A 71786-nucleotide genomic window follows, 5' to 3' on the forward strand; every position below is an offset into this window, starting at 1 on the left:
TGGAATTAGAAGAAAATATTTAAAAGCGCGCAGTTGGTATTGGGAGATGGACAAAAACCATATTTTTGTTAGTTTAAGTAAATTAATTAATTAGCAGTAGAAGAAGAGGAAAATAATTTTGTAGAGGTAACCAAGTCAATAATGGATTGGTGTTTGGATCGAACCACCAAAATTTTTAGTCGTTGACCTTTTGGATTAACTAGTCCCTTTGCTAAGCGGATGAGATTTTTTAATGTGCCTAAACATGGACGGTACACTATGTGGTACTATACAATTGAAGTGAAGTTCTTATTTCAAGTGTTCCTCTACTTTTATAATGACGTATGACGTATGTACCCGTGTTCTAAATACACTTAAAAATCTATCGCCAAAGAGAAATTCTTGGGTGTCACTAAGTAGTACATACTCGGTGAGTCCATCGACTCTATCCTAATAACTAGATATGAGAGAGATTAATGACTACGTACAATCAGTGATAGAACAAATTTTCTGCATGCTTCATATATGATAGTTTTTAAGTTTATGTGAAAATAAGGTGACTTTTTCTTGAGTTACATTGTAAGAAAGACATTTGACGTTAGAAGCAACCTGGTTTTTCATATTAATATTGGCAAGTGCTTGAACTTTGAAACCCTTTACTCAAAGTTTTAACTACATGATGCATTCCGTCCCATGGTCAGTAGTTCCAAGGGTTCCGGAGAGCCTCTGAAGGATTCTCTTGTTTTCAGTTTTTACATTTTTAAAAACTAAAATCTTGCTTTGTAATTACTTTCAGTTTGGAAAAATGAAAACTGAAAACTGAAAACTGAAAACCAAAATGTAAAAACTCAATGCCGAATTTTGAAAACTCAAGAAAGTAGTTTTTAGTTTTTTGAACAGCGAAAGTAGTTACCAAACGAGATTTCAATTTGTCAAAAAAGGGAAAACAAAAACTAAAAACGGAATGACTATCAAACAGCCCAACAAACCAAACTTTGAAGTCAACAAAACGAGACAAAATGCTTCATGTATGTATGACTCTCTCTTTGGGTTTGGTCTTATAATCTTCTTTGTCCTGTGTCGTATGAATCACGGTTTAATTATATATAACACACAAACCGTTCAAACCTACAGATAGGCACTGGACCATTACTATATTGAATGGAATCAGAAACTTCTCTTTAATATACATTACACACTTCAATTTCAAACACTCACTCAATCTAGAAACCTACAAAATTTCTTTGGTGAAACCAACTTCAGTTCTAGAAGGCGGTCCCACACGTGACACGCCCCATCTAGATGTTCCAAATTCGTAGCATCGATGACATGACATGAGAGTAGAAACTAGAAACATGAGAGCTGGAACTTTGGTTTTGGTCTCAACTCATGGAAATCAGACTTTTCTATAGCAAATACAGCCTCTCATCATGAATTCAGTCATCATCTTTCTCGTAATTTTACCAACTACAGGTAGTAACTTTTTCTCCAACCATTAGAAGTAAGGCAGTAACACTTTTCATGAACCAAAATTTGAGGAAAACCAGCCCTTAGACCTTAGTTCTAGTCTTCTAGACCATAAGAATAAACATAACAGCTTCACTATATTATGTGTGTGTGTGTGTCTATATATGTATATAGGGCAAGTGAGTGACAAAACGTACCTGTTAAGCAACTGACGACAGGCCTGAGCTCAAACAAGCAGCAGTTAAATTCACAAAATAATATACGCTTTGCTAACATTTCCTTTCCATTAGCTGAAATATTGAGTTCTTCAATAAAATAAAAACTCCGACAGTTCCAGTCTCCGTTACAACTCAAAATCAGAAATCATCATTTCAATTTGTCTTTCACATCACCATTGAACATCTTTGAGTAATACAACTTTGGTTCTCATTCTTCTATATACAACCAATTAATATTGCAAAACTTTGCTTACTCTTTCTCCTTCATGTCTAAACATTATATCGCGGCTTACTCAAACGAGTTATCCAATGAGCTTTGCCAGCATAATCATTGGTTCAAATCATATATATTTACGAAAACTGACTACCTGTTTGATTTCTTTGAAAACTTTGGGTTCTTGCACATTCGGATACTTGCGGGAGTGACCTCCACCAATTCATCCTCTTGAATATACTCAATGCAGTCATCCAGACTGTAGTCCAATGGGGTGTCAAGAATCACTGCACAGAGAGATGGGAGAATCAAGATTATTAAATGCCATGAACTGAGGCTTGCTTCTGCAGATGTACAAACTCAAGAAAATCAAATTGCTTATCGAAAGTTTAGAAGAAAACACGAGAACCCAACCATTTTTATAACCAATCAATGCCTAGGCAGATTATTGACGTGGGAAATTGGAGGGACCTTTCAGAAATTATTAGTATAATAAAAGGCCTACTGCATTGGTTCTGCCAAATATTAAGCATGACACCATTAAACTTAAGAAACATCAAATATCCCGTTCTCCTCATAAATATAAGGATAATTTTGTTCTGGAAATAAAATAAAATAAAAAAAGAAAAGTGGACATTTAAAACATGTAGAGCAAAATCAAGGCTATCATGATAAAAATTCAATCTATTTGGGTTGCTCCATGTGGAATACTATGTTTATTGGGTCTCCCTAAAAGTACCATTAACAATGGGATAAATAGCTAACAAAGAAACAACTTGGTTAGACATAATTGAAATGTTAGGAAAAAGTTTAGTTTTTATTAATTACTCAGCATTGTTGCCTCAAAACAGCTAAACCTCACCGATATTATATTTTTGGCCAACATATCAAAGCTTAATAAATGTGAACTTAACAATATCAGAAGGGAGTTAACTCTTTCATGCAAATAGACAGGAAATAAAATAACAGGTACCATAGTTGCTTCTCACCTGTTTGTTCTTTGTTGGAACGGATATTTGTTGCAGCCTTCTTCTTACACACATTAAGGGACAAGTCCCCAGGCCGCTGATGGATGCCAACTATCTGACCTTTATAAACTTCCACCCCGGGACCAATAAACAACTGCCCCCTCTCCTGTGAGCTAGAAATGGCGTAAGATGTACTCGTTCCACCCTCAAAGGCAACCTAAAAATCAATTTGTCACAATTCAGTTTAGTTATCCTGACACAGGGAAGACGGACATACAAGTCACAAAAATGATCTTCATTTGGATGACTGCAATGCTTGAACTTGAGTATTCACTTTAATGAAAAGTTAGGTTAAAATCATTGTCACAAATATGATCTTCATTTGGATGACTGCAATGCTTGAACTTGAGTATTCACTTTAGTGAAAAGTTAGGTTAAAATCATCTCAACCTTAGATGTGCAAAAGTGTGACAATTGATAATAGCAACTGTTCTAGTAAGTACAATAACTGACAATGGCAAAAGGCTTTCAGCCTTTCACCACCACCAAGACTTGCAAAGTTAAACATCAAAATAATGATATATTGGAAGTTACCAGTGAACCCTGATCCCGGGTACTCATATCACCAGCCCAAGGTCCATAGCTATCAAATACTGTGTTGAGAATCGCAGTGCCACGAGAAGCTGTTAAAATTGCATTTCGTAAACCAAGAAGGCCACGAGTTGGAATTTTATATTTGAGGAAGGTTGTGCCTTCAGACCTAGTGCATGCATAAAGTCCATACAGATAATCAGATCATATGTTGCTTTCACCAAGCGGAAAATTCAAGTAATAACTGTCTTTGGCCATAATCAGAAAACAAAGGAAGGAGAGCACTCTGACCCTCCAAGGTACCCACTGCGGGGGAAAGGGGCCATTGTTGAACAGGATGACAATTAAGTATTAGTTTACTAAGTTCTTTCGGTTACATAGTCTAATCATTTCAAAATCAGACATGTGCATAGTACTAGTTAAAGAGAGCACTACATAGAAAATGCATCTGCACCAGTTCAGGATAAGAGACTGACAAGCAAGTGTGGTAGAGAAAACACAGTATATATCTAATGGAAGAACAATGTTTCTCACAAGATCTTCATTATGGACTGGATGTTCAGGTACAAACTGCAAGGTCAACTAATGTGCATTACATATATAGGGGAAAATATGAGGGTGCATGGATATTGCACCTTCACAAACATATGCATGAAATTCTTGATTGGCAACTGAATTTTACGTAATTACCGTATATTTACAAAAAATATTATCTTTTACAGTGTGCAAACTTTGGTTGCACCCTAACCACTGCTAGAGTTATAAAGAAAATTATGCTCTAAATATTATCATGTGCTCACTCATTGCCTCTGATTCTACTTTATGCATTTACGTTGAATTTAAAAAAGATGAGAAGTTAAAGATGAACATAGAAGCATGAAATGTTTACACACCCAACTCCTTGCATATCAAACATCTGCCCCCGCCTTTTGCCAAGAAGCTCAACAACAGGGCCCATGTGTTCTTCTGGCACCTCCACAGTGGCGATCTGCAAGCAATCCACATGACATAAATGACTGATATCAGATGAGTGGTCCCATGATTCCTAACTTGTAGGGGATATTTCACTTAAGAAAATTTATTTGGCAATATCGTTACTTTATTTGTAATTTTGAACGAACCTTGCACCATAGTTGTTAAGAACAAAGCAATGCATTTATTATTATTTTTAACTAGTATGACAATGTGCCCTATTTTGATTCCCATTCTTTCAAAATGGAATATAAATATTGGTCTTCAACAGTGACAGTAAGTATTTCTAACATTTGCCCATTTCGTACGCATAAGAAACAATAAAGTTCCGACACTCACCTCATATGGTTCCAGCAATTTGTCATTCACCCTTTTGTTAATAACTTTGGGAGGTCCCACCATGAATTCATATCCTTCTCTTCGCCTGAATTAAATAACCATTTAAAATTGTGCATATAGAATTAATAAGATTGTAGAATAACAACTAAACAACTATACTCACATGTTCTCAATCAATATGGTAATATGTAAAGTACCCCGTCCACTAACAATGAAGGTATCTGCTGTTTCGCCATCTTCAACCTTCATAGCCAAGTTACGCTCAAGCTCACGAGAAAGGCGATCTCGTAAGTTCCTACTGGTAACATACTTTCCCTGAAAAGGACGAAATAAATTTCCAATCATTGTCACACAAGACAAAGATCACTTGATCACCGTATTTTGTGCCAGAACTAATTACCAGAGGGACATTAAAAAAATATATGAACCATTGACCAGGCAGAATCTTAAGTTGTCAGATATATTGCAGGCTATGTTGCTAGATGTCAATCAAGGACCACTGATTAGGGGGACTCACTTTAATCTACAGTGACAATTCTAACATCATACTATGCAAAAATGTGGCAATTGAACATTACCCATTTTGACCAAAAACGAAAAACATTACCCTATATATATGTTAATACAAAATCATCTCCATTACTCATTCATGCATTATTAAAGTGCAGATTCCAATCTCGAATGTCCTCATATCTTCTGCTCCATTCACCGACAGGGTAAATACTTTAGGATGTGGAATGACTGTTTAGGAGTCGGATTTTACACAGATTGTTCAATATTCTGGCTTGTTCATAACTTCAAACATTTACCCTAAGGAAATCTTAAGGAATTGATTAAAGTTATCATGGTATGAGACAGTAAAAAATAGTAGAAACTATTTTATAGGCATACCTCACGTCCAACAAACGGTGAAGTGTTAATGGCAAAAGCCATTTTCACTGTTGGTTCCTCAACCCTAATGGCAGGTAATGGTGTACCAGAGATCTTACAAGCAATTGTCTCGCCAATCTGAGCAGATTAAAAAATATTAAATAAACCATGAAATAACTCTCAAGTTTATAAAAATGTGATAGCATCAACAAAGTTATCACCTGAATATCATTGATTCCACAAACAGCACATATATCACCAGCCTCCACACTTTCTGCAGGAACCCTACTAAATTTTTCATACACAAAAAGCTCACTAACTCTTGCAACTCGACATGCATCTTCTGTGGTGCATACCTATAAAATACACCTTATCTAGAAGTTTAGAAAACTTGTTTCTTTTCCTGTGTTGAAGAAAATGCATTAAGATGAACTTTATGCATTCCTTTTGTTTTTGAAAATGAACTTCAATCATGAGAAAAGAATACCATCTTAAAAATTCAGATTAAACATGTAAATATACTACTGATAAGGGTTAAATATTAACAGCGATAATCAGATATCATGAAAATAATACCCTGAGCGATTTAATTTGGAAAAAGAAAAGGCTAGAATGTAACATTGACCATGTTCCAGTTTTGGTTCAAACTCACCTTCACCTCCATCCCTTTCTTCAGAACCCCAGCATGCAAACGTCCAATAGCTATTCGTCCTTTATGTTCATCATACTCGATGTTTGTAACCTGCAATGTTTTGATTAAAATTAAATACAGAATAACCTATAGATGCCTAAGTTGAATAAAAAGAAAACTCGAGAAATAAACAGCATAAAGTAAAAGCAAATGCAGCTAAGTTCCACAGGAGCAAGTTAAAGCTATACAAGTATTATGGTATTATGGTGACAAACAAAAACTTGTGTAGCACAGTTCAGTTTGTCTTCCCTAACCACTCTAACAAATTGCATTAATATGGACCAGAAATTTTGTAATTCATAACAGTCAAATATAGCCATTAACTTTCTTCATTTTCCTGAAATGTGGTAAAAAGTCGTCTTGTTCTGAAAGCACATCAAAAACTTGATAGGTAATTTAGGAAACTCACTCTTCCAGAGTTATGCAAGCAGCAGCTCATATTGCCTTGGATCATTTACAAATATTAACACGTGTTATGGAAGCAAGAACAACAACAACAGCAACAACAACAAAGCCTTTTCCCACTAAGTGGGGTCGGCTTTATGGAAGCAAGAACAATTAATATAAATTTCTTGTTCTTCATCTTCCACTTATTAATTTCAAACAGTCAAGATGTTAAAGAGTCTGAGCCTCCTTTGACTCTTCTCCTATACTAAAAAAGAAGGATATTCCATACAGGTCTTTACATCAAAAGCCTTGTAACCTAATTATATTGATCAGCCTTTCTTGATAGAAAAATAGTTTCTTGATCCAGATTTTACAGTCACGATTAGTAGTAAATATCTATAAAATAGAAGGAGAAAGAACAATGAAATTATCAAAAAGTACTGACAAGCATTTGAAGTGCACCATCTTTGTCAATAGCAGGTCCAGGGATGCATCTCATTATGGCCTCGAAAAGTGGTCCAAGATCATCTGCCAAATTATCAGCTGACAACCCAGCTTTTCCTTTAATCCCACTAGCATATATTGCCTGGAAATCACACTGCAAGCAAAAAGATGAGATTAGACTTCTTAGCTTTCCCAATCTGATCAAGATTCAATCATTCAAAACATGTTTAAAAGGAAATTTCTGGCTATTATTCAACAATAACCACAAACTAGTTCCTAGTATTCCAATATACCATTCCAACGCGCCCCAAATACATTGTTTCAGTTTGAGAAACAAATTACGATCCAAAGGACAATTAATTTGTTACCTGTTCATCAGTCGCATTTAGTTCAATGAATAGTTCAAAAGTGGAATTGATGACAAAATCTGGACGAGCTGAAGGCCTGTCAATCTTATTAACAACGACAACAACTGCATGACCAAATTCTAGAGCCTTCTTCAAAACAAATCTTGTCTGTGGCATCGGCCCCTCAACAGAATCTACCTAAAAACAAAAAGCAAGCAAACTGCTGATTTCAAAAGCACCAGAAGGATTACAAGCCAAAGCAACAGAAGGTGCAAAAGAGTACCACTAAAAGAATCCCTTCCACCATATTGAGGATGCGTTCGACTTCGCCTCCAAAGTCAGAATGTCCAGGAGTATCAATTATATTAATCTTTGAGTCTTTATAAGTAATAGAGGTATTTTTGCTTAGTATAGTAATTCCCCTTTCACGCTCTAGATCATTCGAGTCCATTATCCTTTCCTGTACAAATTGGTTATCACGAAATACCTGCACAAAAGTCCCTAACAATGTCATTAAGAAATACGAAACCTAAAAAAATATAGCATGAAGAATTTTCGTGAGATTTATACTCTACCTTTGATTGCCTCAACATTGCATCAACCAAAGTTGTTTTTCCGTGGTCGACATGCGCTACAATTGCTATGTTCCTTATGTCAGTTCTCCTCATCAACTTACTCCTCCTCTCTGAGACAAGAACCAAGTTTCCAATCAGACTAACCTTGCCCACCATCCCCAATCAACACACACACACACATCAATCAATCAATCAATCAAGAAAGCAACCACTTATCTACGACTATTCGAAGATAAATTCTGAGACCAATTTGCTCTAAATACGAAATTACGTAAGAATTGGTGCAGTAAATAGGAAAATATCGAACAGAGGCATGGAAATGAAAGATTTCAAGAGAAGAAGAAGAAGAAGAAGAGAAAGTACCTGTTTCAATGGCGGCGGCTTCGGTGGCTTCAGAGACAGAGCATTTGATTGGCGGGTGAGCGGAGAAGCGTTTCGGGTTCCGGGAGCGGAGTTTGAGTGTGGTGGTTTTGGCGGTTGAGGAAGAAGGTAAGGTGAAGCCGAAGAGTTGCTTGGCGACTGGAAGAGGAGAGGAAACGCTGGTGCTTCTAGGGTTTGGGATGGAGAAGGAGGAGCTGTGGAAGCTGCAGGTTGCCATCTCCATGGCTCTGACTCTGTGCTCGCAGCGGCTCAGCCTCAGGGAGAGAGATAAAGAGGAGATTTGGCGAGTGAGGCTGCTATTGGAACTTCCAAAGCAAAACAAATAAAAGTTGCGGGAGGACTCCACATCCTCGTTGAGTGGGACCCGGAGAAGGTGGGTCCTTTATCGTCTTTAGTTAATTTGGGTCCCATCCGTTTTTCGCTTTTTTTTTTTTTTTTTTTATTGAGAAAAATATGACAACATTTCACCGCCCATGTAACATTTAGAATTAATAATATAGGGATATGTAGATAAAAATTTATATATTTTCATTAGAATAAGATGTCACGATGCCAGTGAACATGTACTATATGAGTAATTCTCTCAAGATATGTAGTAATTGGATAGCAAATGCATCTCTACCAGGCGTATCAAAAATATTAGCAAGTTGAAGAAAGGAAAATGATTTTAACACATCATTTCTCACCTCACACACTGTGTAGTTTTGTAGCTTTTATACTGAACAATTAAAGTAATCAATGGTAAAAAATTAATAGGGAATATGTACAAAGTAAAAGATGGTGCGTTAAAATGACTATTCAAATATATAAGGTGAATTAGAGCATTCCCAATAAGAGGCTTTATATCGGGCTAGAAAAGTGGTGGATATAGCCTAATTTAAAGCTCGGAGGAATCTTTGGGGCTCTAAAATAATTTTTCCCAATAAGGGGCTATATATCATCTGGCTCTATATGGGGTGTTATATATATATGTATTATTTATGTAGTAATTTGATTACACGGTAACTTTATTTTTGTTTTAACTTTTCTTAACTTGATTTTTGAACGTGTTATCTTAAATTTTAATTTATGAACTTTTTAACGTAAAAAAATTTAATTTCTGACAAAGTTAGATTTCATCACTTATGCACTGTTGTAGGCTATCTTAAGTCTCATCCGTTGGTTTGTTTCTATGAAATCAAACAAGATAAGATTTCATTTTATAACAACACCATTGGATTTGATTATCTTATCTCAATCTTATCCGTTGGTTTATTTCTCTGTTTAATACATTCTCAGAAATCAAACAAGATTTTCATTTCATAACAACTATTGGATTGCATTATCTTATCACAATTTAATAATGTTATTTGTTTATATTTTCAGTTTAGGTTTCTAAACCACCAATGTTAAATTTCATTACTTTTTTTATGAATTTTTCAATCTAGAAAATTAAATACAAACCACTACATTTTTTCCTAATCAATCGCACAAAAAATAGTCGTGGTTTGTATATGTTTTCTTAAGCAAACGAACGGTTGAAAATGAACTTAAAATCCTAAACGGTTAAAAAATAAACCCTTAAAATCATATTTTGAAAATAAAAATGAGGCTCACCCATTTCTAAGTGAAAAAAAATAAATAAATAAAAAAAAATAAAACCAAGATTAGGCCCCCAATTTGGTGTGGGTCCCCTACTTTTTAAGGCTAGATGTAGCCTAACTTTTTGTTATTCAAATATTGAAGTTACTAGCCCATGTGATGGATGTATTCCCATTTTTCGGCCCATTGAGGATGAAATTTTCGTTAGAGCTATAAATGTGGTAACCTCAAGGATAAAACTCCATTGGGATGCTCTTACTACTTTTCAATTTAGCAAATTAAACCCTATAATATATTTTAATTAAAATATTGTTTATTAAATAGCTGGAAGATAAAATTTGGGCCGCCAAAATAAGATAAACTTAAAAAAATGAAAAATAAAATTTAAAGAGTGGGTTAGAGTGACATATTTTGAAGGGTGGTGATTTTCACAATTCCTATTTTACCTCTCATGAACTATTTTAATTGTTTTAGATTATTGAGGGTGTGTGTGAAATAAAACAAGATGTATGAAATATCACCATCTTATATATTATTACATGATTAACTATTAAATAACTGAAAGACTATGTATGAAGTAAAATGCAACTTGTGAAAACCACCACATTTTTTTAAAGCAGCATAAAAGTGTAACATTGGTCAGCAAAAGACACCTTTATAGAAAAATATTGCTGACTCCTTTGAAAATGCATGTTAGTCATTTTTACAAATTCAGTAATAATATTAAAAACAAGAAGTCATTCTCCACTTAAAATACGTAAAAATACAAGGGTATTTCTAATGAGAGACTTTAGCCCAAAAAAATCTCCATAATGCATATATTTGGTTGGACTAAATTTAAGTTTGGAATGTTTTGGACTCAAATATTATACTTGTGACAACTTGGACCAAAAAAAATTGTGGGCCTAAATTGAAGAAATTTAGTCTATATGAAGATCAGTAAATAAAAGATGTGACATGCACACTCACCAAAGCAAAGTTGTATTGCCCTGATTTAATTCTAGATTTTATTTTTTATGGTTACAATAATCTAATGGCTTAGGGTGCATTTCAACATTTTGTAATAGTTTCGAACTCTTTCACTTCTCTTATATATTATAAATTAAAAACAAATACACATTGAACTAAAAGTTATTCAATAACCGATATTTAAATCCAGCAAACAAAATAATAATATTAATTAATTCAAATATTATCCAACCTTTATCTCAAGCTCTGTGTTTAATAATCTACGAAAAAAATTGAATTTGTTCATCTTTCTTACTAAAGTTCTTCAATTATTTCCATTATTCTTTCAAGGCTTTTTTTATTAGCACCCTACTATGCAATGATAATTTTGATCTTATTAGATATAAATAAAAATATTTAAATACATCCTGAATCATTTTTAATGTATTATTTATCTTTTTCAACTATCAAAACCCCTCTTACCCTCCATTGTTAACAAAACCTTAACCAATGAAACTACAAACATGTTGATTGGGAAAAATATTTTTTGACAAATGGAACACGAAATCAATGTTTCGGAAGCTTGGCATGAGGTAAGACTTCATATTTTTCATTGTTTAGGGATTTCATCGACATCGATAATTATTTAAGCCTTCTCTTTCTCTTCTTGGATTTTGCCTCTTCGTTATCCAATACACCGCTACTTTCGTAGATTAGTTCATCCAAATTGGCAGAGTAATGATTCAAGAATCAAACTATTTGCAAACAAAATGAAAGCACTGAATAGTTTCATGAATTTGCAAATTGCATTTGCTAGCTATAATTCAAGAATCAAAATTGCAGCTACTGTGTAATTAAATCTACCACAGCTGTAAAGTTCAACTTGATCACCATATTACTTTGCATGAATCTAAAATAGCACAATTCAATCATTTGAAGGTTTGAGTTTAAGTTCAATCATTTGGCTCTTAAACATTTTCCCCTAAAACACCACCATGCTTAATTAATGAGCTCTGGAATTGTTCAGTATATATTTTGCAAAAAAATGCTTAGGAAGAGAATGAACCACAATCCACAAGAATGCAAATTATAGATACATGCAAAAATCTCTTATTTGAATTGTGAGGAAGTTTCGACTCACTTGAAAGGCGTATTCATTCATTGATCTCCATAATTTCTCAAAATAATACAATTGTGTATCAATTATTACCCTAAAAGTAATTAACCATGAAATATTATGATGAGAATATGGGAGGGTATTATAGGAAAGTAAAGGGGTGTATTAAGATAATTTTTATTTGAAAAAACAAGTGTAGGGTGTATTAAGTATGTGGGATTTATTTAATAATATGTGGGATGCTAATATAATAAATCTTCTTTCAGTTTAATTCAAATGGTAACAAAACCCAAAGATGAGACAAATAGCAAACATAGTGACAATGATTGTTACTGATAAAGTTGAACCTACATAAAAATATGTAAGTCAATAATATTATGATATGAGACGTGGATGAGTTATAACTTTTTAAAACATCTTCTAAATTTTTAGAGATCAATAACAACAACATTTGCAATTGTTATATTGTGGAAATCTTGATTATAATCCTTGAAAGAATGAGTAGAATAGTATTTTATCAAAAGTTTGCCAAAGTTGACATAATTCATATGAAATTTAGTTAGTTATTTTTCTAATCTACATTTCAACTGTTGTATTAATCTAAAACATATTATTTAGGTAGATTATATTTTGCATTTTTAGATTTGTGTTGAATTGCAACTTTATACAACCTTTTAAAAATATTTTAATCTCGTACATTTACTTAATATTTCATTTTAAGTCATACAATTATCGGTCAATATGTTAACTTGGCAGTTAAGTAATGACGTGTCAATCGCTGAGCTTACATTTTGTTAATTTGGAAGTCCAAATTTGTGCCTCTGTGCTTTTACGTATTTGATTAGACATAGAATACTCAACTTCAAAGGGTGGAAGGCCAAGACTAATATCATGCATAACAATGGAGGTTATAACAGTAATTTTATTATTGCACACATGTACTTTATTCTGCTACACAACCCCTTCTTTATTTTTTTTGGTCAATAACCCCTTCCTCTATATATTAATTTACATCACAATTCTTTTCAAAAAACAAACAAACTTACATATGTTTCTTCATGCATAAGGCACAACAATTGATTATGTTTTCAAGGGGTTTGCATGCATGAAGAAAGTTGAAGTCTAATTGTAAAATCAATCAATAATTTGGAGGTGAAGTTCATTCTCGACTATTCGTCTATATAAAAAAAAATCCTATTTCCTATCACCGACATTTTTTTTTACTAAGATAAAACATCAAGAAGTCGATGAGCTAGCAAAATGTGATGCATATGCAATTTTTGAGTCTATATAATGTCCGTCTCTGTAAAACTATAAAAATGGAATAATCACTTACACCAAATTCATATATGTATAGCTCAAACATCCCATAGAACACCCATAGCTAATGCACTCTCCTTATATAGTACAAGAAACTAAAGCATGGCCCTTAAAAAAATGATCTTAATTATTATCCTACTCTTTATCATCACTTTCATCTCATTTCTTTCATGTTACAACAATTTACATGATAACTAACTCAACAGCTAAATTTGATTTTCAAGTGTATTATTCGTACTTCAACAAAATCAACATGATAAAATCAATTGGTAGTATGAGCATGACCTTGATCATCGAACGTGGCAAAGCCTTAATATACATATATATATATACAAATTGATTGAAACTTCAATGTTGGTGGTTGAAAAAATGGAGAAGTTGGGGTCCTTTAATCCCTTAAAACCAAATTTTCTTTGATTACTAGGAGGTGTAAACTTCACCTATATAGCTTAAAGCCTAGACTTGGAATGAGTCCTTTTAGAGTTTTAGTGTTTGAACTGCTTCATATCCCTTACATTCAGATTTTTTTTTTTTGTGATGAAAATTGCAATTATATATATTTTATCAAAAGTTGCATTTCTCTCACCACTCTCCCTCGCAATGCTCACCAAAAGTGTTTTTAGTGTTAAAACAAATGTGTTTTCATAGGTAGACAATCATAACCTAAATATCCTATGTGGTACATCCGGGACTTCACTGTTGTGCATTTAATCAATATACATAGCTAGAGCATGGAGCTCGAGTTAAGAGTATGCTACATACCAAAGGGTTTAGGACCAGTGGTACTGATACTTGAATCCCCTTGTGTCCCCTTCATATAATTCTTATTTATTTATTTATTTATTTATTTTTGTGTTTAGTTTAGGACCAAATTTGGATACACACACACTCACAAATTCATTGAAAATTCAATATTATGGTTAAAAAGATGGAGAGATTGAGGACCCTTAATGCCATAATTATAACCAAGCTTTATTTGATTTGTAGGAAGTATAAACTGCACCGAGCTTAAAGACTTGACTTAGAGTTCCGGTACATAAGGTGGTATATCACGTATTTCTATACAAGTAGTGAGATTCTTTTGTTAAAAAATTAATAACATAAAAAATTAAAAATTTCACCACTTATATAATAACATGTGGTGTATCGCTTATGTTACGGGCAGAAGTAAAAATTTCTCGACCTATAGTGAGTTCATTTGGAGTTTAAGTGTTTAAACTACCTCATATCCCTTTTAATCAGATTTTATGCTCTAGATATTGCAATTATATATTTTATTGCATTTCTCCACCACCCTTCCTCGTGATGCTCACCAGAAATGTTTTTACTGTTAAAACATATAAGTTTTCATATGTCATAACCTAAATATTCTAAGTGGGATAACTTATTACTCTTTTGCAACATAATAAATTTGAAGCACTATTTTAACTTATTGGATTTGGATCCCACCCAGATCCTCTTGTGATGATCCTTACATTCTTTCTGTTTATTGTATATCGTGCAGTTAGAAATCATTTTGAGTTTTGGTTTAAAATTAAACACAAGTAATATCTAATGATTTCTAGATGCACGATGTATAATGAATAGATAAGATGTGAGAAGAGTATCCTCACAAAGAGGATTCAGAAAGGATCCTCATCCTTAACTACTCGAGAGGTTTTGATTGGGAGCTTAGTCATGCAATTGTTTTTATTTTTTATAGTTAACTAAACTTCTATAGTTTGATTGACTGGGCAGGGAAGGAATATGTTTTGAGTAATGGATCAATGGTAGGTACTTCTCTCTCTCTCTCTCTCTCTCTCTCTCTCTCTCTCTTTCTCTCTCTCTCTCTCTCTATATATATATATATAAACTATTTCCACCAGATATGAAGAGTTGAGGACATTATTTACTTCCCCGTTATAAATACGGAAAAAGAAAAGAAAAAAAAAATCAGAGAACCAACCTTGATTTGGGAAGAATAAATTGAAAATAAAATTGAACAAATACATAAATGCATTTTAAACATGCCAAACCCTTTAAGTTATTTTGGTTTAGTAGTGTTTCGTCCTCGTACATTAAAGATTATACATAACTTAAAAGAATTTGAAGACAGCTGGGTTCTTTAAACTTGCATTTATTTTTCTTTTCATAGACTTGCGATTATATATCATATTAGTTAGTTATCATCATTCAATATCTTCCTTGTACATGTTACATGAACATTAGAGCACACACGTAACACAGGAACCATCTCTGATAATGTCTTTTTTTCCTTCTCTTATCAAATTGAACCAAAACCGTTTGAAAACAAAAATCAGCTTTCGACCAAACAATCAAGTCAAATTTTTGTTTCAACAAAAACCTAAATCGTACAATCTCTCTCTTGGGGGACAACCAAGTCTCCCTCGACGAAACGAATCCCACTTATTGGATTAATGTATTTCCGAATCCAAAATTTTATCAGATACGATACTTGTATGATACTCATCGGACATGTACCATAGTTAATAAATACAAAATTGACAAGATGAATACACATATTCCATATTTAAAATAGGCGCATCTAGCTTTTAAGATATATTTACACTTTTGGAAAATAATGAGAGGATAAAAATTAATATGAGACATCTATAATTGAAAGTTGATTAATACAAAGGGTTTCCCTCTAATTATAACCTTGTGTACTACTCTTACTACTCTTACACTTGTTCTTCTAATGGATATAAAGCGGATTATATTTCCAACTTTTCTTCTCCAACCACTCAAATGTGCTTGAATTTGAAATGATGAATTATGTTTTTTTTTATTTGCCGCATCAATAGCATATTGTATCTTAATTTTTAGAGTTTTTTCATATTATCGTGTTGTATCATATCACCGTATCCATACTATGACTTCATAAGTTATCACATACTATAATTATATAACATTTCAACTACAATTGATATTGTTGAGGCGCCATTAAAATACGGCTTTTAGGATGAATTTTTGTTTTTTGTTTTTGTCAAACGATAGATTTATTAAATTAGATGTTAGATTAACCACCGACGAATTTGAACTCACACCGTCATGCAATGACTCAATTCTTTTTTACCTTTATGGTAAAGGGTCACTTGCCTTTTAGAATGAAATTTACAAGGTTAATCTTTTTTTATCATTCTTCCATTGCATAATGTTAAAATTACTTATTGATTGACTTGAAGCAGGAAAAGAGTTCTAATAAAATTGTTTCTATTAAAATAAAATAAAATAAAAAATATTGGATACATAAATTTATATAAAAAAAAATTAAACAAATCTAGAGGGATTTTTTGCCCCTTCTTTAATTTTGTCGACAAAAACTCAGAAACTTTGAAGTCAAAGGTTGTCGCTTTCCTCATCCTCTTCCCAACACCGTTCGCCTTTACTCCTCCATTATACCTCCAAGCCCTTACTCCTTCATTACACCTCGAAGTTGCTTTTTCTCGTACTTGTTTATTGATGATGAACCCTAATCTCAACTACCCTAAATGTGTGTTTGCCTAGAAAATGAATGCCTCCACCACCACCACCACCACCTTCAGATAGATAAAAATCAAAATATGGCTGCATTCTCCTTTCCATCCTACATTTCTGCCTCTACCTCCAACAACTCCAACAACAACACCCAGGTGTCCGCAAGATTCCCAAATGTTTCTCATCAACATTTGGCCTTCTTTTCCACTATCACTTCCTCATCATCATTAACCCTCAAATGCCTAGTACTCTTCCTACTTGCTCCCAGTAAATTAGAGTACTACTTAGTGGCTTCTTCATCACATTCTCCTTCTTTCTATGTAGTTTATTTCCTAGCTTCAACGTTATCTTCTCCAATGTGTCCTTGAAATTATTATTGGTGATCTCGTGGATCATGAAATCTAGGACCTATACCTCTTTTTCAATCCAGGCCCTCTCAATATCGTGATCCTTAAGATCCTCCATCACAATGACACTTTCCGCCATCACCTCTTCAACTACAAGTTTGTAGGTCTTCTTCTGCGACTTTCCAAGATGTTTGTACTTCAAAACTTTGATGCATGTTGCGAAGTACAAATGTCTTGGGAAGTTGTAGAAGAATGCCTACAAACTTGTAGTTGAAGAGCTGATGCTTGAAAATGTCGTCGTGATGGATAATCTTAAGAATCACAATGTTATGAAGGCCTGGATTAAAAAGGGGGCATGAGTTTTGAATTTCATGATCCACGAGACCATTAATGATAATTTCAATGACACACTAGAGAAGATAACCATGAAGCTAGGAAATAAACTACACAGAAAGAAGGAGAATATAATGAAGAATCCACAAAGTAGTACTCTAAAGAGAGAAAGAAAGAGTGATGATCGAAGAAGCACAAGTTATTAGTTAAGGGTATAGGTTGTCAAGGGTCAAACAAGAACTATAAGTTTACATTGTGTGTTTTAAATTATGTAACTTTGTTTTAAATTAATTCCTTCAAATGCATTAGGTTAGGTTGTTTTAAGGGTTTAGTTGTTCTCTACATTTAACTCTCCCGTTGTTAAGAAAGCGATCTATCTATGCATTTTCCTTTAACGTATCAGCTTTCATTAAGTTTTTCTTGAGAAATTTGGAAAATTAACCAAAATTTGGACCATGAATAGAATTTCAGGCAATTATTTTATTTTATTTTTTTTAAATAATTCTAACCAAAGTTTAACATAAAAGTACTTAAACACTGTTCCTGAAAATTGCTAAAGATATATTCTGCAACTTGTATTCCTTCGTCCTAATCGGCTTTCCCTGATGAGCTCCACCTCTCCACTCCCACTTTGTTAACAAGTTCATGATGAATCAAAGTAGAACAAAAAAATTACCCCAAAAACATGAGATGTCTAACATTGAGAACCGCTCACCACCAATCATATCTTAATTTACCAAATTATGTGATTGTAATTTTAATAATTTTGCTATTTGATGCCTTTGATTATATGCAATACAAAAGGTTGCATGGGTGGATTACAAGTTTCATTGTTGTGGTGCTTGTGGATTGGTGGGCCTTATGATTAGAGAAAAAATTGCCAGATGTTGATTGATAGTTGTTTTTTCAGCAAGCAACTAAAAATGAAAATCTTTAATGGAGATGCCATTTTTCCTGCGTACATTGAAATATGTTGTATTCTGCAGTGCGACCCTTGAGAGCAAGAATGATGATATCATCATCTTCAAAAACAACCCTACCTGCTCCAAGATGATCTCTTGCATCTTTAAACTTCTTTAGGTACTTAGAAATTGAATCAGACTAATGTTTATTGTTTTGAAGCTAAGTCTTTAATTGAAAGATACTTTCTTTAGTCACAAATGAGAACTATTACTACCTATGATACAAGACAATGTAGTTGATGACATAGTTGCAGTAATAAGCAGCATAATTGCACGATTGTGCAGTTTCCAAACTTGGTAGGCTTCTGTGTCCACTTGCCACATTTGAATCATTGACAAATCTTGATGGACATTTATTGGTACCATCCACAAATTCTAGGATCCCATGACCTTCAAGAAGTAATGTGATTTGAAAACACCATGTCAAGTAGTTGGTGCCATCCAATTTCACTGTAACAGATGTCGATACTGTTGAAATACGACTAGTAATTAGTGATTGAACAATTTGCAGCTACGCTGTTGTAACCATTGTCGTAGAAATAGAGAAATTTCTTCACTGCTGTGTTGTCAAACAGTTGATCTTCGTGATCAAGAACTCCAATTTTCTTGTGAATCAGATGATTGTACTTGTCTAATTTTATCTCAGAAGGTGTACAAACTAGAGGATTGAGAAGAGAAGAGAGAATTTTTCAATGAGATTGAGGAAGTGCCGGATCATTTATTGGCTCTGATACTATGTGAGAATTAAAGAAATGTAGAGTTATGCAGAAAAGAATGCACATAGAAATTAAAGAGAGAAAACTTGAGAGTTTTGTGAATTGTTCTTTCTTCATTAACAAGAATTGTTTTACAAAGAGTTATATACTAATCCACTACAAAGCTTACTAGTTAAGCTAATACAATGTGCTAGCACCATATGACAACAAACTACAATCCTAACTACCTTTATAACAACCATCTTCATCTAATGACAGATGGCACAATCTTAACCATTGTATTATTTTCACTTGGATCACCAGCTTTGATATCTTTACAGATGTCACTTCCCTTTGGAGTGCATTTGCTTAGTATTTAAGCTTATGAAAGCCAGTCAAAACATATTTGAAGTGCGAAGTACCATCGCATATGATCAATAACCTTCTCAAACAAATTTGTAAAAGTTTATGGCCTTGTCACTTCATGAGTGTTTGAAACCTGCTAATATCTTTTAAAAAACTCAAAGGAAAGAAGAATCCCGAGATCAAGATCATCGATGTAAAAATTGGTCGCCTTACATCGATGATGGATGAGTATGGGGCACTTGAAATGGTTATGCTCCAATCCAAGGCTCTAGAGATGCTGCTACTAATAATATGATAGTGATGTTGATTTTTCTTTGAGATATTTTATTTGAACCCATATAATCTCATTCTACACCAAAGTTAAATTTTAAATGTGAGATGCCTTTTTTAATCTATTACAAAATTACCATCAAGTACAAAATAAAATTAACAATATAATTAAAATTTACCTATAAACACACTAATTAATAAACCACTGAGGGCATGAGGATCCATTAAATTCAAAATCTGAAAAAAAAAAAAAAAAAAAAACAAATTGGCTTTAAGGAGCCTATCTTTCTTGACATCTTCATTGAATATAAATAAGGGGGCTATCTTTCTTGATACTTCAGTCTACTATGTACTTTCAACCTTCCTTCACTAGCCTAATCTTTTAGTACTAAAATTGTTGCTTCCTATTAAGGTTTAATCCTTTGAAGCAACCACATGGTGTTTACTGTGAACACCCACATCAACCGCTGTTTGCTGACCTCAAATATGTACTCTGTTGCCCATCAATCCCCATGGTTGGCAAAGAAGGATGACTGGAACAAGAGAACCTCTATAAGCAGAAGTGATAAAGGTCGAGTAAACATGTCATTTCACTCGACCAATTTTTGCTTCTTGTTTGTGACTTTTTTTTCTAGAAGCTATACTATTATTGAAAGGCTCTTTTTCTTCTAGAACCTCTACTAGATTAACTTGATGGTGAGCTAATCATCTTATTAGATTAATGTATGGATTCACCAGCTACTTAAAGAGCATTATGTCTTTTGGTAATAGGGAACATGAATTGTGCGGGCAATCACAATGGATATATTCATGGAAATGCCTCTCAACAACAATTGCTATCCAAATGAATTCATGACACCCCTAATACTAGCTTAAGCATTTGGGCATAATAAACATTACAAACCAGACAAAAGAACCCATTTTATATATTTTCTGTATTTATATAATTATTATTACTATTGTGTGCTTGTATTCATAAAATGATTTTGAGTTATGTAATTCATCAAGGAGAGTAATTATTGTGGCAATGGCTAAGTTTGAATAAATCTTGTTTATGAAGCGGCAATGAGGTAAGAACAATGGGAATCCAATTTAAAACCCAACTCGATTTCCATTGTATGAGATAAGCACAAAAGGACTGCAACATATGATTTAATTACTTCATCTAATCTTTTCTGATCACATACCTTCCCAATTCCAGATTGCTTGTTTGATCAATTCATCAAACACGACTCCAAATATGTATTGACATTATACTCTGATAAATGAAATAAACATCATTCATTTGGCTGCTCTCTTTTATGCTTTGAATGAGTTGGAGAAGGTTTTGGTCTGTAGATAAATTTACATATTGAATTGGGTTTGTGAGGACAATTTAGGTAATAAATTTAGGTTTAAAGAAATATTGATAATTTCATTAAAAATAATATGGGTGTAAAGAGTAAGTTGGGTGTAGAAAGAGGTTACATGAGTTCAAATAAAATTTCACTCTTGCTTTTTTATTACGTAAACGAGTCATTAAATTGAACAAGTAGCCATATTTAATTGGTTTCTATGTGTACATGTTCAATGGAAGCCATTGACGAATAGGATTTTCTCACCTCTAGTTCTGCCTTTCCTTTCACACTTTCTACTTTGCGTTTGTCTCTTTATAAATAAAGCAACACAAATTGTTAACGTGATCCAGTCGTGACCGTTCAAATACGAAAGGAGTGAATGTGAAATAAAAAGGGTGAGAGTTCATGTACAGCCATTGGGGTTATATGGCATGTTTTCCAAAGGGGAATGGAATGGTGGGAATCGGAATTGCACATATCCCCAAACATTCCAGCGTTTACCCAACCATCAGGAGTGGTCAAAATAATCGTGGGACCCGCATAAAATTAGGAATTCAACTCCTGAAATAGCCGGAGTCCGATTCTTAAGTGGAATGAGGTATTTGAATTCCTGGAAATGGTCTCCATCAGGAATCCAAATTTTATACCGGTAATACCCTCAAACTCCAAAGATGAGAAGAGTGTGAGTGTATGCAGCCCTTACGATTATGATAGCTGGCCATAGGTGCTGCCTTCAAGCCCTTACTTGACAAGGCTCGCATTTCTGATGAAGACCAAAGAAAAGGGAAGATCGTGGTCTCGCAATCAGGGGTGGGTTGACATCAGAGAAAGATGGGGACAAGAGAGAGATGCCCGGGGAATTTTAGAAAATGGTGGGTTGGTAAAGAAAGATGGGGAAGATAGGGGAAAAGATAGAGAGGTGCCTGGGAAATTTAGAAATGGATGGGTCAGCACGACATCAAAGAGATGGGGGAGAGAGAGAGAGGATATGAAGATTTATTTTATGTTGGTAACTGGTAACGACCAATAAAAGAATAAAAGTTACTAGAACATAAAAAAATAGTTATTCTCTCTACTGAAAAATGAAAAAAATATTAGTTTTTTCTAAAAATAATTAGATATAAAATAAATTAGTTACAATAGGAGTATGTTAGTAATCACATTAATTTTCATTTCGATTTATGTGAATTATTAAACAGTTTATATAAATCAATATCATTCATACTTCGATTTTAACCAATTTTAGTAAACGTATATAACAGAAATTTGATTATGATTCCACTTCATTCAAATTCTTTATCATTTCAATTCCTCTCAATCTAATTAGGGATAGTAAATGAGCCCATAAATTGGGAAATAGATTATCTCTGAATTTCTCTCTCCAAAGCCATTAAATCAAGTGATTCAGGCTCTTAAAATTTAATTTAATAGTTAAAAAAAAGGTTAATAAAAACTTTTAAAAATTATAATAATTTTTGATCGTAAGATCAAATTTCAAAGATATATCACTTGATTTGATTTGATGGCTTAGAGGAAAGAGATTTCCATAAATTGAATGGAGAAAGGTTGAACACTATAATATCCAGTGAGTGAGAGCCATGGAGATGGCAACCTGCAGCTTCCACAGCTCCTCCTCCATCATCCCGAACACTAGAAGCACTAGCATTTCCTCTTCTCTTCCAGTCGCCAAGCAACTCTACGCCTTCACCTTACCTTCTTCCTCAACCGCCAAAATCACCACATTCTCCGCTCCCCGAAACCCTTCTCCACTCACCCGCCAGTCAAATGCTCCGTCTCCGAAGCCACTGAAGCCGCCGCCACCGCCACCGCAGCAGGTACTTCCGCTTCTTCATCTTCTCTTGCAATCTTTCATTTCTATGTCTCTGTTCGTTCATTTCCTATTTACTGCATCAATTTCATACTTAGAGCAAATTGGTTTCACAATTTATCTCCGAAATAGTCTCGTAGCTATAGAGGTTGTTTTCGTGCTTGATTTTGTAGATTTTGTGTGTGTGTGTGTGTGTGTTGGTTGGGAATGGTTGGTAAGGTTAGTCTAATTGGGAAATGGGTTCTTGTCTTAGAGAGGAGTAAGTTGATGAGGAGAAGTAACATAAGGAACATACCTGGACCTGCTATTGACAAGGATGGTGTAAACACTTCACCGATTGTCGGGCGTGAGGTCTGTGTTCGCCCTCTAATTCGCCATGGGCCCTGCGGGAGACATTCCAAGCCGAACAGTATGCTTATGTAGTAATTTCTATAGATGTTTACTGTCTCAGATTATGATAACTTTCCCAATTCCTTAGTTTTCCCTTGGAGTATATGTATGAACAAGCCAAAGTCTAAAGAGGTGAAACTGTCTAGGATATTCGGAAAAATGATCTGAATTTTGTAAAGTACTGAGTCTTTTATTACGGGATTTCTTTCAATGAAAGTCAAGAGGATGACATGTAGCTCAGCCCTCATGGCAGTCATTGGTCCAACCTCTTCGCTTGTTAGATCTCTCTTTTCATGGATCTTTTTAAAAAATCAACAAATTTGAAATCACTTCAACCTAACTATGATTAAATAAATAATGAACACAGTCTATCTGTGAAGAACTGAAATATAGATGATGATAATTCAAATACCAAGCAATTTTCAACTTTTTGTTTCCAGGGATTATTCTTAGATGGGAGTCTAAAGTTTAGATAGTTCAGATACCCAGACCATTTTGCAATTTGGCACCAACGATGCACCCTTTTAGTTTCAGAAAGGATCCCTATTCAGAGGGGCCTTTATAACCATATGAGGTGATTGTGTTGAACTTTTATTGTTTCTGATGTTTAGGAAGACAGTGAAGGGTAGAAATAATTACTGTCACCGGTTGAAGACCAATACGTCTGCTCCATTTTGAACGATTGGAATCCAAATAAGCACATTGTCATATTACTTAAAAATAATAATAATGCAGTGCTTAATTCATAAAAACTGTGATGCCGTGGTTTGTACAAATTTACAAATATAGAGACGGTATTGCCAAATACTTTTTTCTTTTCTTGAACGATTGGAATCCAAATAAGCACATTGTCATATTACTTAAAAATAATAATAATGCAGTGCTTAATTCATAAAAACTGTGATGCCGTGGTTTGTACAAATTTACAAATATAGAGACGGTATTGCCAAATACTTTCTTTTCTTTTCTTTAGGAAAATATCAATTTTACAAATATAGAAACGGTATTGCCAAATACTTACTTTTCTTTTCTTGAGGCAAATATCGTTATGAGTTACAGATCATACCACTCGTCTGATATCAGTCATTTCTGTCATTTGGATTGCTTGCAGATCGCCGCTGTGGAGGTGCCAGAAGAACATATGGGCTCTGTTGTTGAACTTACTGGCAAAAGGTGGGGCTGATTTGATATGCAAGGAGTGGGGTGTGTAGAAATTTTCCTGCTTTTATTTTCATCTTTAACTAATCATCTTTTAATAAATTCAATGTAAATGCATAAAGTTGAATCATAAGTGATAAGCTAGTAGACTCAGAAGTGATACTAGCATGATAATATTTACAGCATACTTTTCTTTAAAAAGCTATCAGTTGTTATGATGCAACATAAGTTTGCACAATGTAATACATAGATTTATATATAAATATAACCGTAAATGTTTAAACATCATTTGCCAATCTATAACTATACGCATCTGCTTGTGCAGGTGAAATTTCTCTGCACACTCACATATCCTACATACATAATGCACATTAATTGACCTGCACTTGAACATCCAGACCATAATATTTCTGTACCACAATTGCTTGTCCCGTTGCTCTCTTATATAATAATATGCACATGTCTGGCTGTGAAATGATTAGGAGTATGAAACTCAAAAGAACATTGATAAGTTAATGTTTAGTTTTTATTTGTTCAACAATTTGTCCTTCCCCACATGGGTGGTGGGTACCATGGAGGTGTTATACATACTCTCATTTGTTTGTCTGATTATGGCCAAAGACAGTTATTACTCGAATTTTCTGCTTAGTAATGCATCATTTTTATCTGATTATTTCAACTTATATATGCACTAGGCTGGAAGGCACAACCTTCTTCAAACAACGAGAATACACACTTCTCTTCAATGACTGGCTTCTGCTCCTCCAACTCTCAATTGGGTCCAAAATCCTCATTCTGGGTCAGGCAATTCATGCATTTTTACTCAAATGTGGCTGCCAGAATGACACATTTCAGGGCAACAATCTTGTCAACTTGTACTCGAAATTCAAAAGACTGGATGATGCACATCACCTTTTCGATGAAATGCCTGTTAGAAACACAATCACTTGGACTTCTCTCATGAAGGGTTATTCTGACATTGGTGACCTTGAATCTGTCTTCCACGTTGCACATGATATGTTTTGCAGCAACGAGAAGTTTAACGAGCATACGTGCTCGGTGATTTTGGAGGCGTGTAGTTCACTTGAAGACAGGAGAAGTGGGGAACAGGTTCATGGTTTCGTTGTAAAAAGTGGGCTTCAGGAGAATGTTGTTGTGGCCACTTCTTTGGTTTGTATGTACTCTAAAAGTGGCTTCTTGGGTGATGCAGAGAAATTGTTCAATGACATGGATTACAAAGATGTTCAGTGTTTAAATTATATGATTTTAGAATATGGGAAGGCGGGCTGTGGAGAGAAAGCAATTGGGGTCTTTGTATATCTTCTGAGTTCTGGCTTAGAGCCAAATGATTATACTTTTACCAATCTGATTAGTGCATGCGATGGAGATGTGGGTGTGGATGAATGCTTGCAATTACATGGGCTTGCTGTCAAGTATGGTATTGTGGGTGAAACTTCTGTTGGAAATGCAGTAATAACCATGTACGGAAAGCATGGGATGGTTGAAGAAGCCGAGGCAATGTTTTATTTACTGGATGAGAGAAACTTAATTTCTTGGACCGCACTTTTGTCAATGTATGTAAAAAATGGACGTGGGGATATGGCCCTCGATGCTTTCTTAAAAATACTCGATCGAGGTATTTGTGTTGATTCTAGCTGTTTATCTACCGTGATTGATGCCTGTTCAGAGTGCAGAAATCTGGAATTGGGATGTCAGATCCATGCATTTTGCATAAAGCTTGATTTTTACTCTTGTGTCAACGTTGGGACTGCGTTGATTGACATATACGCTAAATGTGGGAGCCTTCAATCTGCAAGACAGGTTTTTGATGGCCTTTCAGGTAAAAACACCGCTTCATTTAATGCAGTACTTGTTGGATTCATGGAACAACGTAGAGATGTTGAAGAGGATTCCATGGTCTTATTTAGTCGGTTGAGGTCATCTGGTGTAAATCCAGATTTCATAACGTATTCACGACTCCTTAGTGTAGCAGCTGAAGAAGCTTGCTTAGAAAGGGGGAAGAGTCTCCATGCTTGCACTATTAAAGCTGGATTTGAAGCCAATTCCACTGTATCTAATGCTGTAATTACCATGTATGCCAAATGTGGTAGCATTGAAGAAGCTTATCAAATGTTCAATGGTATGAATAATCGTGATTGCATATCGTGGAATGCCATAATTTCTGCACATGCCCTTCATGGAGAAGGCAACAAAGCACTTTCACTTTTTGAATCAATGAAGGGAGATGGGTTTGCCCCTGATGAGCTCACGCTATTGGCTACTCTTCAAGCTTGCAGTTACAATGGACTATGGGAAACTGGGTTACGCTTATTCAACGAAATGGAGCCAAAATATGGAACTAAGTCAGGAATTGAGCACTTTGCATGCATGGTGGATCTTCTGGGTCGGTCTGGGAATTTTTCAGAAGCCATCAATTTCATCCACAGAAGTCCATTTCCAGATTCACCTATGCTTTGGAGAACTTTAGTGAATGTGTGCATGATAAGTGGGAATTTGAATTATGGCATGTTAGCCTCAAAACATTTGCTTGACTTGCAACCTGAGGACGCTGGGTCTTACGTACTTGTTTCAAATATGTATGCTCGAGGAGGAATGTTTGATGAGGCTGCAAAGATTCGAACCATTATGAATGACTTGAAAATGAACAAAGAAGCAGGATGCAGCTGGATTGACGTTGGTAATAAATTTCATTATTTTGTTGCAAGTGATATGGGCCATCCAAAAAGTGCTGAAATTTATGCAGAACTCAAATCTATTGAAGGTTTTAATAAACAAATGAGTGATGATAGATGTGATCTCCATCTGATTTGAGATCTGATATCTGCGTCGAAACAATCAGCGTCTTCTTCCTTTGAGATTTGCTGCAAGTACAATTTGTACAATTCATTGCACATGTAGCCCATGGAACTTGATCACTTCTCTTACATGGAGATGTCAATCGAGATGAAGAGTATCAGTCAAGGAGCTTTTGTTTCAGTAAGTGGTCCTCTTTTTTCTTGAAACTTGTTTTCTGTTTTACAACTTTAGAATTAGATTAGTAAGAGAAGACAAGCTGACATATGGATATATCATTCACTTGATTGTAAAAGTTTGACATTGTGATGGAATTATGTAAATAAACACACAAGTTTGTCTTACAGTTGGATGGAACTCCTATTTTTTCCTGTAAATGCCACCTGAATTCAATTAGAGATTCCGGTGTGTAGCAATCTTCAGGACTCATTAAAGAAGTAAATCTGTTTGTTTACCTGTGCTAGACTTTGGTCTTTTCGTACTTTGTTGTTTGTATGTGATAAAAATCTCTAATTCAAAGTCTGAAAGTTCGAACTTTGTAATCAATAAAATGATCAAAATGGGAAGAGCTGTGTGAGAGATATTATCTGCTTTAACGCAAACTACACAAATAGGAAGTAGCATCTATCTTGCCTATTTAGCCAAAACTAAAAGTTAGAACCTTAAACTCCCCATCATAAACATGAAAGAAGTCTGGGCGATATCCATTGTTCGAATTTGAAGGGAAAGATCTTTCCTGTTTGCGTTTTTGTACTAAACAAATAAGACCTTATTTGTAGCAACTGTTTAGGTGACAATATGTCCGATATTGGTGATATATAATTTTCGAAGTTCCAAAACTGTGGACATTGCCACCACATTGGGGAATACCAAATGGTCCAAGTTACGTTGTCACGGACTGAAGACAAAATGCTTTCTACTGTTAAAATCTTTTCTTTTGCTTTTGAAACTGGTGTTGCATTTTATTAACGGAACTGCTTTCATGCTTGTAAAGTAAGTCGTAATTCCGGGCACTAAGCAAACTTTTGTTTGTTTATTTTTACTCAACACTCGTCTGTGGACGCCTAAAATCCTTGTTGTAACAGAGGATTATAGAGTAAGAAGGTACCAAAAGTCCTAGGTCTGAAGGTACCTTCAGGCCTGTCATTCTTCATTGCCAGGCTTACATTAGTTTGAGTTAGGTTGAATAGGAGAGGATGTTGCCACTTGTTTTCGGTCTTATGGTTGGATATGAAGAATATTTTGAGGGAAGTATCGTCATGAATTTTGTAGTGGCACGAGACGATTGCGTCTTGAAGTGTTGTCTTGATCCAGCTCCCATCTTGAGACAAAAAATAAGAAACAAGAACCAGCAGTTTTACCTTTGCTTTGATGGTTCGCCTCCAAGAAGTAGCAGTTTGCACTTGCACGAGATGAATACCGAGTTTTTCATCATATCATAGATCGTTGTCATTTGCTACCTACCTGTAGCGGGTAGGGTGTGCCATGTAGGGCTTAGGCCAGACTCAACCTTTTGATACAATCAATCACTTTAATACTCTGCTTACTCGCAAATTCAAACCACTAGGCATGGCAAATACAGAATTACTGCAAATTATCATTCCATTTCATAGACGGAAAATAAAATACACCAAATTAGGCGTAGGAAATTATATGTATTACAACATCACACTTAACCTCCTGCCCAAGAATACGAAAACTGCACAAGACTCGACGTTGTTCCACTACAATAACAAGCAAATCCATCCCAAAATTCCAGCACACTTAAGACACTCATAAGAACGCATCAACCAAAAACACTCAAAATTCATAGTTGCCAGATTTCTCTGACTTCACTGCCCCATTTCATATAGGGGAGCCTTTGTTCAAAAGGTAAAGGCCCTTGCATCATATGATCATGCGGTACTTATTTGCCCAAATAATTTTTTTTTGTTTTTGTTTTTCGGGTTTTGTTTGTGGGTATGGAATTTGTTTGGGATATTATAAAAAAATAATTAAGGGGGCTAGAAGCCTAGAAGAAGGATTTTTTGGCAGGTGCTCTTCCAACAGCTCTCATTAGATTGGCAACTTCAAGAATCCTAGCCACTTTTGTTCCCCTTTTAGCCTCAGCCGATGCCTTCCTCTCCTCTGCTTTCCTACGTGCTTTGGCTATATCATTTTGCATCTTCTCTAGGGCTCTTGCTCTTTTCTCCTCCAACTTTCTCTGCATGCACACATTATGTGATGATTTAGTTGGCCTATATATTATGAGTATTCATTTTCAAATTACCCAAAATTCAAGGAAAGCGGAAACACGTCCAAAAATGAATAAAGTAAGAAAATTGGTTAACTTGATTAGGAATTGAATTACAGTAGTTGAATTGGTCAAATTCAAATATCAACGACATATTGATCGATCAAATCATTTCAGCTAGGGAGGTATGAAAAACGATGAGTTAGGCCAACTTCCCAATAACGTGTTAGTTCCATCTAAAAGAAGCTTCAAAGGTCAACGTATGCCATAGGCCTATCAAAAGGATGAACATCTTTATCATTGAAGTTATAACTTTGTTGCGATTGGTTGTTTTATCGTGAATTGAAACATAGGCAAGGATAAAAATATTATTAAGACAATACAGTTTCACCAAACAGAAGCTTCAAAGTTCAAATGTTGCTATTTGATGATCACGATAATGATTAATTGTTTCATCATGGATTAGTTGCATCGTCAAAGAATAATGAGAAATCAGCTAAAATGATCAGAAATTAAGCTTAACAGATCAAAATCAAATAGTGACACCATAGCGATCACACATCGACGAGGAAACTAAAAACTGATCACTTTAGGCCAATTCTCAAGAATAATTGGACGGTAAATAGTATGAAGTCGCTAAAAAAGAAAGTGGTAAATCTTCCTAGTTTCAACTAGTCAGAGAAACCATCATGGGAAATCAAATTTTCCAACATGCACAAAAATATCACTATCCAAATCAGTTTTTAGCAACGCACGTACCTCTACTTTCTTCATCCATGAAGAAGCTTTCTGTACCTGCTCACTTTCCCACCCATTAATAATAGCATCCTCCCTCTTAAACCTGTTATTAAGCTTGGCAATCTTGTTGTTTTGCCAAGCCGATATCTTTGTTTCAACCTCTTCCTTCTTCACCCGATGCACCGACACCGTCTGATCGCCGCCGCTGCCGCCTTGGTAATCCCGAGTCCTAACCATGCTTGACGAAGAGCCAATTCTATGATTATTAGCCTCACTATTCCTTGGAGAATAAGGAACTGGGTCCACAGGGTTGTAATTATCCGGGACTATAGCCAAAGGGTTGGTCTCCAACTCCTCCTCAGGCATATTGTTGTCCTCCTCCTCTCCAATCCTTCCCAAATTATTGTTATTAGTACCATGGTCACTGTCATTGGTGGTACTATTATTAGTCCCGATTGCTGACCCTGCAACCACAAGAGCACTGAATTCTCTACTCATGGTAGTGAAGTTCTCAGTTGAAGCTGTTCCTAACTCAGTGCTGGCCATGGACAAAGATGATGATCTATGGCTACCAGTTTCCCAAGCTTCTATTCTACGGCCGTGGTTGCCGGGAGGCGGTGGACGAGGCGGTGTCAAGGCATGGATGTCCCTGATGATCTGCTCTTGATCTTCACCATGATCATCATGATCTTGTGCTGCTTGGCTAGTCCCAGCGCCTTGATCATTCATCTCAGATGGTTTGAATGTGCGTGTGTACGTCAAAAGTGTTTGAGAAAATGAAATGGGGTTTTGAGAGTACTAGGATTGGCGGATCAGCTGAGAAATTAAGAGTACCAGGGACTTATGAATTGTCTATTTGTATTGCTATTGACAGTTGACAAGGGTTTAATTGAAGTGTAAAGGAGCCACACATGGAAGTAGATTTGGATAGGTTTGAATAACGTAAATAAGGCCAAATTAGGGCTGTTAATGGGATAAAAAGTGCTTTGGGTTAAGATTATCCATTTTTAAATGAAATTTATTTGTTTAGTCCCTTAGTTCTAATCTTATTCTTCTATTGGCTCACTTTGTATGGATTCTTTAACTTGCATCCTCTCCTTGAACATCGGCATCCACAAGTACTAGTTAGTAGACATAGCTTAAGTGGGATTGCACTTAACAAAATAAAAAGCGTGGTAATGAACAATATTTGATAAAACATTTTTTTTTAATAAAACAAACGATATTATTTATACTAAGAGGGAGTGGTGGACTTAGGCTCACAATAGACTAGTGGTTTGAATTTATATTTGGCGAGAATCAAACCTAAAACCTCTCACTTACAAGCGAAGAGGATTATCACTAAACCGTAGTATTAAGTGACATATTTGATCAACTTTTAAGATACCAAATTTGAACATAAAATTTAAATTTGACGGCCTGTGTGGCACTTTGACATTTTTTAAAATTTTACTCTTCACCCAATATGTCAAATTTTAAATATAAAATAAAAATTTATATTTATTTTCTTTGCATTAGTAATGAAAGAAAATGAACTAAAAGGTACTAAAATATTTAGACATTTCATTGGTAACGAAAGGAAATGAAAAGACAATGGTTAAACACAAAAAAAAAAAAAAAAAAAAAAGGAAAAAAAAAGAGAACAAATAAAAGTTTTTACTAAGTAATTAAAAATTATTTGAAACTGTTGTCAAATTTGACAATAACCATATTTATTGACTTTCTACATCATGTCACATAGGAATTGGTATTTCAATCGGAAAACATTAATATTGTCATTTTTTACTGTTATTGCTAATATAGACTTTTTGACTTCTTTGTTGAAAATGCTCTAAATTGTTATCTCTAGTATTTATCATATTGTATTATTTTTTTATTTTATTTTTTTGTTACAACCGAATTATGCTCTAAATGGAGTGAATATTCTACGAACATGAATGACTGAGCTAAGTAACTGGGTAGTGAGCTCAACATGAATATTATATTTCCTCAACATTTATGTGAATCGAACTTGAAATTTCTTATTTATAAGTGAAGAAAGATATTAACCGATGTAATATTAGTTTATTGATTCTTTTAATATGCACTGTTACTTTGCCACCCTACCTTCACTTTTACAAAAGTAGAAAACTTCACTGTCTAAGCATTTTCTAGACGTCTAGTTAGTTATTGCATGTTGAATTATCATTGGGAATATGATGATTGCACTTGAAGAATATACAATGGCGATCCAATGCATGGGGCTCCCACCATTTATATCAAAGTCCTTCACTCACAAGTTTCTAATCAACGACTTAATTAGGTTTTAAATAATAATAACAAGGATTGCTAAAACAAGTAGATAATGGATCCATTTGAAGATATATTTCCACAAACTACTCCTGCTTGTAGAAATAATTTTTCGTTTAGAATCCACATATCTCATAGTTGCTCAACTATGCTCATCAGTCATCGCTAATCAGACTAGGTAGACAATTTCAAACTAATTACCTTTGCTATTTTAGTGTTTGGCTTTGTGTGTGCTCGAATTTAAGCCTTTCGTGTTTGTCATTTATGTGGTAAATTTGTATCGATGACGCTTGTTTCTTATGGTGATCGTGTAGGGTTTTATCTAAATTGCTAGTAGTGCGAATTTATCTCCATATTAGAAAATTGATTACAGGAGTTGGACACCCTCTTGTATTTATTATGTTCTTATTATCAAGACTATTTATGTACACTTACTTAGTATACTACCACTAAATTATGAGTTAAATTATTTTTCTTTTAGTATAAGGTGTATCCTATCATGCATTGATAATAGAGTAATCTTCCTCATCATTCAATTTACCACATAAGACTACAACGTACTTTTAACTCTTTGATTAAACGGTACACCAAAGCAGAATCATTTACAAAAAAAAAAAAAAAAAAAAAAAAAAAAGGACAATTATGTGTATGTAGGAGACCTGATTTGTTATTCACTAAACTAACCCCTTAAAGTTAGAACTAGATAGAACTCTCTGCCACTTAACATTTTAATGTCAATTCTTATGTCAACGTTACAAAAATATTATGTTAAAGTATGAGGTGACTAAGAGTCCATAAAAAGTTTCGTTTTAAGAGAGTCCTCTTAGCATTTTTGATTTGTAGAACAAAGAGGAGGATGTGGGAAAACCAGGAGGATCCTTGCCGGATCCTCTTTGTAAGAATCCTAAAGATCCTTCAATCACATTCGTTCATCGTATATCGTGCAATCAGAAATCATTGTAAATTTTTTTATTTAAAATTGAATATAAATAGTACCTGATAAAAACTGATTGTACGATATGCAATGAACAAATATGATTGAAGGATCTTCAGAATCCTCACAAAAAAATCCGGCAAAGATCCTCTCTCGTGGGAAAAAAGATCAATGGGCACTAGTGCAAAAGTACACTTTATCCAAATCTTTACCATATTCTATTTAGTAGTGTCGGCCGAAAGGATTTTATCTGAAAAAAGAACAAAAATAAAAGAGAGATTTAGACAGCCTGCAAATATAATGAATTAGGTTTATTGGGGATGGACGGTTCAGACGCTCACCACGCGTCACACCGTAACTATCAAGGTCTTGTTTATGGGATACACGTGGAATAAACCCAAGGGATGATGCATCCATCAGATGTGCACGTGTGTTCCCTCCATGCAAGCGATGGCATCATACCTCTAGATCAAGGACACGTTTAAATATTGATTAATATGCATATTAATCCCGTGGTTAGTCTAAAAATTTGTTTTATCTTATTGGTGACATGTAGGAAAAGATCAAATATGCTTAAAATAATGCGTCTTTTTAGTCTTTAATTTTAATTTTTTGGAGTAGGGTTTTAGCATCCAATTAGAGATCAACATTTGGGGATTGGAGTTTTGGAGCTGTTTAGTGATGTAATTGAAGTGTTAATATGTAAAGTGGAGTTTGACAAGTGTCCACTATTATTAACAAATTAACAATAAAATAATAAAGTTTGGTGTGGAGTTGTTTTCCATTCGATTAGAAATTTGGAACTGAATATAACCCATTCATCTGTCTATTATGTACTGGTGATGATATAATTTGTAAAGCCATAGACTTGGACTTTCCAGGAAGACAAGGATGGAGAGGTATTTTTAAAGATAATTTAATCAAACTATAAGCTTGCAGAAGTGTTATTTGATTTTTTTTCTTTGAAAAAAGCGAAGTAGACTCTTTTAAAGTGGAACTTTTCATGGATTCTTTGCTATCTCACAGTTTAACGTTAATTTTCATGCCAACATTAACAAACATTTTGCGAAAGGATAATAATAAGTAGACTAAATGATTATACATGAAGTGACAGAAAATTTATAAAAAGTTCAACTTTTGAGAGTCTCCTAATATTTCTCTTTTCCTTTTGGCACAAAAGTAAGTTTTGGTCAGCTTTTATGATTTTCAAAGTATTAGTGCTTGCACTGACCAACAAAAGAACACGAAACTTGATACCAAAGTTTTGATGAAGGTTGTAGAATTTGGAAATTGTTCATTTTTTCTATCGAATGCAGTCAAATCTGTATGTCTAAAATGACGACTGCTTGTTAAGAGACATGCACGACACGAGATTAATGAGCATTATTACTGGAAATCTAAGAATATATGCCCTTCAAAAGACACAAATCGTCATCATCTTTCATTTGTATCATTTTTTGGAAATTGTAGATTAATGATGCTCGTCCTGTAGGAACTACAGGTTTTGGAGAATCAAAATGGTGACCATATTCAAGTCATACGGGCTTTGGAATCTGGTAGAAAAAAGGGTCACGACTCCATAGTCAAAGAAGAAAAAGAAGTTTGAGGGAACTTTAGAAGAGGATGATGATGAAGATATGGTTGCAATCTTTATGAAAGATGCGAAGACTCTGGGTATAATACAAAATGTAGTTTCAAATCAAAATTTTCCTCGAATAGCTAATGTAGACTCAGCTAAGGTGGCATGGGATTTGCTATTTAGGGAATATCATGGTGGTGATCAGGTTAGATATGTGAAATTTCAAAATCTCTGGCGTGAATTTGAATATGCTAGAATGTGTGATAATGAATCTCTTTCTAACTATCTTACTCGAATAAATGAATTGATCAACCAAATGAAAACATTTGGTGAAGTTTTATTGAATCAGAGACTTGTTCAAAAGGTTCTGATTAGCCTTAGTAAAGTATATGATCTCATATGTCTTGTGATAGAAAATACAAAATGACTTGAAACTGTAGAGTTGCAGGAAGTTGCCATTTTCAAAAGTCGAGCAATGATTTGATTTGCATACTGTTGATACTACTCAGAAAGCATTTGCATCATTCTCAGTGAGTTCAAAAGGGCAAAATAGGAGTGGAGCACAATTTGGTCCATCTAAATTCCAAAAGAATTGGAGTCCTAAGGGTAAGAACTGGGATTCAAAACCCAAGTTTCAACAGAAACCTTTTGCTAGTTCTGCACAAAATTTGTATCCATCACAGTCAGTGGGTCAAGAAACTACAAAACCAGTGTAAGGTGTGTTCCAAGTTTCACTTTGGTTAGTGCAGATATAAGGGGAAACCTAAGTGTTACAATTATGATAGGTTTGGTCACTGAGATAGAGACTATACTACAGGTAAATTAATGCAAAATGCAAACTGTGGCAATCAAGTGGAAGTGACTGGGACACTATTCTATGCAAATTGTACAATCACTAAACCAAAAGTGAATAGAGAATGGTATGTTGACAATGGTTACAACAACCATATGACAGGTGATTCAAAATTGTTGGTTGATGTAAGAACAACTGATATTGGCAAAGTTCAAATGCCCACAAGGGAATTCGTAAATGTGGTTGGTATGGGCACTCTTGTGATTGATACTAGCAAAGGTAGAAAATATGTCAAAGAAGTAATGTATCTACTTGGATTGAATGAGAACTTGCTAACTGTGGGACAGATGGATGAACATGGTGTAGACATTGAAATTTTGATGAAATGAATGTTGACCAGTAATTAAAATTTCAACGCTCACATGTCACATAAATTTTACATGTAGCGTGTGACTCAACGAAAAATCGAAATAAATCTGAAAAGTCATCAAATAGTACGTGTGTCAATGCCTGGTAGAAATGATTTATTTCATCTGATTATTTAAATCCAAAAATCAAGTTTTGGAATTCTATAAATAGGAAGCCAAGGCATTCATGAATGAGAGGCATTGATATCACACCAAAACCTTGAAGCTTTGAAACTCTAAAGCTCTCAAGCAAATCCCAAAGGATCAAGAAAGCTCCCTTCGTTCTTCGTCAAATCCTCCTTCAAGATTAAGCCCTGACGGCCCTTGAAGAACTTCCACCAACTCAAGATCAAGCCCCAAACGGCCCTTGAAGAAAGTGTTCATCGTTTATCATCCATTCATCCCAAGATCAAGCCCCAACGGCCCTTTGGATCAACAACATCAACAAATCCACACATCCAACCGTTCTTCAAGATCAAGTCCAAAAGTCCTTGAAGATCCGCTCATCCATCAACCTTCAAGATCAAGCCCAAAAGCCCTTGAAGAAACCCGCAAAACCATTATTTAAGATCAAGCCCCGACGCCCCTTGAAGAAAGTGTTCATCATTCATCATCCGTTCATCCCAAGATCAAGCCCCAACGGCCCTTTGGATCAACAACATCAAGGTTAAGCCCAAAAGCCCTTGAAGATCTGCTCATCCATATCAACCTTCAAGATCAAGCTCGACGGCCCTTGAAGAAATCCGCACAACCATTATTCAAAGATCAGGCCCCGACGACCCTTGAAGAAGCTCTCACCTGTTCATCCTAAGATCAAGCCCTAACGGCCTTTTGGATCAACAACTTCAAGATCAAACCCAAAAGCCCTCGACAATCTATTCTTCAAAATCAAGTCCTTGAAGAAACTTTAAGATCAAGCCCCAACGACCCTTGAAGAAACTTCCAACTGTTCATCCAAGATCAAGCCTCGACATCCCTTGGATCAACAACACGTCAACAAACCAACATCTTACGGAGATTGAATTAGATGACCAAATTACAAAGAGATTGTAACCCCAAAATCATTAAGACAAAATATTACTTTATACACGTGTTCTTGTCTCGTTCATCGTCAGGAATTTCCGTGTTTACACATGGTTATTACTTACTATTTGGAGGAAAAATATGTAGCATTCTTTATGGTCAATCACTGAAATGTCTTGTGCTCAAAGTCAAAATGAAGGAGAATGGATGTTATCATTCGGCACTAGTACCAAATGATCAAATTGCTTTGAAGGCAAGTATCTCCCAATCTACTTGGATCTAGCACAAGAGGTTAGATTACTTGCATCTCAGAGGTGTCTAACAGCTCAAAGACAAAGATATAGTGCATGGATTTCCACAATTGGAAGAAGTTGATGAAGTCTATGAGGGATGTCAATTGGGAAAGCAACATAGAGAATGGCTTTCAAGGGAAAAAGCATGGAGAGCAATAAATCCTCTAGAGCTAATGCAAGTAGATCTCTATGGTCTTATGCAAAATGACTCTCTTACTGGTAAAAATTTTTTTATGCTTCTTATTGATGGCAGTACAAGACTGGTGTAGGTATATACTTTCTCAGATATAAGTCAGATGCACTAAATTGCTTTAAGAAATTCAAGTCAATGGTGGAACTACAAAGTGGTTTTAAAGTGAAGTGCCTAAGAAGTGATAGAGGTGGTGAATTCACATCTTATGAGTTTAATAAACTATGTGAGAAGGAAGGTATACAAAGACAACTTACTATGGCCTACACTCCATAACAAAATGGAGTAGTGGAGAGAAAAAACATGACAGTGGTTGAAATGGCAAAAGTTATGCTTCATGACAAGGGTTTACCATATTACTTATAGGCTGAAGCAGTACACGCAACAATCTACATTTTAAACAAGTGTCCCACAAGAGCTTTTGGAGATATAACTCCATTTGAAGCCTATAGTGGTAAAAAGCCAGGGATTGCTCACCTTAAAGTTTTTGGTTTTGTGTGTTATGTACACATACCAAATGAACTAAGGCAAAAACTTGATGTGAAAAGTACCAAGGGTATATTTGTAGGCTATGAAACTTGTGAATAGGGTTACAGGGTGTATGATCCCACGACTAAAAAGTTGATCTTGTCAAGGGATGTTATATTTGATGAAGGTTCATCTTGGAATTAGAGGGATATCTCATAGAAGCATGTGACTGTGACTAATTATGAAGAAGATCTGGGATCGCTCATAGTATTGAAAGAAATGTAGAAACAATGTCTGGTTCAAGTTCCATACAATACTCACAAAACAACTCTACACAAAAATGAATGTACTCAGTTATCAAGATTGTCATCTTCATGTGAATCTTCAGGTGGCACAAGTGAAAATCTGAGAGCTGCTCAAGGTTTTGATCACACTCCACTTAAATGGAGAAATCTAGATGATGTTCCAGCACAATGCAATCTCTACATTGGAGAACCTGGCAAGTTTGAGGAAGCAGCTGAAGATGAATCATGGATGAATGTTATGGAAAATGAGATATCCATGATTAAAAAGAATGCAACATGGGAACTATTGAATAGACCAACTGATAAACCTATATTTAGGGTTAAGTAAGTGTCCAAGACAAAGCTCAATTGATGGCTCAGTGCAAAAGAACAAAGCAAGGCTTGTACCAAAGGGCTATGCTCAGAAACCTAGTGTGGACTACAATGAAACATTTGCACATGTAGCTAGGCTTGACACAATTCGAACACTTGTAGCTTTGGTAGCTCAAAAGAGTTGCAAACTGTACCAACCAGATGTAAAGTCTGCATTCTTGAATGGTGTGTTAAAAGAGGAAGTTTATGTAGAACAACCAGATGGATTTTTGGTCACGAAGAGTGAAGATAAGGTTTTTTATGGCCTAAAGCAGGCTCCGAAAGCATGGTATCGTGAAATTGACGCCTACTTTGCATAGTGTGGTTTTGCAAAGATTCAAAGTGATACCACTCTTTATACCAAAACCAGATGGGAAACATAAATCTTGATTGTCTTTATATATGTGGATGACATTGTGTACACAGTGAATAGCAAAGAAATGTTGAAAGAATTCAAGGAAGATATGATGGAGAAGTATGAAATGACAGATTTGGGGCTTCTTCACCACTTTTTTGGCATGAGAATCATTCAAACTAATTCAAGTAACTTTATTCACCAAGGAAAATATGTTGCATCTTTGTTAAACAAATTTGGTTTGAGTGAATGTAAATCTGTTTCTACACCTCTGGTTGTAACTAATACACTCAGTAAAGACGACGACAGTGGTCCAACAAGTGAAGAACAATATAGGAAGATTGTGGGAAGTTTATTGTATCTAACTGCTACAAGACTAGATGTGATGTATGCATCAAGCTTACTGGCTAGATTTATTAACTACTATCCTATAAACAAACATTATGGAACTACCAAAAGGGTTCTCAGGTACATCAAAGGAACACTAGACTACGGTTTGGATTATGTGAAAGCAATGAATGCTATGTTAATTGGTTTCTATGATAGTGACTGGGGAGACTTTGTGGATGATAGCAAAATCACCTCATGGTATGCTTTTTCTTTTGGCAATGGAAACTTTTCTTGGGCTTCAGTTAAACAAAATTATGTAGCACTTTCAACTGCAGAGGTAGAGTACATTAGTGCCTTAAAGATAATTGCAATTTGGCTTAAGTTTGTGTTGGAAGACTTCGGTGAAGTTTAAACTGAACTAACTAGGAGTGGGCAAACGGATAGAGGAACAGCGGGTCGGGACGGGTAGTGTTGGAAATGTGCCCTAAAACCAATCATATGATGATACTTTATGAACATTTCACATGTTAAACTAATCTAGTTTAATATAAAGGGCAAAGATTATTGTTTAAAGCCGTCTCATATAAATGTTATATGCTTAAACGATAAGTCCAAGGAATATGTAATCGAGAGAATGTGATCTAAAGAAGTTAGATTCATGAGACCATTTTCTTTCGTATACATACCCTAAACGTTCTTGATCATAAGATTCCCAATTGGACATTGACAGTCTGTTAAGATCAGTACATGGTTATGTCTTCTCTTAGAGAGAGAGTGACTGGTCTCGGGTCATTGGTGTGACTGACACCAAGATAAGCATGTAGGTGCTTAATAGAAAATGAGTCCACTGAACGCGATCAACAAGGAGTTCTCATACTCATGTCACATGAGAACTTATGGTTAGGATAATGCAAAGTAGTCATTGGACTTGAGGCATCATAGTTGCCTTGTGGTTAGGTCCTTGATCTTTGATTATGTCAAAGTCACTCTGTCAAAGGGTGTCCACGACATAGTTGGGGTTAAGCCACTTAGCCATGGAGGCAAGTGAATGCACAACAAGGGATCTCTAACCTTCAAACCGTTTGAGGGAGAATACTCTATGATATGATTAAGAATCTCTGGGCAAAGTATGAATGAGATTTAGGAAGTTATTCCAAATCACATTCAAGGTAATCATATAAGTAAAAGAATCACATTGGATAGTAGACATGAATAAACTATCAAACCAAACAATGTGGTCAAGAGTATTGTATTAGAGAAAGACTGTATTTCATTGTAATCCTAAACTGAATAGGTTCTCCACCTCTTCTGATTAGCTTAGGTAGCCATGATACTGCTAGATGTCACTCATAATTTGTGGAAGCCCTAAAAATGTATAATCACTAAAGGGAGAATTGAAAGTATGTTTCAATTCACAATCGATTTGAAGAGTTCTAATTGCCCACTGCCTCGCTAAAAGGAACCTATTGGATCGTACACCATGTAAGGTAGAGATTGAAGAAACAACGGAGTTGAGTAAGGATAATTAAATGGTTTAATTATTTATGGCTAGGACTAAGTAATATGTTAGTTAATCAAACGAATAAGTTCATTTTAGCTTTTGAGTAATTATTGGACCTCAAGGCCCATTGGGCTTAGAATCGTCAAGCCCATTATTTAAGTTGTATGACAACTTAATGACTAAAGACTCAAAAGGGCCCAAACATCCCAAAGCCTTTAGAAAGCCAGCCATATAGTAAATGAATGGGTTTTGGTTCTTTTTGTTACTGAAGTGAAATGACTACGTAAAGGACTTTATAGCCAAAAGTAACAAAAAAAGGAAAAAAAAAAAGAAAAGGGTTTTCTTGAGAGAAAATATGAGAACACAAAGCTCTCTCTTCTCTTAGGAGGCCGGCCATCCTAGAGAAAAATACCTAGCAATCTTTCTTCCTCTAGGTCACTCATCTCTTCCTCAATGCTCTCCTTGGTGTGGAGACTTAGAGGTTCCGCATTTTGGGAACTTGGAGAATCCATTCCTTCATCCATCCAAGAAGTCATGGAGCCAAGAAGCAAAGTTCCTCCATCCACATCCATGGAGTGAAGGAGCAAGGAGACTAAGGAGTGAAGGAGCAAGGAGACTAAGGAAAGAAGGCCCTCACATAGGTGAATATCCTTTGCTAAGCAAAGAGGTGCTTCAAAGGTATAAAAGTTTCTCAACTCTTTTCTTTAAGATTTGAGTTGAGTCTTGGTTCACCACAATTACTAGGCCTTGAATTTCATGGGTAAAGTATTGTTTTTGAGTGCATACAAGCATGATCCCGCCTTTTAATTGTTAATTGCATGCATAGATGTTGCTCAAATGAACTAGTTTTCACAGATATTTCCTTCAAGTGGTATCAGAGCCTAGGTCTAGAAGTTGGTGAATCCTTTGGGGTTTTGTAGTTCATAGTCTTTGATTTGAATGTTGTAATTGTTACAAGCTTTATTCTTGCTTCTTTGAATGTAAATTTTGCTTGAAAATTTGTCATCTCAAATGTTGTAGATGTAGTTCATATGAGCATGAATTTTGGAGCTAAAATTTGGTGCCATGTTTATGGGGAAATTCGGCCAAATCCAAAGGGTGGATTTTTGGGTTCATGTTTGTCTTGTTAAAAGTGTTTTAAAGTGACTTTTGGAACCCCTAAGTACCCTAGGAAGTTAACCCTTTATTGAGTGGTGAAAATTTGAGTTTTATTGAGTGAAAACATTCATGGAGCTCTTATGGGTTTTCATGGATGTTCTTCAATGTTCTTGCTTTGTTCTTGTTGTTCATACCAAGAACAAAAGGTTTGTTGTTTTGATTCAAAAAGGTGTTTGGTTGTTCATTTGTTTTTGTTAGTGATGGATGGTATGATTTTTCAAACAACACCCATACTCTTTTTACTATTCACACCATGCCAATCACTTACAACTTTCAATCACCTTTTAAACACACAAATCAACTCACACACACCATCACTACTCACCATGACCGGCCACCCCTATAATGGGGTACTTTTGGGGCTTTTATGCAATTACATAAAGTTTTGATATTTTTGTATATTTGTACTTTGACCCGAAAGTTTACGTTTTTACGTAAAGGCCGAAAATCAATAAAGGCCAAATTGTTTTGCTCCTTTAATGAAGTTTTTTTTTACATTTATTGAAATTTTTTGGTTCTAGTTGTGATTACATGAAGTAGTAGACTTTCGTGTTTTTACAAAGTGACCTCAAAAGTTTGTGTTTTGCAATATAGCCCAAAAAGTTGAGGTTGTTGCATTTTGGCCCAAATTAGTTGAGAACAAAATAGTTTTGTATCTTTAAATGAGATTTGGATTTTCATTTCATTTAGCTCCATCTAAATCAATTCTATGGATACAAAAACCAAATGACAATGTTGCATTCAAGCTTAATTAGTTAAAGCTTTAATAAATTAAAGAAATGGTGATTATGAACCTACGCCTACGATAATTGAGCTATGTGAAAGGCCATCTCTCAAATTTGTTTGAACCATGGGAATGTGTAGATTAGAATTTGGTTGTAATTTGATATGATCAAATGTTGTAAAAGAGCAAAAGCTCTTCTTTACTTTAATGTAATTTGTTTTGATCAAATGTTGTAAAAGAGCATAAGCTCTTCTTTACTTTGAAGTACTCATTTCTTGTATTATTTGGTATGCATGAAATTGGAGTAGTAGGGTCCAACACCTAATAAGAAAGCACGCCTTAATGTGATTAAACACATAACTAAAATCAATCACCATCCCTAGACCGAGATCCAACACTAGGCTCGTGTTGGATCGAATCAAAGGTTCATAGTCATCCTAAGGCCCTAAGGCAACTATATAGTCCATCAATGAATGCAAAGCTTATGTTAGTAGTACCATATACTTTTGCTTTAAAACCGTTTTACAAGCATAGTGGGAGTATCATATACTACTAAATCAATCACATGGACCAATAGTTGTAATAGGACAAAATTGTTTTAATAAGATTCAAATGCATGCTTACATGTGATAAGACCTAAAACCCTCAACCAAACCGTTACTAAGTTGACAAGCGTGAGAGTGCTTTGAACACTCTTTCATGGCCTTCCACCGTGGTAGGCTCCAATCATTTGTGACTTATACACCAACTTCACCCTATCATGGGGGAGTACAAAGTATGTGCTTACACTCAGGTGGAGTTCTATACACATACATGATGTTGTGAAGGTAAGCAACGATAATGATCAACATCATATCATTGTGAGGTTGTTCTTGAACCCTTACTCGAACTTGCATGGTGGGAATAACTTAACTAAGTGCAATGGAGCCAATATCATATCATTGTGAGGCATTATTCTCTAGAGGCCAAATAAGATGGGTACTTACTTGTGATGTAAATGAGTAAGCGTACTCTCTCATTATTATTGATGCACATCATATCATTGTGAGGTGGGCTTGGTAATAGTAAGCATCTCATACCTTACTAAGAGTTTCCTCCGAAACTCTCGAATTTCGATGAGGGATATGGAATTTGCCAAAAATAGTGGGCGGTGCTATTTGATTTAAAGACCCAGATCAAATAGCTTAAAATCAATCAATTTATGTTTGTTATGTATTTATTTACCGATATATTTGCAAATGCTATCCAAAACTTGACAAAGAAAAGCCAAAGGCTTTAGTTTCCAGACTTGGTACCACAATCCCATAGATTGTCTTAAATGGATTGTATATGTACCTAAGTAGTCTCATCCTCACAATCTTCCTATTGACAATGCATCGATGGAAGAACATGTTAGATAAGTCTATCTTAAAGAGGACAACACAAACAACTAGTGCTTATTCCTTTGTTGTATGAACAAAGGAACTTGAGAAGATTAGCACAAACACATGGACACTTTTAGTGTCATAATTCTTCTATTACAAATCGTTGTATGAAGAAATAAGAGTTGTTTTGAACAACTCTAAGTTAACGCAAACACTAGTGCTTGTTTTTTTGTTACATGAACAAGGAACTTGAGAAGTAAGCATAAGGGCATGGACACTTTATGTGCTATGATTCTTCACTTACAAATTGTTGTATGAAGAAATGAGAGTTGCCTTGAACAATTCTTGAAAGTTTGTAATCATGTTTAGAGCATAATGGTTGATTGACAAAAATAGTTTATCAACATGGACTTATGATGATTTTGAATCATTGAGTGTTGAAGTGTTAAACCACTTCAGAAGACGAAAATTAGGCAAGGACTTCACCTTTGTGTCCCTATCTATATGGTTCACTAAGTTTATTGTAAACTGTATAGTGAACAATAATCGCACGCTCTCCAAATTGTTTGATGTGTATAACACAATTGAAATAAGTTTCAAGAGAGATAGTGGGAGTTTAGGGACCATGACTATTGTAATCAATGAAGAAATCAAATGAAGAAGGCGAAATAAATTCAAGGGAACAAACTTTCTTTATGAGATGATGGACATTCAAGGGGGTATTTGCAAGAAATGTCTTGCAAGTGTCAAGAACACACCTTTTTAAGGTGTTGTAAATTGTTCTTGAATAGTTCAAAACAGTTAGTTCTTCTACTTGAATGCTTGATTCCATAGTTACTACTATGTTTTACAATCATTGTAAAAGTGTGGCTAATAAGAAGTAGAAGATTAACGAGAAAAGAGAAAGTACTTCACATTCAGAATGTGAATAAAATATAGATCTCTGTGAAAGCAGATAATACTTACTTCCTCATATGAACTACCAAAGAAATTGGAAAACCAAAGATTGTCTTTACATTCCAATTTGAATAAGGAACTTAATTCTGTCACTGTAAGAGATGGATGAATGTTTTGTTTGACAAAACATTATTCTTTATTAATGAATGATTGGATTATTGTAATCTAATTGATTGTTTCTATAGTAGAGATGATGTGGTAGTGTTAACTATTTAGAATATAACGATGCTTAAAACCCAAAAGGTTGCAAGGTAGTGACTAATCCCAATAAGTTGTGACACCTCTAAAACATAAATTACAAGTTGGTCATAGATTGTGACACCTCTAAAACATAAATTACAAGTTGGTCATAGATGGATGTTTTAGATCGTTAGATCCGGATCCAATGCCTTCTTGTTAAAATTGTATAAAGGCGAAATGTTTGAATCTTTATTCTTTTGAAAAGAAGAAAGAATCACAAAGTTGTTGAGGTTAATTCACGTGGATGTTAGTCGCACTTTTCCACAACATAATACTACTCATGTTGTATGACATTCACCGAAGATTGCTTTCGGTTGGACTATCATTTATTTTGAATAAGCACAAGTCTGAATACTTTGCAATAGGTTTCAAAGAATTCAAGAATGTAAGTTGATGAGTAAGACACCTAAAGTATTTACCTCCTTAGATTTGATCTTAGGAAAAATAACACTTTAGAAGAGTTTCCTTGAAAGATATCAAGAAAAGTAGTATCAAATACCCATATATAGGATATATACTTCTAAGACAATATGATTGTTAATTAGAAGATCTTCCAAAATATTCATGACTCAATAGGATGTAGTTGGAAAGAAAGACAAGTCTTAAGCGTGTTAAGATTTGGGATTGTGTGCTAATAAGCAATATTTGTTTGAGAACAATCTTGTGGGATATCCTTAAATTAACCTTTGGATATCACTTCTATAAACCAACTAACAAATGTTATTTGTTGGGTAGTTCATTGTAATCCTACAATAGGATTTGCCTAAGATAGAGCAAATGAATGAGAGATAGAACTCAAAGAATGGGTTCTTTGAGAGACAAGATGATAATCAACAAATATAACAACCTAGTGCCTACACCACTAGCCCCAAGGTAGGCGAGAAGGATCTATAAACCGTCTCAGTTGAATGGTTTGAACTTTATGACTATGTCATAGAGTTACACCTCTTAATTCGAAAGAAATAAGAATGAAAAATCCTTATGACTACATGAGTGTATATATGAAATATACTCAAGGAAATGGTATAGTACCACTTGACCCGAAATAGTGAAACCTTCATAGCTAATTGGTAGCTTAGGGTGACTACAATCAACAAGATTGGTTGACTTGGAAGAAACCATATTTGACGTAGTCTTGTTTCTGTTAATTCGAAGATTGCTAGCAACAACTAAATGGTGATTCAATGTTTGGATATAATATGGGTTTCTGAAACTATTATCAAGACAGTCTTGATAATATATGTCTAAAACTAGGAATCACAAGATGTGCAAGTTGTAAAGATCCATCCATCATGAATCTTAGCAAACTAGTGGGAGCCATAAGCGTCTTATGAGAAAAAGATCAAATCGTTTGATTTCTCATAAAGATGTAAATGAATCTTTTGTTTACTAGGTTTACAAAAGATTAGTGGCAGTTAATCATATTCCTAAATTTGAAAATATATATGATATATTAATTTTGGAAATGAAAGGAATTCTTCTTCGTTAAAGTTATGACTTTAAACATTCTATAATGACAGAATGTATATGGGAGACATAGTCTATGTACATGGGATGGAAATCTATAATGATAGATTTCAAGTTATAATTGGATTATCTCAATCCCTATTGATAGACGATAGATGTAGGAAGTTTCTCGAATGATAAACTTCAAATGAAAGGACAATTCCAGTCAGACTGGGAAATTGCTCTTCTAAAAGGGAATGTACCCTTTTGACTCCCAAAGAAGCATAATGCATAAATAGAATCCTTTATGCATACGCAGAAAGGTGATTTACGTATTTCATATTGTATGAAAAACATTGATATGAGTTATACCAATATAGGTACAAGATGATATCAATGCAAGCCCAGGATCAGAACCATGGCAACTATCAAGTGAGTCCTTAATTATTTAAGAAATACTAAGGGATAGATTCCTCAAGAATGAGGAAGAATTAGAGTAACACAATGGAAGTGTAAATGTATTAGATTATGAATCTAATATCATATCCATCATTGGATGTCTCTTCATTATGAATGAAAAGATAGTTGTATATATCTTTATTATGACTAAAGAGATATTTGGGTGGAAATGTTATAAGTAATGACTTTAGTGTGTTCCATCATGCATGCAAAATATTTCGCCATATAGAAGCTTACAACAATGTTGTTTGGATGGGAAAGTTCATTTATGAACTCTCCATTCTATTCCAACCAGAAAGTGTCTCCAATGTACCCACACTACGACACTAATAGGGTAATAGCTCAAGCCAGGGAACCAAGGTCTCATCAAGATCTGAACTCAAACAAGAGACTGAACCACATAATTAAGAATCATGTATAATGGTGACGTCATTATTCTCAAGGTTGCTTCTATGGATAACATATAGATATCCATTGTCTAGGCATACTACTCAGCAATTTTTGAAATGAATTCAGAAAAGGTATCATCATTGATAACCAAGCTAATTGGCTCTAGTGCAAGTAGGAGATTGTTGGAAATGTGCCCTAAAGCCAATCATATGATGATACTTTACGGACATTTCACATGTTAAACTAATATAGTTTAATATAAAGGGCAAAGATTATTGTTTAAAGCCGTCTCATATAAATGTTATATGCTTAAACGATAAGTCCAATGAATATGTAATTGGGAGAATGTGATTTAAAGAAGTTAGATTCATGAGACCATTCTCTTTCGTATACATACCCTAATTGTTCCTGATCATATGATCGTCAATTAGGCATTGACAATCCATTAAGATCAGTACGTGCTATGTCTTCTCTTAGAGAGAGTGACTGGTCTCGAGTCATTGGTGTAACTAACACCAAGATAAGAATGTAGGTGCTCAATAGAAAATGAGTCCACTGAACATGATCAACAAGGAGTTCTCATACTCATGTCACATTAGAACTCATGGTTAGGATAATGCAAAGTAGCCATTTAACCTAAGGCATCATAGTTGTCTTGTGGTTAGGTCCTTGATCTTTGACTATGTCAAAGTCACTCCGTCAAAGGGTGTCCACGGCATAGTTGGGGTTAAGCCACTTAGCCATGGAGGCAAGTGAATGCACAACAAGGGATCTTTAACCTTCAAACCGTTTGAGCGAGAATACTTTATGATATGATTAAGAATCTCTGGCCAAAATATGAATGAGATTTAGGAATCATTCCAAATCACATTCAAGGTAATTATATAAGTAAAAGAATCACATTGGATAGTAGACATGAATAAACTATCAAACCAAACAATGTGGTCAAGAGTATTGTATTAGAGAAAGACTGTATTACATTGTAATCCTAAACTGAATAGGTTATCCACCTCTTCTAATTAGCTTGGGTAGCCATGATATACTGCTAGGTGTCATTATGGTTTGTGGAAGCCCTAAAAGTGTATAATCACTAAAGGGGGAATTGAAAATATGTTTTAATTCACAATCGATTTGAAGAGTTCTAATCGCCCACTACCTTGCTAAAAGAAACCTAATCGATCATACACCATGTAAGGTAGAGATTGAAGAAACAATGGAGATGAGTAAAGATAATTAAATGGTTTAATTATTTATGGTTAGGATGAATTAATATGTTAATTAATCAAACAAATAAGTTTGTTTTAGATTTTGAGTAATTATTGGACCTTAAGGCCCATTGGGCTTAGAATTGTCAAGTCCATTAATTTAAGTTGTATGACAACTTAATGACTAAAGACTCAGAATGGCCCAAACAGCCCAAAACCTTTAGAAGGCTGGCCATATAGTAAATGAATGGGTTTTGGTTCTTTTTGTCACTTAAGTGAAGTGACTATATAAAGGACTTTATCGCCAAAAGTTAAAAAAAAAGAAGGTTTTCTTGAGAGAAAAGATGAGAACACAAAGCTCACTATTCTCTTAGGAGGTCGGCCATCCTAGAGGAAAATACCTAGCAATCTTTCTTCCTCTAGGTCACTCATCTCTTCCTCAATGCTCTCCTTGGTGTGGAGACTTAGAGGTTCCCTATTTTGGGAACTTGGAGAATCCATTCCTTCATCCATCCAAGAAGTCATGGAGCAAAGAAGCAAAGTTCCTCCATCCACATCCATGGAGTGAATGAGCAAGGAGACTAAGGAAAGAAGGCCCTTGCATGGGTGAATATCATTTGCTAAGCAAAGAGGTGCTTCAAAGGTATACAAGTTTCTCAACTCTTTTCTTTAAGATTTGAGTTGAGTCTTGGTTCACCACAATTATGAGGCCTTGAATTTCATGGGTAAAGTTTTGTTTTGAGTGCATACAAGCATGATTCTGCCTTTTAATTGTTAATTGCATGCATAGATGTTGCTCAAATGAACTAGTTTTCACAAATATTTACTTTAGGTAGTCTAGGTTCAGGGTGGGTACATGCTAGTTCCAAATAATATAAAGAATAAATAGGACAGGGCGGGGCGGGGCGGAATGGGATGGGGCGAGTCCATATAATTAGAAAAATAAGGCCTCGGACTGACCTGTTTCTAATTATAATGAACGACTGAGATTTAATGATAACCTATCATCCAATCTCAACCATTAGTTTCTACCCTAATCAATTCCTCCCAAGTCCCAGTTCCAGAATCAGACTCAATCCCTCGATTCTCTTGACTCAAACTCTCAATCGTCTTATCTTCCTTGACGATAGTGCTCACCAGCCTCACTTCATAGAAATCACCCAGCCCATCATCACTGTCGCGACCAACACAATGGTACCACCCATCCAGCTGTCCTCCTCAACAACATCCCAGAGAACCCAGGTCCCAGAACCACGACGGCTTGATTCTCTCCTCTTTGACAACACCACTGCCATTGCAACCATCATTACCCCATCACCGCCGTTGAGGACACTGCTACCACGCATCATCCCTCTAAAATTTACGTAATTTTGAATTATGGTTTTGTTATTAATGTGAATTTCTAGTGTAAGGATTTTAGGGTTTTTAAATTAGAATTTGTAGATTGATGATTGATATGTTGCCACCATTTAGGGTTTTCTTAAAATTTGAATTGCATTTGTAGATTGATGATTGATCTGTTGCCATCATTAATGTATTTCTGAAACTTTGGGAAAATACATGAACACAAACTAAGCTCAGTAGAGAGATCTTTAGGTTTTCTTGGCAAAGTCCTTTTCTTTAGATCATAGCATTTTGTTCTTTATTATTTGATTAGTCTACTTGGCACATTGGCACGTTGGAGTTTGCCTTTAGACCTTAAGTCTAATCTACAACTATATTGGACTTTGCCTGTAAAAAAAAACCAAGTTTTCGTAGTTAACTTGACCTTATTTCATCACCCTTGGGGTAAATTCTAGGTGTGAAAAAAAATGATTGTAGTCATTTTTCATATTCTGTTTATATAAATACATGTTATGGAATTACTTCACTTATGATTTTACTTGACCTGTGACTTCAGTATCTGAAAAATCAGATTGTTGTGTTTCATATTTTGTTTTATATACTGTTTCTCCAATGTTTTTTTTTTCCCATGTATTCATATTGGATTCCTTCATTTTGATTATTAGGCAAAGATCCCTGATATTGAGAAGTGCTTAGACGTTGTTGCCACTTTGCAAGCCAAGAAGGGTACTGGTGAGGTTCCTTTTTTGTGATTCTCCACCCTTTGCAGTTATGTGTAATACTATACTTGTTCTATCTCTATGTGTATTTGATTGACCCGTTTAGCAGTATGATTTTCCTAGTGACTCTCGTAATGCATGCAGTTTTACTCAATTCATGGTTTGAATTTTACTCTCATACATGAGCTTAGTGATGGTAAAAATCAAATTATTGACATATGATTGATTCTTTATCTTTCTTACATCTCCTACAACTTACTTATCTTCTTCCATTTCCGCTTGTTTCTCATTTCTTTCTTCAATCACCGGCATCAAGATTGTCGTAAGTTTGAGTCCTTCTCTAATACTAAAATAATACTATCGAGTTGTGAAACATAGCATTAGTTTCTTGCTATTATTTTGTGTAATTAGCTCACTTCAGAGATTTTTATTTATTTATTTATTTTTTGTAGGATGAATATTGGGCTCCTCAAGATTTCAAGAGGCCATTATCTGAGAAATTAAAATACTTGACAGCAAGTCGTAAATATATTGTGGTCTAATAATCTCAAAATTTTGTCCTATACATATAGCTTTTACGGGGTTTTTATTGGTGTTAGATTATGTGGTTTTTTTACACTTGAAAGTAAGTTGGACTTAAAAAGTCAGAATTGTTGCATGCAATGTGGTTTTAGATTGTTGGATATAACAAATGACCACTCAGGATTTCTACTTTGTTTTCTTCTTGGATGATTAATATTTTGTGGTAATTTCATGAAATTGGTGTGCAGATTTCTACATCATGTCTCAAACTCAAAGTACATTTAGTACTAATGTAGCATCATCTACGGCTACATCAACATGTCCTCCACAACCAACACAACTCGTACAGTCAAAATCATCAATGCCTCCCCCAAAACCCTTCTCCTCCCAAATAAAATAAAATTAAAAAAAAAAAAAAAAAAAAAAAAGCACCAACTATTCCAAAGACAAAACAACCAACTATAATAGCTTCAGTAAAGAGATCTTCTTATGAGATATCTTGGGTTTAGGATCATGTCACTAAGTGTACCGTCTTGAAACTACAAGAAGTAGAAAAGGAAGGAAAGAAAAAGATTGTGGTGGTACAAGCATTGAGGGCTAAGTGTAACCATTGTAACACCCTTTTTGCATGTGATACTAGTGGGGGTGAAATGAGTACTTACATCAAACATATCAATAAATATTGCAAGATGTATAAACCAACTAATGAGTTACAAAATGTTCTAGGCAGATCTAGACCTTCTGGGAACGTTAAAAGCATGCTTGTTGCTAAAGGGTAGAGCCAAGAAGAAAGTGTGGAAGGTATTGTTGAGTATATTGTGATTGACGAGGTACCTTTTAGTGTTGTGGAGAGTAAGGGGTTTAGGCGGATAATGTGCAAAGTCCAAACTAGATTGCATGTTCCATCTTGGAGAACTATTGTGAGGGAGTTATTCAATATGTATGATACCATGAAAGACCAATTAAAAAAGGAAATACACAAGCATAGATTTAGCTTGACTACTGATACATGGACAAGTGTGCAAAATTTGAACTACATGGTGCTAACTGCTCATTTTGTGGATGATGAATGGAATATGCACAAAAGGATTCTAAACTTTTGTTTGATTTCAAGTCATGAAGGAAAAGAAATAGGGAAGTTGATTGAGCAATGTTTGGTTGAGTGGGAGATTGAAAAGTTGATGTGTATCTCAGTTGACAATACATCGGCTAATAAGGTGGCAATTAAGCATGTTGTTCGTAAAATGCAGAAATGGCCTAATAGGAAAATTATTATGAATGGCAAGTTTATGCATGTGAGGTGCTTAGCTCATATTATCAACTTGGTAGTGAAAGATGGGTTGAAAAGATTAGATACAAGTGTGGATGCTCTTAGAAACGTTGTTCGGTTTGTGAAATCAAATCCCTGAAGGTTTAGTTATTTCAAGAAATGTGTGGAGAATGAGAAGTTGGATAGTAGGGGCCTAGTTGTTATGGATGTGCCTACTCGGTGGAATAACACATACATGATGCTAGAATCTTGCTTGAAGTTTAAATAGGCATTTGAAAGGATTTCCGAAGATGATGAAGCCAATATATACTCGAGCTATTTCAAGGAAAAGGTGCTTAATGATGAAGGAGAAGAAGTGGTGAGTAAAGGTAAGGTTGGACCACCTAAGGAGGAAGATTGAGATGGTGCATAAGTGTTCGTGGAATTTTTGAAGGTCTTCTATTTTGTAACTTTGAAAGTTAATACAAGTAAGTATCCTATATCTAATACAGCTGTTCATGATGTCATTGATGTGGAGAACGAGATTGAAAGTTTTTTTTGCCTGAATATATGCAAATTGGAGGAACTGTGCAGTTGGTGCTACGAGATATGGCAATGAGCATGAGCGCCAAATACCGAAAGTATTTTGGTTCAATTAAGGACCTTAATCAAATATTTGTAGTTGCCCTTGTCTTAGACCCAAGATTCAAATTAAGGCATTACATGCACTAGTGTAAAAAGTAATTACAGCTTCTTGAAGAAGAGATTCAACAGAAAAGCAATGAAGTGAACACATTTTTGAAGGCAATGTGTGATGAATATGCTCAACAAGCTTTCGGTTCACAAAAACAACAAAAGAGTAAAAAAGATTTAGTTGTTGACACTACTTTAAGGGTAAAACAATTACCTTCTAGTGAACCAACAGAAAATCCAATGATATTTAGTTAAATGATTGATGATTGGGAGAAGGAACAATAAGACACCGAGGATATTGCGCTTGCACATGAGGTGGATAGGTATCTCCTTGACACGCTAGAGAAAGTACCACATGGTCAACCATTTGATGTTTTGAAATGGTGGAAGTTGAAAGGGAGGAGCACATATCCCACACTTGCTTTGATAGCAAAAGATGTTTTGCCAATTCAAGTGTTAACAGTTGCTAGTAAAAGTGCATTTAGTGTAGGAAAGAGAGTAATTGATCCCTTTAGATCATCTATCCTTCCTCATACAGTTAAGTCATTGATATGCCTCCAAAACTGGTTAAGAATTGAACAAATTAGCAACATTGAGTATTAAGCAAGTCCGCCCGAGCTTGAATTTTATCAAGAGTGTGAAGAAGGTAATTATTTTGTTTTGTATAGTTTGGTTTGTATGAATTGTTGTCCTCTATTCACTTACAATTAACGTGCTTCTTTTGTTCTTTGTTGTAGAATATAAAAGAAGAAAAGCAAATACTATATCTACAAGTTCAACTCTCTCACCAAGTGTTCCTGAAATTGAAGCTCCTCAAACAACTCGAATGAATAAAGGAAAATGAATTGCGGTAATATTTTAAACTAAAATGAATAAACTTTAAATTTCAATGATTCAATGAGGATAATATGATATTGGACGTTAAAAATGTCATGTTTATATTCTATTTTTCCTTACAGATTCAATGAGGAATGTTGTTGGAACTTGGACGTTGGATGTGATTTCAGATGTTAATTTGGAATCTATTGCGGATGTTATGTTTATGCTATTTTGGATTATTTGATTTTGGACTTCGGAATTTGGATGTCTCAGACTCTCGAATATTTTGTATGTTGATTTGATCTTTACATGTCTAGGATGTTATTTTGAATGTCTCGAATTTAATGTATCAAACGATGTTAGACGATGTAATGTTGTTATTTTGGATGTATTGTTAATCTATGGACTTGGATGTTGGACTTTGTAATGTTTGGATGTGTTGTGGAATGCAAACTGTGAATATGTGCAGCACTTGTTAAAATTTAGTTTTTTTCTTCCCCCCCCCCCCCAAAAAAAAAAAAAGGACTCGTGGACCCGACCCGAACAGGCCCCTTTTCAAAGGGGTCGGGTTAGGTCTGGTTCCTGTATTAAAATATGTTGTACGCGCCTCGGCCTGACCCGTTTTTTTTAAACCTAGGTCCGGTCCGTTCCCTTCAAAATTGGGCCCGGTCCAACCCGTACCCAGCCCTAGAAACAACACCACTTCAGTGTGATAATACTGCAACAATTACCATCACTAAAAACCCGGTGTTCCATCAAAAGACCAAGCATATTGATCAAAGATACCACTTCATCAAGGATGCTTTACAAGAAGGAATTATTGATCTGGTGTATTGTCCTACAAATGAGCAGCTAGTAGATATCTTTACAAAGGCATTGGCCAAGGATCGATTATGCTATCTCAGGGATACACTTGTAGTGAAATCAGTTCACAACTTAAACGGAAGTGTAGAATTATAAGTTGTGAGTTGTTTTTAATTAGAAATTATAAGCCTTGAGATTAATGTATACTCACTTAGTCTTAGAGTGACAAGTGTAAGACTCTTATTGTAAGGCTATGAATACCATGTGTTAGAATCCTAGAGTTTAAGTAGATGTATGGCTGAGACCACTTGATGAATGTGTGAGCTCCAGCTGCATAACAAACTGTTGTAATGCACGATTCCATGTCTAAGAGAGAGAAATGAAATACTCCTCAGCTACTTGCAGAGGCTAAGATTTCCAGAAACTATACTGCAAATTCTTTGCAGTTTGTATCATTCATCTTATTTTCCGTCTTGCTTCTGCTAAACTTGTAAATCTTACACAAAACACAATCATTCAACTGCAGAATCAAGATATAAAAAAGTTAGAGCCACACTAGAGCATATACCAGAAAATTCCGAATTGTGGTTCACAATATAAAGAGTCCACAATTGTACCCACGCAAATACTTCTATCAGATGACACACACATACGTGCACACTTCCATACCTTCATGTCAGTACCATCTATTTTCTTTGGAGGATCAGTCTCATTAGTGAGCTTATATGCATGCATTTTCCAGTCTGTCATTGTCCCTTCTCGTTGTATCCCTTCATAATAATTTAGAGTACCTTTAGACCCAATTACTTGGGCATTAGCGTCTTAAATGTCATCAGGCTTTCCAGTTGCCTTCCAGTATCCATTATTTGTTGTTCGATTTGGCCGTCCTCCTCTCGGGTACTTCGGCCTTCATGGAGTGAAAAAGTACCACTCACTCTCTAATCAAATGGTACTCTCCTGAAAGGATAAAAAAAACATACCAATCTTGTTAAAACCTCAGAACTTGTCTTTTCTATCGTAATTGTTACAATTACTAGTCATGAATAGAGAACCGATTTAGGGTAGTATTATTTACTAGTAGTCTAGTAAGTAATACTTCAATGGCTTCCAGTTATATATTGCCAAAGAAGAAAAACCGATTGTCGTTGGCATGCCTAGATTTAGAAGGAATTGCTGGATTAACAGAGATTGCCTACTGGCTAATAAACTAAGGAGTAAGATACATTTCAAAACTTAACCTGACAATATTAACTATATGAGACACAAAAACACGTACTTCTGTATACTTACAGTAATGCAGTCATGGAAAGAACTAAAAGGGTAGAGCAATATTGTTTGTTTTATACAATATAAAATTTCAGAAAGTAAAGAAAAGAAGATATAGGTACGACAAACAAAAAATAAACGTAAAAGATACTTGAAACACAAGAAACAAAAAGCACTACTTGTTAGGGCAAGATTTATTTTATTTTTAGTATGTTAAATGAGAGTAATGATAAAGAGGATTGCAGAAAAAAGAGATTATAAAGAGAAGAATATAACAAGAATCTAACCGGTAAGTTCTCGAGGATGGTGCTGGTAGATGTTAACATTAAGAAACCTATTAATGGGAAGCTGCTCATTCATAAACTTTCTCATTAAGTAGTGTAAAATCAACTCATCGTCGGTAAGGATGAAGCGATAACCTGGTGGAAGAGAATCAATGTGTGCATCAACCGAACCTACTTCATTGAGAACTGGAACCATATTGTTGTTGAACTGATTGTTTTCTTCCATTGAAGGTGATAAAGAAGAGCTCCTAATTTATGATTATGAAGCCTTTTATACAAACAACCTGAAAATTATAGGCGTGAAGGGTTTTGGGCCTTATTTGCATAGGGCTAGAATTCAGAGTTGGCTCATAATTGAATAGTAAAACATGGCCCAATTGTAAAAAATTGGCAAGTGTAGCAATTTTCAATAAATACTAATTTTTTTTACCAAAAAAGATATTATGCTAAATGGTGACACCATATTGTATGTTGACTATTTGTTGTAATTATAATAATTTTATCCCATGAATTATTATATGTATCTTAAATCTAATATTTACGCAACTAGCATTTTGCCTTAATGGCGAAAAATAATTATGTCCATGCACTATGATGCGAGTTCGATCTCTACCCATTCTTCTCCCCCTTAACAACTAATTATGTAACTTACTAATGTTATTTGTTTGTATATATATAATAAAATTAAAAAAAATCTAATACTCACTAGTTTAATGAGTTTGTAGCTAAGTTGGTGAAGAGCATTTATTCTTACACTCAAAGTTGTGTGTTCGACTTTCCATCCCATATTATTACTAGTAAGAAAACAATTCACTAAAAGCATCTCTAATGGAGAGATACAAATTTGAGATGCAAAAACCATATTGCATCATATTTTATACTTCAAGGAGATGGATATGGGAGCTGTACTCCAGGGAGAGATTTGTGAATTTGAGATCCTATTTAACATTTTTTCTCTTTGATTGGCGGACCCACTACTGAAGATGTAAAAAAATATGTACATTTTCTAGCCAAGATATATATTTTACATCTCTCAATTAGAGGGTTTTTTGGCCAACCAAAAATGCAAAATACACATTTCTAGGCATTTTGCATCTTTCCATTGAAGATGCCCTAAAGACTCCAATCTTATATTTGGGTCCAAATATAAAGCAAAACATCTCCAAATGCACATAAGACCTAAATCTTATATTTGAGTTTTGAGCCAAAGCGAGACCAAAATTTGGGTTTCAATATGAGATTTAAGTTCAAGGTGGAATCCATGCCATCCATGCCAACAAGGGAAAAATAGTATTCAACCAAAAAATAGTATTCAATTTGGGTTTCAATATGTTATTTTGAATGTCTTGGATTTAATGTATCAAACGATGTTAGACGATGTAATGTTGTTATTTTGGATGTATTGTTAATTTATGGACTTGGATGTTGGACTTTGTAATGTTTGGATGTGTTGTGCAATGCAAACTGTGAATCTGTGCAGCACTTGTTAAAATTTAGTTTTTTTCTTCCCCCCCCCCCCCCCCCCACCAAAAAAAAAAGGACTCGTGGACCTGACTCGAACAGGCCCCTTTTCAAAGGGGTCGGGTTAGGTATGGTTCCTGTATTAAAATATGTTGTACGCGCCTCGGCCTGGCCCATTTCTTTTAAACCTAGGTCCGGTCCGTTCCCTTCAAAATTGGGCCCGGTCCGACCCGTACCCAGCCCTAGAAGCAACACCATTTCAGTGTGATAATACTGCAGCAATTACCATCACTAAAAATCCGGTGTTCCATCAAAAGACCAAGCATATTGATCAAAGATACCACTTCATCAAGGATGCTTTACAAGAAGGAATTATTGATCTGGTGTATTGTCCTACAAATGAGCAGCTAGTAGATATCTTTACAAAGGCATTGGCCAAGGATCGATTATGCTATCTCAGGGATACACTTGTAGTGAAATCAGTTCACAACTTAAACGGGAGTGTAGAATTATAAGTTGTGAGTTGTTTTTAATTAGAAATTATAAGCCTTGAGATTAATGTATACTCACTTAGTCTTAGAGTGACAAGTGTAAGACTCTTATTGTAAGGCTATGAATGCCATGTGTTAGAATCCTAGAGTTTAAGTAGATGTATGGCTGAGACCATTTGATGAATGTGTGAGCTCCAGCTGCATAACAAACTGTTGTAATGCACGATTCCATGTCTAAGAGAGAGAAATGAAATACTCTTCAGCTACTTGCAGAGGCTCAGATTTCCAGAAACTATACTGCAAATTCTTTGCAGTTTGTATCATTCATCTTATTTTCCGTCTTGCTTCTGCTAAACTTGTAAATCTTACACAAAACACAATCATTCAATTGCAGAATCAAGATATAAAAAAGTTCCGAATTGTGGTTCACAATATAAAGAGTCCACAATTGTACCCACGCAAATACTTCTATCAGATGACACACACATACGTGCACACTTCCATACCTTCATGTCAGTACCATCTATTTTCTTTGGAGGATCAGTCTCATTAGTGAGCTTATATTCATGCATTTTCCAGTCTGTCATTGTCCCTTCTCGTTGTATCCCTTCATAATAATTTAGAGTACCTTTAGACCCAATTACTTGGCCATTAGCGTCTTAAATGTCATCAGGCTTTCCAGTTGCCTTCCAGTATCCATTATTTGTTGTTCGATTTGGCCGTCCTCCTCTCGGGTACTTCCGCCTTCATGGAGTGAAAAAGTACCACTCACTCTCTAATCAAATGGTACTCTCCTGAAAGGATAAAAAAAACATACCAATCTTGTTAAAACCTCAGAACTTGTCTTTTCTATCTTAATTGTTACAATTACAAGTCATGAATAGAGAACCGATTTAGAGTAGTATTATTTACTAGTAGTCTAATAAGTATAACATCATACTTCAATGGCTTCCAATTATATATTGCCAAAGAAGAAAAACCGATTGTCGTTGGCATGCCTAGATTTAGAAGGAATTGCAGGATTAACAGAGATTGCCTACTGGCTAATAAACTAAAGAGTAAAATACATTTCAAAACTTAACCTGACAATATTAACTATATGAGACACAAAAACACGCACTTCTGTATACAAAATACTTACAGTAATGCAGTCATGGAAAGAACTAAAAGGGTAGAGCAATATTGTTTGTTTTATACAATATAAAATTTCAGAAAGTAAAGAAAAGAAGATATAGGTACGACAAACAAAAAATAAACGTAAAAGATACTTGAAACACAATAAACAAAAAGCACTACTTGTTAGGGCAAGATTTATTTTATTTTTAGTATGTAAAAAGAGAGTAATGATAAAGAGGATTGCAGAAAAAAGAGATTATAAAGAGAAGAATATAACAAGAATCTAACCGGTAAGTTCTCGAGGATGGTGCTGGTAGATGTTAACATTAAGAAACCTGTTAATGGGAAGCTGCTCATTCATAAACTTCCTCATTAAGTAGTGTAAAATCAACTCATCGTCGGTAAGGACGAAGTGATAACCCGGTGGAAGAGAATCAATGTGTGCATCAACCGAACCTACTTCATTGAGAACTGGAACCATATTGTTGTTGAACTGATTGTTTTCTTCCATTGAAGGTGATAAAGAAGAGCTCCTAATTTATGATCATGAAGCCTTTTATACAAACAACCTGAAAATTGTAGGCGTGAAGGGTTTTGGGCCTTATTTGCATAGGGCTAGAATTCAGAGTTGGCTCATAATTGAATAGTAAAACATGGCCCAATTGTAAAAAATTGGCAAGTGTAGCAATTTTCAATAAATACTAATTTTTTTTACCAAAAAAGATATTATGCTAAATGGTGACACCATATTGTATGTTGACTATTTGTTGTAATTATAATAATTTTATCCCATGAATTATTATATGTATCTTAAATCTAATATTTACGCAACTAGCATTTTGCCTTAATGGCGAAAAATAATTATGTCCATGCACTATGGTGCGAGTTCGATCTCTACCCATTCTTCTCCCCCTTAACAACTAATTATGTAACTTACTAATGTTATTTGTTTGTATATATATATATATATATATATATATATAAAATCTAATAGTCACTAGTTTAATGAGTTTGTAGCTAAGTTGGTGAAGAGCATTTATTCTTACACTCAAAGCTGTGTTCGACTTTCCATCCCATATTATTACTAGTAAGAAAACAATTCACTAAAAGCATCTCTAATGGAGAGATATAAATTTGAGATGCAAAAACCATATTGCATCATATTTTATACTTCAAGGAGATGGATATGAGAGTTGTACTCCAGGGGGAGATTTGTGAATTTGAGATCCTATTTAACATTTTTTCTCTTTGATTGGCGGACCCACTACTGAAGATGTAAAAAAAATATGTACATTTTCTAGCCAAGATGTATATTTTACATCTCTCAATTAGAGGGTTTTTTGGCCAACCACAAATGCAAAATACACATTTCTAGGCATTTTGCATCTTTCCATTGAAGATGCCCTAAAGACTCCAATCTTATATTTGGGTCCAAATATAAAGCAAAACATCTCCAAATGCACATAAGACCTAAATCTTATATTTGAGTTTTGAGCCAAAGCGAGACCAAAATTTGGGTTTCAATATGAGATTTAAGTTCAAGGTGGAATCCATGCCATCCATGCCAACAAGGGAAAAATAGTATTCAACCAAAAAAATATATTTTGAGTTTTGAGTCCAACCATCTCCAATGCACACATCTAAATTGTCAAAAACTCAAAATTTAAGTTTCAAAAATTCAATATTTTCTCTTCCAATGCAAAGACTCAACTCATAAAGCTCAAAATTTAGGAATATTGGTCTAAGAATATATGTCTTTAAATTGGAGGAGAAATCAAAATAATGAAACTCACTTTCTTTTTAGAACCTAAATATAAGAATGTAGGTTTAAAATGTGAGTTTTTCATTAGAGATACTCAAAGTACATGACTTTTTTTTTATTTTTAACAAACGATATTATTTACACCAAATGAGTGGGTGAATGCGCAAGGCCTCATAATGAGCTAATAATAATGTGGTTCAAATTCGCATTTGGAAATAATCGAATTTAAGTCTTCTCAATTATAAATGAAGAAAAATATCACTAGAACGTAGTACTAAGTGACTTAAATATTAATAATTGTATACTTGTTACTTTTTAAGTGCATCAAATGGATTCTCATGGGTAACAACCGATCAAATGTTGTCAATTAAATATTAGGCGCATTTGAGCAAGCTCAACCCACATTTATAGAGGAATTCCGAGTACTTGGACGAGATAATATAACAGTACCCAGCAAACAGTCCTAAAGTTGAAATACTAGTGCCTTTTCCTAGATTGTCACTTTGTAAAGTGCTTGTGCTTTTCATATCAAGTTGTCCACTGGCGTTATGCCAACTTGTCCATTGGGTGCTTTTCCCCCAAAAAGATTTCTGAGGACGATCCAGTTTGAATGGGTGTATAGAAAAAGGGCATTATGCCAACTTGTCCATTGGGTGCTTTTCCCCCAAAAAGATTTCTGAGGACGATCCAGTTTGAATGGGTATATAGAAAAGGGATGGGTGGTTGAGAAGAACAAAAAAAGTAATAATTCGACTGAAAAGAGCTTTTTTTTCCCTTTTTTTTTTCCAGACACAAAATGACCAATACTAATAGAGTAATTAAATAAAAACAAACATAAAAACTAATTGTTCTTTGCAAGACGATTGATGTCACCGCAAATGTGACAGCAATCAAACCAAGTTTTCAACCCCACTTCCGCATTTAGAAAAGTTTCGAGGATGGAGAAAGATTTTAGTTTATATGCAATGGACGGCCTACAACGGCTACCACTTCATGCCCCAATCATACATTTGATATTGAGCAATGTCTGGCTCTTCAAGATTAATTGAGAAGGAGTTGTTTCCCAATTTACTTAATAGCTAATTTATAGATTTTAGTGTTTATAATTTTTCTGGTAAAGATCATCTTTATAAAAAAAAATTAAAACCACGGTTATTTAATCAATAAATGCTAGCAAATAGATAAACGGTTCTTAATCCTTATATTGGATCCGTTCATCTATTTTTACACAATTCAATGGCTAACCGATCTCATATTTTATTGATTTTTTCTAAAGATCAATTGTACAAATTGTTTTATAGTATGAATGGTTTTAATGATAAACATAAAGTTCTAAAAATCGGCTACATAGTGAATTGAGGAGGAACTCCTCATCATTCATTGAGGAGCAAAGTTAATTCCCTTGAAATCAGAGGAAAATGGCTTACACCCTTTTTTTAGCCAACTAATTGATTCTCAAGCATCATCCACAACGCTAAAGACCAGGTCTCACGCCGCCGAAAGAAAATGGTGAATTCTTTTGACCAAACCATTTCTGACCTAAGATATAAATATATAGAACAAGTAGCACGTCCTTTTGTATTGTAGTGCACTAATCACTACTTGATCGCTGATGCTTTTGCTTGGAATTGTTAGATCACTTCTTACTCATAGGATAAAGTTTAAAATATAAGCTTTAAATTTCCTCTAAACCGTCTTTAATCATGGGCTAAAATAAGTCCTAGAAAGAAAATATATATATATATATCTGAGCTAGATTTCTCTCAAGATTTAAGCTTGCTTAAATTATTCTCGACCCATCAAATTATCATCTTTCAAACTTTTTTTTGTTTTTACTTATAATCTAACGGCTATGATCAAATGAGATCAAATCTAATGATAAAAAAAAAAAAATTTGACAGCTCAAAATTAAATCTAATGTATAAAATTATTTAAATCAAATTTAACTTAAAACTTTATAAATACCTATATATTTGTATGATTTTAAATTACTTATTGGAATTTATATATTTTAGATTAAAATGTTCATAAAAATAAATTAGGATAATCTACATAAATTTTATTTTCAAAAAAGTTACCAAAAAAAAAAAGTTAGGCTAAAATCATTATTTAAGAATCTCAAAATTTTAAGCAAAAAGGGTTGGAGGAGAAAATTTTAAGGGTTGGAGGAGAAAAACAGTTTCTAGGTTGTGGTTTAAAATTTTCTGGATTAAATTTTTAAGCTTTATCTCCAACGGTTGGAGATGGTTTTACAATTTATTTGTAAAATAATGTAAGCATTGTAGATTTGAATCTATATTTGATGGGAGAAGATTCTCTCCCCTCCCCTCCTAATCTTTCTTCCTTTTTTTTCCTTTCTACTTGAATAATTACGATGAAATCAAGTTAACATCTTATATTGATTTTTTAACATAAACAAAAAGGCAAAATGTAAAGAAAATAGAGAAATGAATGAAAACAAAGAGTGAGAGAATTCTATATTTTCTGTTGGTTTTGCTTCTGTGACTTGACCTAGCAAATGGTCGAAAGGATGTTGACAATTTATAGTAGATATAATTTGCCGACTTTTGTTGTTAGGGTTTAGGGTCATCTAGGGTTTACTTTACGCCCCATTGTGCATGCATTTTTTCTGAGAGGGTTGGTCAGCAAGTGGAAATTTTGATTCCTGGCCCAATAACACGTCCCTACTATACTCCAGAAAATTATAAAGACCAGGAAAGTTAGCACCTGCTCCAGTTAATAAATAATTTTTCAGTTTTGCTTTATTTCTCAGTAAGTGGTGATCATGAAGGTGCTGAAATCAGTTTAGACTGTTCAGAGTAAAATAGCTAGTAAACGATTTGATCCCTCCAGAAGCTAAAAATACGGAGCAAACTTTGCTAGCTTTGGACTGTTCTGCTAAAATTTTAGAGTGGGACTGATGGTGCATTATTAATCATACCAATATTATTTTAATCCATCCGTTTACACATTTATATACATATTGGTACACTACTAATCACATTAGATAGACTAAATTTGAATGCTTGGAAAAAATTTGCTCATGATGCTACGCGTTATTGCATTCCTCTAGATGATGGAAGCCTCCAAGATCATCGAAGCCTAAAAATTGGTAGCAAATATAAACAGACTTGACTATGGTACATATGCATTTTTAATTTTTCTTTTTCAAACATGGACGTTTGAAAACTGGACCTTCAAAAAGTCGAGCGTTGGCTCCAGTAGTGACTAACTTGTTGAAAAGTCGAGCGTTGGCTCTATTAATGGACTACTGAATACCGAAGGGCTCTTCGAAAAGCCATGCATCAGCTTCGGTATAATAACTTGATCATTCTCCGAAGTGGGAATTTGTTATGTGACCCCATATGGGGCCACTCGTGAGGGGACATGTCCTGTTAGAGAATAGGATCCCATATCAGTCATATGATACAATAATGTACAAGGGAGTTTCCACTCTTAATTTCACCGATACCTTTTGTGATAAAAACCAACACCTAAAAATAAATGGTTAAGTTGGACAATATGAGTGATGTTGGTGGTGAACAATATTAAACCTATAAAGCTTATCACAGAATCCGTACACATGTTGGTTAGACCAGTGTTCACCACCTTTCATCAAAATTCATATCGCAAGAGTAATTTATATCATGTGAAAAGAAACTTCTGATATTCCATGTGATAAACCAATAACACACATGCATTGTGGTTCAAGTTATTTCCTATACGCTCCATTTTAAATTTGTTGCCTTTTAAGTATTCTAGCGCCAACGTCACCTCAATTTTTATGCCTTTATCTAAGTTTTGACGGCTTGGTTCAACTAACACTTTAGATACTAATGCATGTCGACAATCAAGTTTTTTATTTTCCTTCTTAATTCTTTAGCTAAGATTGAGAAACAATCCTTCAAGAATTTCGCAAACATATAAATTGCAAAGCAAGTTTCTCTTTAATAAAAGCGACATCGAAAAAAGAGAAAATAGACATAAATCCTTGAATACAAGAATACCACTTATAACTTGTTGAACTATAAGTGTCTTTTTCTAAGTCTGTTTCTAAGAGTTGGTGCATTTTTCTTTTACCTTTGTTATTTTTTTTTAGTAAAACAATAATACTACTTTAACTTACATTAGAAAAAGGAGGATGGTTTAAAACGAGGTCAATGCAACTGAGAAAATTTAGAGATAAAATTTTATAAATTAAATGATATAAAAGTTGATAATACGATTATTACTTAAATATTAATAAACGTGTTTATTTTTATTAATAACATATTATTTAATTTACAAATTAGTCCCCTTCCCGTTTATGAAATCAAGGTGAATTGATACACTACCTTCTTTTACTAATTTGGCAAGCAACAAATTTGCCACACAGTATTCCCATCGCACGTGTCACGATTGCAATGGTTCTATTAGTACACGTGTCGATCCACCAATTTACATTTCAATGCCTTGCCTTCACATTCACTCGTGAATTTTGTCCCCATTTTGTACAGGGCCGGCCCAGGCCAGTGCAGGCAAGATGATCGTACAGGGTTCAAAATAATTGGAAGCATTAAAATTATTAAGGTGATATATTTGTATATACTTTTATAAAAGTATAAATTTATAAAATTTGGTTTAATGACGAAGAAGTTTAACTAGAATTGGTGGTTTTGTTGTTTGAAATTAATGAGGAGGTCTTGGACTCAAAACATCATGTGTGCTTATTTACTTTTTAATTTTTACAAATTTCTTTTCATAAGAGTATAAATATATAAAATTTGGCTAAATGATGAAATTTTTTAATTAGAATCAATGATTTTTGTTGTTTAAAATTAATGAGAGGTTCTAAGTTCGAAATGCTAAGTGCATGTTTATTCTTTTCAATTTTTACAAATTTTTGTTTGGTTGTTAATTTATTTTTAATTAATAGCTAGTAGCTATGTGTGTTATTATTTTTAAACATTTGTTCCAATTCAAGTCTATTCTTTCATAAAGAGTAATGCGTTGACCCAATTTTTAGACCAAATTTGCAGATCATATAACGTGTCATCAAAAAGTTTAATTTAGTACCAATTTATTACTTAGACATATCAATTAAAGACTCAAAAATATCATTATTTTTCAATCCCATATTGACAAGGTTAGTAAAAATTTCTAGACTGACCTTGATTTTGTGTATGAGGATACCAATGCTAAATGGGGACTTTTCAAAAAATAAAAAAATAAAAAAATTAGGGTTTGTTTTTTCGTTTTCTGTTCTCCCAAGGGAAAAACGCCTATATAAAATCTAGAAGCCCTAAAATTGATAAGGAAAGAAAGAAACTAAAAAAAAAAGACGAGTAGCGGTGGGGGAAGGGAAGAAACTTCCTATGCACCTTACAAGAAAACGAAATCCGGTCTTCTCTGTGTCGTGAATTGAATGCGACCACAACAACAAGGCTTTCACTCCTTTTCTCTTTCTCTCTCCTCCTCTTGTCGCTCCTCTTCCGCCTCCCCCCACTTCCTCCACGACAACTTTTGGACTAAATTCAAAGATTCCCCCTTTCCCTTCCTACAAATATGAGAGCGCTACCCCAGATTTCTTCCACCTTATTCTACCACTCCTGTGATTTTTTCCTACCCAAGTTTGTGCTGATTTGATTTCTAAGCCTCCCCAAAACTTCACCTTGAAAAAGTTGTACACCAACTGGCCTTTTAAATCGTTGTTTACCCTTCTGAAATTTGCATCCCTCCCAAGAAATAAGCTTGCTTTTTGTCACAGAGCAACTGCTGCTCACAGAAAGGTATTTGGGTCCTTTTCCTTGTTACCCAATATTGTTTTGGGATTTCTAAGGGTTTTGATCCATATGCTTTGGGTTTTTTGAGGTGGGTTTTTGTGGTTTTTTGCATTTTGATGTTCTTTTCTCTCTGCCCATTTGTTTTTCTTTGGTTTGTTTTTGTTTAGTTTTATGTGGGTTTTGAAGAGATTTTGACAAAAATTAACAGTTGTGTTTGTGTGGCATCATTTTCTCTGATGTTTGTTCTTGTCTGTGTATATGATGATGGGCCATTTGGGGTTTTCATCCCAGAGTTGTTTTCCAGCTCAATTTATCTGTTTTCTATTGGTGTTCTGTTGTCATTTTGTCAAATGTGATAGATTTTTAACGTTTTATTGCAATATACCCTTTATGCTTTTTCTGGTTTGAATATTTTTTTTTTTTTTGTATATGACTTAGATCCAGGAAATATTGAATTATTCTGATCTCTCTCCATGTCTACTGATCAGGGGGAATCTAGAGTTGCAGGAATAGCTTTTTCCATGGTAAGCCCCTCATACCTGTTTTACGCTCGATTTCGGTGTGAAAGGAATGTGATTAGAAATGATGCCTACATGTTAACCAAGGTGGTTGCTTTGAGTTGCTGTGATTTGATAGATATTGGTTGTTGTTGTCATCAGGGAGAAGCACCAGCATTCTTTGTTGATGTGCTGCAGAAGGGATTTGCAAATGGTTTTGATGTAAAATCAAAGGGCGGTGAAGCGTCCGTTGTCGTGGGCAACAGAACAGTATGATATTTAATATATCAATATGTTTTTCTCGTCCAATGCCCCTGTTTGTCCTTCAATGATTTACCACCAGGTCAATCATATTGCCAGTACATTTTTTGACAGTATGTGATTGGTGGAGCCTGTGAGGAATCGGCATTTTCAATTGGAGTTTGTATTCTTGACCGATCCAGTGGTGAATGGTATGTGCATGTCTCTTGGTAATGAATTGCTTTCTTGTGATTTTCTGTTACTAATATCTGGTTCAAATTTTCAGGATAAATCCCGTCGTGTTGGGAACCAAACCCAGGCCATCTAAAGGCCATTCAGCAGTGCTTTTAAGTGAAGACCGGATATTGATTACCAAGAATGGTTCCAGCACAGACGTTTTTGCCTGGTTTCTTGAGGTTGGTTTGGTACCTATGAAACCATTCAGATATGATAAAGGAATAGAAGTTGTTCAGTTAACACCCTTCTAGCCATTACGTATTAATTATCCAAATTTCTGAAAATGCTTTGTTGTGTCAGGTGGACACCCAATACGTTAGGCAGCAGAAGAAGATTTTGGGCACTGAGGTGGTTGCGTGGAGTAAGGGAGTGAGGGGCTATGCTGAGAAGCCAATTGTTATTAGTGGTCCTTCCGGGGTAGGAAAGGGGACACTAATATCCATGCTCATGAAGGAGTATCCATCCATGTTTGGATTCTCGGTGAGCCACACAACCCGTGCTCCAAGAGCTATGGAGAAGGATGGGGTCCATTACCATTTCATTGAGAGGAGTGTCATGGACAAAGAAATAAAAGACGGCAAGTTCCTTGAGTTCGCTTCTGTGCATGGAAATCTCTACGGAACTAGTGTTGAAGCAGTAGAAGTCGTAGCAGATGCTGGGAAGGTAAATGTTTGTATTTTTGTGTTCTTTGAAAATTCTGTTTCTATTTTAATGACGATTATGGAGTGTTGGGGTCTGGCTCAGTTTTTGTTGCCATGTTGGATTTACTATCTGGATCTGCCTCAATGTTTTTAAAACACACACAAGTCACACAGCACCCGTATGATGATTGGTTGTCTTTGGAATTGCTCTAGTTATAGTCTGGTTTAGCTGTGGGACATTGTGAGCTCCCATAAGTTTATTCACAAATTACCGAATTTGGGGAAAGTCTAGGGTGTCCCCTCAAACTCAACCCTTATTACATCAGGAACCGGCATAATTTTGTCTCGTATGGAACTGTGATATTTTCATTACACCCTAATAGTGTCTTAACTTCTGTGTGGTGTTGTTTTCTTTCAACGTAGAGATGCATTCTTGACATCGATGTTCAAGGGGCAAGATCCGTAAGGGCTAGTTCACTTGAAGCTATCTTCATCTTCGTATGTCCACCCTCAATGGAAGAGCTTGAGAAGCGCCTTCGGGCAAGGTAGTTTGATATGCCATTTATTATTTCTCATCCTCAAATTCCACTTTCCATGTTCCTGTTCTGAGCATGGTTGAATATGGAAACAGGGGAACTGAGACAGAGGAACAGGTCCTAAAGCGACTTCGTAACGCCAATGCAGAGATTAAGCAAGGGCAATCATCAGGCATTTTTGATCATATGTTGTATAATGATAACCTGGAAGACTGTTACCAGAGTCTAAAGGTAGCTGTTCCCACCGTCATTGGATTGCACCGATGCTTCTTGTGAACTTTTATATTTACTAATTACCTTGTCGGTTACTTTTACTTATTACTGATGCCAAATTCATCTGTTTGTGTAGAAACTCTTGGGGCTAGATGGAACTGTTACTGCTGCTCCTAAATCGGGTAAGAAGCGGTTCAAATGAACTTGGTTCTCATTAGTATTATATTACATTAAACCGAAATTTAATGTGTTAAAATTCCACTTCAGCAAGTAAAGTGGTTGATCTGCCAATGGACCATTCGTTGACCAAGATTGATAACAAAATCATCATAAACTCCAGAACTCCAGAACTGGAAGAAGCATCCACTAACACGTAAGTTTCTTTTTTCATGGCTCGTTTAATCAATATATAGCGTAAGATATTCAGCTGTTTACACATATGCACGGTCTGATGAGCAGGATCGTGCTGGATGTGTCAGCCCTCAAAGGAGGGGCGCCTGGGCGGACTAGAGGGCTAGACATATATACCATGGACTCATTTTCAGACGGTCTGACTGGGATTAATCAGTGAGATAAAGATTTCAACCCCAAAAGACACCAACTTTGATTTCTTATTCGTACTTTCTTTTCATCTCGTTCAATTTTAATCTAAGAGAAAAGTGACGACGCTTCATATATGAATGTGCGAGATCTTCCATAAATTGAATTGTTTCTTTCCCATTCTTTGTTTGTTTAGAATAGAAATGACTTTGGACTCCGGCGCAGTGTTGAACAATTACAACGAGAGCTGATTTATGATTTGTGCGGCAATTTGGACGTTGAACTAAGAACCATTCTTACGGATGCTGTAAAACGTTCTCTAATGTAGTTGTAGCTTCATTTTCCATTCCTCAGTTTATTAAACTCCTTGAATCTGGTTGAGTTAAGAGCTCGTGGGCGCGTGACTGATTGCCGACCTTTTGGCAAGTCTTGGAATGCATCTACGGTTAATAATTGGTCAACAATCAGTCGCGCGCCTTTAAGAAAATCACGGTTTGTCATGCCTAGAAATCAGGCCGTCCAACTTTACAAATACCATACAGATTGTAATGCTAATGCTTGCATAGTCAGCCTTGTTTATTAAACATTATTAAGTTTGTTAATCTGGTTTTACTAGCCATAACGCAATCCACTTACCAGAAAGTACTGAAAGCAGAAAAGTCGGCAAATAGATTGGACTTTGAGAGGGTCTTGGTTCACTGTCAAAACGTCTCCAAAAATCGGTCGTTTAGTCAGAAAGGTAGGGAAGAAGACTTGGTCAGTTTTTGTTTCTGTTTTTGTTTTCTTATATGAACCGGTCAAATTTGTTAGCTGTCAAATGAGGGATTCGGCAAGGTCACCGTGTATACACTTGTGTCTACATTTCTCATCGCATAACGTATAAATAGTCAAGTTTTCTGTTTAGATGTGCTTTTCTTAAGTTGTTTGATGAGATACGTAGTTAAACAGGTGGATTGACTGGCGATGTGTGATTTCCTCTAATTTTTTAATTGCGTTTGAATGAAGAAATTTAAGATTATTAAAGAATTCTAAAATTGAAGGGACAAAATTTTATTTTCCAGAATTTGTGAATTTCTTTGTTCGGCTAACCTAAAAGAACAATGAAATTTAAATACGAAATACAATGTGTGAATAGATTTATTAATATATAAATGAGATCGTAGTTAGAAAATGTGCTAATAGTAGTGTTCGCAATGGCGGTGATGATGTTCGGTGGTGGTGACAATGCGTGGCAGTGATGACAATGGTGGCGATGACATTAGTGTGGCAGTAGCTATGGCAGTGATGATGTTATATGGTGGTGGCGACATCCGTGATTGTGGTGATGATGGTGGTGTCGGTAGCAGTGACAAGGGTATTTGGCGGTGCTGGTGGCCATTGAGTTCTCTTGTATTTTTGTTTTTAACTCTCACTCATAGAAATTTGAAAATGACAACTATTTACATAAAATTCAAACTTAAGAAATTGGAGTT

The 71786-nt window shown here is 34.9% G+C and overlaps 6 protein-coding genes across 9 annotated transcripts; 3 read left to right on the top strand and 3 right to left on the bottom strand.

Moving 5' to 3' along the window:
• Positions 1–1744: 1744 nt before the first annotated feature.
• LOC137746218 (putative elongation factor TypA-like SVR3, chloroplastic) lies at positions 1745–8728 on the bottom strand. Its single transcript, XM_068486293.1, has 14 exons — positions 8426–8728; positions 8063–8172; positions 7771–7974; positions 7509–7685; positions 7142–7294; positions 6271–6360; positions 5840–5974; positions 5640–5756; positions 4912–5063; positions 4749–4833; positions 4331–4425; positions 3441–3606; positions 2868–3063; positions 1745–2165 (listed from the first exon to the last, which is right to left on the bottom strand). Exons 1-14 carry the CDS (start codon positions 8664–8666, stop codon positions 2029–2031), a joined length of 2058 nt encoding a protein of 685 aa, XP_068342394.1. The 5' UTR covers positions 8667–8728; the 3' UTR covers positions 1745–2028.
• A 14042-nt stretch (positions 8729–22770) lies between these two features.
• LOC137745779 (pentatricopeptide repeat-containing protein At2g33680-like) lies at positions 22771–27958 on the top strand. Of its 2 annotated transcripts, none has more exons than XM_068485791.1 (3): positions 22771–23031; positions 24526–24587; positions 25268–27958. In XM_068485791.1, exons 1-3 carry the CDS (start codon positions 22795–22797, stop codon positions 27402–27404), a joined length of 2436 nt encoding a protein of 811 aa, XP_068341892.1. In that variant the 5' UTR covers positions 22771–22794; the 3' UTR covers positions 27405–27958. The 2 variants fall into 2 exon arrangements, with proteins under 2 accessions (XP_068341892.1, XP_068341893.1); XM_068485792.1 differs by having other exon boundaries at positions 23016–23031; positions 24526–24617.
• Positions 27959–28970: 1012 nt separating this feature from the next.
• On the bottom strand, positions 28971–31187 carry LOC137746225 (remorin 4.1-like). The gene is made up of 2 exons (XM_068486299.1): positions 30379–31187; positions 28971–29589 (listed from the first exon to the last, which is right to left on the bottom strand). Exons 1-2 carry the CDS (start codon positions 31084–31086, stop codon positions 29398–29400), a joined length of 900 nt encoding a protein of 299 aa, XP_068342400.1. The 5' UTR covers positions 31087–31187; the 3' UTR covers positions 28971–29397.
• Positions 31188–38623: 7436 nt separating this feature from the next.
• LOC137744496 (secreted RxLR effector protein 161-like) lies at positions 38624–40086 on the top strand. The gene is made up of 3 exons (XM_068484298.1): positions 38624–38630; positions 38722–38962; positions 39639–40086. The coding sequence occupies exons 1-3, from the start codon at positions 38624–38626 to the stop codon at positions 40084–40086; spliced, it is 696 nt and encodes a 231-aa protein (XP_068340399.1).
• A 15606-nt stretch (positions 40087–55692) lies between these two features.
• Positions 55693–57044, bottom strand: LOC137744497 (NAC transcription factor NAM-B1-like). The gene is made up of 3 exons (XM_068484300.1): positions 56822–57044; positions 55938–56038; positions 55693–55788 (listed from the first exon to the last, which is right to left on the bottom strand). The coding sequence occupies exons 1-3, from the start codon at positions 57042–57044 to the stop codon at positions 55693–55695; spliced, it is 420 nt and encodes a 139-aa protein (XP_068340401.1).
• Positions 57045–66968: 9924 nt separating this feature from the next.
• Positions 66969–70657, top strand: LOC137745719 (guanylate kinase 2-like). Of its 3 annotated transcripts, XM_068485721.1 has the most exons (12): positions 66969–67416; positions 67899–67934; positions 68070–68091; positions 68125–68177; positions 68283–68359; positions 68434–68563; positions 68685–69047; positions 69449–69570; positions 69657–69792; positions 69911–69956; positions 70042–70147; positions 70234–70657. In XM_068485721.1, exons 2-12 carry the CDS (start codon positions 67932–67934, stop codon positions 70343–70345), a joined length of 1170 nt encoding a protein of 389 aa, XP_068341822.1. In that variant the 5' UTR covers positions 66969–67416; positions 67899–67931; the 3' UTR covers positions 70346–70657. The 3 variants fall into 3 exon arrangements, with proteins under 3 accessions (XP_068341822.1, XP_068341821.1, XP_068341819.1); XM_068485720.1 differs by having other exon boundaries at positions 68070–68177; XM_068485718.1 differs by lacking the exon at positions 66969–67416 and having other exon boundaries at positions 67869–67934; positions 68070–68177.
• The last annotated feature ends 1129 nt before the right edge of the window (positions 70658–71786 follow it).

This window comes from Pyrus communis, chromosome 9 (genome assembly GCF_963583255.1).
Source record: "Pyrus communis chromosome 9, drPyrComm1.1, whole genome shotgun sequence".
Classification (NCBI taxonomy): Eukaryota; Viridiplantae; Streptophyta; class Magnoliopsida; order Rosales; family Rosaceae; genus Pyrus; species Pyrus communis.

Coding starts and splice junctions, on each gene's coding strand:
- LOC137744497 (XM_068484300.1), bottom strand. CDS start 57,044: ATGGAAGAAAACAATCAGTTCAACAACAATATGGTTCCAGTTCTCAAT. Junction 56,039..56,821: donor CCATCCTCGAGAACTTACCG/GTTAGATTCTTG, acceptor ATTATTATGAAG/GGATACAACGAGAAGGGACA. Junction 55,789..55,937: donor TAGATGGTACTGACATGAAG/GTATGGAAGTGT, acceptor TTGATTCTGCAG/TTGAATGATTGTGTTTTGTG.
- LOC137744496 (XM_068484298.1), top strand. Junction 38,963..39,638: donor AAACCTATATTTAGGGTTAA/GTAAGTGTCCAA, acceptor TAATACACTCAG/TAAAGACGACGACAGTGGTC.
- LOC137746225 (XM_068486299.1), bottom strand. CDS start 31,086: ATGAATGATCAAGGCGCTGGGACTAGCCAAGCAGCACAAGATCATGAT. Junction 29,590..30,378: donor CATGGATGAAGAAAGTAGAG/GTACGTGCGTTG, acceptor GTGTGCATGCAG/AGAAAGTTGGAGGAGAAAAG.
- LOC137746218 (XM_068486293.1), bottom strand. CDS start 8,666: ATGGAGATGGCAACCTGCAGCTTCCACAGCTCCTCCTTCTCCATCCCA. Junction 7,295..7,508: donor TAAATGCGACTGATGAACAG/GTAACAAATTAA, acceptor TTTTGCTTGCAG/TGTGATTTCCAGGCAATATA. Junction 5,064..5,639: donor CACCGTTTGTTGGACGTGAG/GTATGCCTATAA, acceptor CGTCCTTTTCAG/GGAAAGTATGTTACCAGTAG.
- LOC137745779 (XM_068485791.1), top strand. CDS start 22,795: ATGGAGATGGCAACCTGCAGCTTCCACAGCTCCTCCTCCATCATCCCG. Junction 23,032..24,525: donor CGCCACCGCCACCGCAGCAG/GTACTTCCGCTT, acceptor GATTGCTTGCAG/ATCGCCGCTGTGGAGGTGCC. Junction 24,588..25,267: donor GTTGAACTTACTGGCAAAAG/GTGGGGCTGATT, acceptor TATATGCACTAG/GCTGGAAGGCACAACCTTCT.
- LOC137745719 (XM_068485718.1), top strand. CDS start 67,884: ATGTCTACTGATCAGGGGGAATCTAGAGTTGCAGGAATAGCTTTTTCC. Junction 69,571..69,656: donor GAGAAGCGCCTTCGGGCAAG/GTAGTTTGATAT, acceptor ATATGGAAACAG/GGGAACTGAGACAGAGGAAC. Junction 70,148..70,233: donor GAAGAAGCATCCACTAACAC/GTAAGTTTCTTT, acceptor TCTGATGAGCAG/GATCGTGCTGGATGTGTCAG.